The sequence below is a fragment of the Macaca nemestrina genome, chromosome 10 (genome assembly GCF_043159975.1).
Source record: "Macaca nemestrina isolate mMacNem1 chromosome 10, mMacNem.hap1, whole genome shotgun sequence".
In the NCBI taxonomy this organism is placed as follows: domain Eukaryota; kingdom Metazoa; phylum Chordata; class Mammalia; order Primates; family Cercopithecidae; genus Macaca; species Macaca nemestrina.
This window is the reverse complement of record NC_092134.1, coordinates 138,801,082-138,872,415: the sequence shown is the minus strand read 5'-3', so window position 1 is coordinate 138,872,415 and position 71,334 is coordinate 138,801,082. Positions and strand designations below refer to the sequence as shown.

The window sequence follows — 71,334 nt, the reverse complement described above, 5'->3', positions numbered from 1 at the left end:
CACGTGGCCATTCTTGTGGATCTGCAGGTGGTAGCTGTTCCTGGCTGTGGCTGTGTACAGGTGGATCAGGCCACCCCAGCTGGAGCCGAGCAATGGGGAGGCATTGGGATAGGCTCTGATGACGCTCATGCTGCAGACGCTGCACAAGGCACAGACCCAGAGCCTGAGGCGGGCCCCCAACATCATGCCCTGCTCTGAGTGGCTGGTGCTGAGATTGAAACCTGACACTCCTGTCGGGACTCTCCTGGCCCAGGCCTCACTGGCCTTTTCCTTCTCCCTTGCAAGTAGCTGGTGTGAGGATCCTAGACTGAATTCCCTCCTTTTTGCCATCAGACTTTTAAAGGGTAGCAGTGTGACATCAAACAGGAAAAACTCCACTGTCCACATCCTCTGTGTTGTAATCAGCCCATTGAAAGAGAGTGCAGAGACCCCGGAGGCGCACGGAAGGCACGTCGGTTCCAGACACACACACCCCCCTCAATTTCAAGCCAACGCTCCAAAAAAATGAATGACGCGTGGGCAAAAGTTATCTGCCGCTCTGGGCTGTCTGTTGACCTGTCCCACGTCCATCAGGAAATGCGAAGGCAGCCAGCGGTTCCCAAAAAAAATCCAGCTTCAGTCAAGCAGTCAACCGACTCCCAGGCAATTAATCTCCCGTCGAGTTTACTTATTTTGGTTTTCTTTAAATTCCAATCAGCAAGTATGTATCCAGTGCTTAATCTATGAGCAGGATTCGGTGGCTAGCTTGTAGGATATAGAGATACATGACACCGTCAGGCAGATGGCATCCTCTGAGAACCCCCAATTCGTGAAAGATGGGAGCTGGGAGCAGGGGCACAAAAACCAAAGTTGCCATTTTGGGAAGATTTTGAAATGGAAGAAAAAGAAGCAAGGTCTTGAGGTCACTGAACATGCCAAGGTTCGATTTCTCAGCGTCCTTAGTTTGGACTTCGCTGAACATGCCAAGGTTCAATTTCTCAGTTTCCCTAGTTTGGACTATCGAGGACAACTAAATGAATAGTCTCTCCAGGAGTAAGGAGACCCGTTCAGAGACCTCATGGGGATTGGAAAGGCTGCTGGCTGAGCACCGGGAATCCGAGCCTCAGGACAGGGTGTCCCCACATTTAGTGTCTGTACATGAGTGCTCAGCTTGGTGCTGGATGCCTGCCTGCAGATGCTGTTCACAGTGCGCCCTCTGGGAAGCTACACCTCATGTTGGGGGGAATAGTCCTGGCACGCACAGTCTAAAGGGGAGCAAGCTACTGCAACATACACCCGAAAAAATACCCAAGGAGACTGCTCCTCTTCCAATTTCCCATGTACTGAGTACATGCCATGTACAGGCATCAAGCTAGACATCACGTACAAGTTGATATAGGAGACAGCAAGATGTGATTCCTATCTCGAGGAGCTCAAATCTAATGCAGGAGGCAGATAAAAATAAGTAACCGTAATACAAAATGAGTGCAAGCATACAGGTATAGACAGAAAGAAATGGCATCTGTTACCCTACATTTGTGCAGTTTTTTTTTATAGTTTACAAAGCATTTTCACATCTATTAGCTCATTTGAACCTCACTGCCACTCTGTGAGAGGGGCACACCATGCATTATCAAGATTTTAATACTTTACATGAAGAAATGGAGATCTCAGTTTTTCCATGTCAAAGGCACAAAGCAAATAAATGGTAGAGCCAGGACAGGATTTTCTCCTTCCCCAGGCTGCTTCTCCAACGAATCACAGCAACAACTAACACTCATGGAGAGCTTACTGTTCCACTTACTGCTCTAAGCACTTTACTTGTGGTCACCCATTTCATCCTCAGAATAACTCTTTGAGGAGATGCTCTTATTTTCTTTATATAGATCAGGAAACCGATGCACACGGTTTAAGTAACTTGCCTAGAGATAGAAAGGTAACATGTGGAAGAGGTTGGATTTGAATCCAGGTCTGGACCCAAGACCTCTTAAGCACTTTTCAAGATGTCCAAACCCACACAACATGCTAGAGCTAAAGCCATGAGAGCCAGGAGCTTGGTAAGAAAGTGCAGGTGGCAAAGCAGTCCTCTGTCATTCTCTAGAAACCCAGGCTTTTACCCAGGATGAATCTCTAGGTCACACGGTGCTTGTCTCCCCAGGGTTGAATGGAGGAAGTATGACATGACATGTTTATATGTAAAACAGTCTTCTTTGCTAATGGCCACAGAATGGATTATAAATATCCTGCCAGGTCTTAGCTAATTGAAGAAATAGCTAGCTTTCTTTGAGAATTGAGATGCAAATCGCTTAGGAACATTTGCCCTGCATTTCTTCTTCTGGCTGTGAAAGGTAAAGCGATAGGAAGTAACTCTAAAGCAATCAGCAGCAATTGAGAACCTTCTCCGTGTACGAGATGAAAGGGAGGGCGAAGGTCTACAAAGCAGGACTAACTTCTCCAGGGGCTTGCAGTGTAACCAAGCGGGGAACATCTTTGTTCAATACAAGGCACTGTGTGGGAGGAGCTTCATTACTAGGACCAAATTAGTGAAGATGTGGTACTATATTTATAAACCATTCTGTGGCCATTACTAAAGAAGCCTACTTTATACATACACATTTAATGTCATTCATCTTCTAAACAACCCTGGGGAGACAAGCACTATGTACGCTAGAGATTCACCCCGGGTGAAGGCCTGGGTTTACGAGAGAGTAACAGAGGAGTGCTTTGCTGCCTGCACTTTCTTACCAAGCTCCTTCACAAAGAAAGAAAGGTTGACCAGGCGTGGTGGCTCACGCCTGTAATCCCAGCACTTTGGGAGGCCGAGGTGGGCAGATCGCTTGAGGTCAGGAGTTCGAGACCAGCCTGGCCAACGTGGTGAAGCCCTGTCTAAAACCTGTTTAGTAGAAACCCTGTCTCTACTAAAAATACAAAAAAGTAGCTGGGTGTATTGGTGCACGCCTGTAATCTCAGCTACCTGGGAGGCTGAGGCAGGAGAATCACTTGAACTGGGAGGTGAAGATTGCAGTGAGTAGAGATTGCACCACTGCACTCCAGCCTGGATGACAGGGCGAGGCTGTGTCACACACACACACACACACACACGTCATGGTGGGTGGACGCTGTGGTCAAGGAGGGCTTTGAGGGAATGAGAGAACTGAGGGAGCTTTGTAGGATACACACGGAAAGGATTTCCCCAGTACCTGCCAAGCATGAGGGAGAGGGAGCGCAGGTGTCTTGGGATAAGTCCACAGCCGTTGGGTCATTCCCTTAGATCCTGGAGGGACTGAGGAAGGGGCTCCTCCGTGGCCACTTCGGCTTGTCTTATGAGGAAAGAGAGCCATGTGCCAGCTTTACCCACATCCAAAGGCTGTCTTCCAAGAAGAAGCCCTGTGTGCTTAGCATGTGGCTCTAATGGCAGAGTCCAGTCCGGAGGAGTAGATTTATTTTTAAAGAGGATGGGAGGAGACGCAGCATTTCCCACTTGGAGAGAGTAAAGGAAGGCACAAGAATCTCAGACTAACTCTGCCCATTTGAGATGGGGAAACATTGAGAGTGGAATTGAGGATTTGCTCATTGGAACACGGAGACGGCAGAACGTCCAGCTCCTGGCTGAACTCCCTACCAGTGGCTTCCAAATCTGGTTGCTCACTGGAATTACCTGTGGAGCTTTAAAGCCATAATTGCCCCAGGACTAATCTTAGACCTACTGAATCTGCAGGAGCAAAAGCCAGTTATCTGTACTTTATTCAAAGCCACCAGGGAGATTCTTATTCTCCACACCAGACGGGGCTGATACTAAAGTACTTACCAATAAACAGGCTTTGAGCGCCAACCACACATCAAGCACTGGAAACAGGACACAGAGACCAAGGCCCTCTTCAGGGGCTGGCTCAACTTCCCATTCCCTTCTAGGATGTCCAGCCTAACTGCAGGTCAAGATGTCAATGAGCCTTTCTAGGGAATTTAGTACTGAACGCTAAATCACTACCCTGTGCTGACAAGTATCCTGTCCTTGAGCCCAGTGCATGGTCTCCTCTGAAGCTCTAGTGGGTAAGAGAAGGGAGAGGCCAGGAGATGTCGGTTCCTGTCCGTTGCACCTAGAGGGCACTCCTCCGTCACAGTTCAGGTCCAAGGGTCTGGGAACCAGTGTGACCTTAGGAGCCCAAAGAGAAACACAGATACCAGCTGTGAGCAGGAAGCCCGGGGAGGAGGCCCTGGGTTTGTACTGCTTGGATGTCACTGTCCTTGGTTCCCAGGTAGCTACCTGAACGCAGCAGATAGGCTGGTCCCATGGTAGGCAGAGGAACCTGTTGTCTCCAGCCTGGCCTGGAAGCCCTTCTCTGGCATCAAGAGGATTTGCCCCGGGAGCTGTGTGGAAGCATCAAGTCTAGTCCCTGCATTTACACTCATAGAATCAAGGCTCTTAGTGTAGATAAGGGCCTGTAAGAATCTGTAAGAATCTGTATTCCGGCCGGGCGCAGTGGCTCACGCCTGTAATCCCAGCACTTCGGGAGGCCGAGGCGGGCGGATCACCTGAGGTCAGGAGTTTGAGATCAGCCTGACCAACATGGTGAAACCCTGTCTCTACTAAAAATACAAAATTAGCTGGGTGTGGTGGCACATGCCTGTAATCCCAGCTACTGAGGAGGCTGAGGCAGGAGAATCGCTTGAACGTGGGAGGCGGAGGTTGCGGTGAGCCCAGATTGCGCCATTGCACTCTAGCCTGGGGCAACAAGAATAAATCTCTGTCTCACCAAAAAAAAAGAATCTGTATTCCGGCCGGGAATGGTGGCTCACGCCTGTAATCCCAACACTTTGAGACACTGAGGCGGGTGGATTGCTCGAGCCCAGGAGTTTGAGACCAGCCTGGGCAACATGATGAAACCCTGTCTCTGCAAAAATTAGCGAGCATGGGTGCATGCCTGTAGTCCAAGCTGCTCGGGAGGCTGAGGCAGGAGAATGACTCGAACCTGGGAGGCAGAGGTTGCAGTAAGCTGAGATTGCACCACTGCACTCCATCCTGGGTGACAGAATAAGACCCTGTCAAAAAAAAAGGAAAAGAAAAGAAAAGAAAAAATCTGTATTCCTGCAAGTTCATTACTTTCCTTCATCTCCTGACTTCTTTTTATCAGCATCTGCGCTGAGAAGGTCCTGAAGAAGATAATCTCACCCAGATCATATTCACTCAATGTAAAGACTTGGCAATCATTTTCAAACAATAACATCAACTTCATTGTCCTTATCTATGATGAAAAAATGTCAGAGGAATCAAGGAAAACAAAAAGCTGGGAGATAGGAGAGAAGGTGGTCTCACGGTCGCTCGCAGATTTCTTTTCTTTTTGAGACCCTGGAAGGACCTGGCAGGCCTCTGCTCCCTGTCCCTTCACTCCTCCTGAGTCTGTCTCCACCATCTCAGTAACGGTGTCCCTGCTCTCTTGCTTTCTCAGAGCATTACACGTCATCCAGACCTCCAATGTTCAGGGCGATGGATATCTAAGCCATCCAGAACAAAAAAAATTTTTTTTTGGCTTCTTGAAGTTCTCTGGAGAGGTGCCATTCTTATGTCTCATCTGAAAATGCCATCCCAGCGTCATCTTGACAGTGAAAACGTGCTTCCCTATAGCCAATCTGATTCTCTCCTGCTTTAATGCATCCACTCGACCAACACATAACTTTTTATGGAAAGCCTGTTATATGGCTATTACCTTGTAGAAAATCTTTAGAGAAATCTGAGAATGAAAAGGTACAGTCCTGATCTTCAGGGAATTTGCAATTTACTAGGCAGAATATTCTTTGCATTTGTCCAGCACTTCACAGCCCATAAAGTACACTCACTTCTATTGTCTCTTCTGAGGCTCAAAACAGTCCTATGGGCAGGTCTGGGGGATGTCAGGGATGACTTTTCCACAAGGATCCCGGCTCCTGGTACACACATTCCATATCCTAGGAATTGAAAGAAAAGAGAGAAAAAAATCTATTATTTTTAAAAATCTGTTTTTATTAGAAAGTAGATCAATGCAGAAATGAATAAATAGAAAGTGAACATCCAGTATAGTTTGTACCCTCTAGAGGTAAAATGTTATCGAAGACAAATTATAGGTTTAGGGCACATATATAAAATGCACATTATATTTAATATAATAAAATACATTAATATATTGCTAATAATACAAGTTAATAAAATATATAATATATTAATAAATATTTAATAAAATATGCATATATTTATATTTATGTCTTGCTAAATATCTGTATGTTTAACATTATATATTAATACTAAACTGCATATTATATATATTTAAGTATATATATACTTAAATATGCACTTTTATTTTAAAATTAAAAAAATTTTTTGCATCTAGTAGCCAGAAAAATACGCACTTTTAAAAGACAAAATTGAGGGCATACCGTATATAATATAAACCCACTTTGTCCATTGAAGTCTATTTTGACCACCTTTCCAGGTCAGTATGCCTATCTTTACCTCATTCTTTTAAATTACTCCATTCCATTGTATTTGAGAGTGGTCAGCTCTTCTGAAAGCTTCATTTCCTTCCAAGCTCTGCCCCGGAGGCTTCTGTGGTTGTTCCCCAGGCCACAGGGCTTTATATTTACATGTACGTGTATATACATATACACACCCATTATCTACATGCGCATGCATACATATATACAGACACATACATGTACATACAATAATGGCCCTGCATGGGATGGCACTGGTGGCTGGGGTTACCACAGTTCTCTGCCACATCAAGAACTTACCCCCTTTTAGTCTAGAACAAATACCTCCCATAGAATCAATCTCCAGTTCCCTTCTTTCCCTCCAAATGACATGTTCCAATTTCTCTTCCCCGAGACAAAATTTCCAGCTTATTTTTGTCATGGCAGCCTTTCTAAAATAAAGGCCCACGGGAGGGTTTGTCTTCAGGGCAGCCCTTCTCCAGAGGGCAAGGGAGCCTGGAACTCCAGCAGTGGGGGGGACATCAAGGCCTGGAAAGGGGTTCGAATCCACAGAAAATGTGGAGGTGCTTCTCCACGGTTCAGCTGGGGATAGTCTTTACTTCCGCCACTATGGCCAATAAATCTCCACACTTTCAGTGATCTTGTAAAGAGCACACTTGTTAATTTATAAATATTGCCACTGCAAGCTGGTAATGACTGCTGATGACAAGGTGACAAGGATGGGCGTAGAAGTGCAGTTTACCGAAGCCTTTGGAAAATAAGCTTCGATTTTCAAACGTGTAATATAAAATTTTGCGTTATATGAGGCCATGCATTAGGCCATTATCCTAAGCAAACTAATGCAGAAACAGAAAACCAAAGGCCACATGTTCTCACTCATAAGTGGGAGCTAAACACTGGGGATGCATGGACATAACGATGGGAACAATAGACACTGGGGACTACTAGTGGGGGAGGGTAGGAGAGAGGAAAGGCCTGAAAACTACCTATTGAGTACTATGCTCGCTACTTGGGTGATGGGTTCAATCATTCCTCAGACCTCAGCATCACATAATATGACCTTGTAGCAAACCTGCACACGAACACCTGATTCTAAAATAAAAGTTGAAAAAAAATGCTGGGGGGAATGGCTGGAAACCAGCAGAAACAGAAAAACCAAAGGGCTAATCAACGGCAGGTGCAGACGAGAGAAGCCAGCCAGGAGCTAATTACATCAGCCAATGACATAATTACAGGCAAGAGCATCACTGGCAAGTGCCCCGCACAGTAAGTATGGCCCTGTAAGATGTTAGGGGCTGCAGCTGAATACGGCTGATATGCTATACGCTGTCATTCATGGGTCGTTAGTTGTCACTTGGTCCACTGCCTGAGACAGCTGCACAATAGGAGAACTGAGCACAGGGAGGGCACACAAAGTCAAGGACTGGGGCACAGGGATGTTTGGAGCAGCGGCACGCTTCTGTACGATGCTGTGGGTACATGGCACTATGCATTTGTCAAAACCCGTGGAACTGTACGACACAAAGAGTAGACCCTGATGCAAATGGCGGACTTTAGTTAATAACAATGCTTCGTAGTGTTTCATCAGTGACAACAAAGGCACCACACTGATGCAAGATGTGAATAGGGGAAATTTTGTGCAGAGTAGGGAGAAGGAATATGTGGGACCTCACGCCTTCTGCTTAACTTTTCTGTAACCTGTAACTGCTCTGAAAAATAAAGTCTATCCAAAAAATGAGAGCAAAATTCAGCAAAATGGCGAGCAAAATGAACAAAATGGTGTTTGCTCAGTAGGTGTCCAACATTTCATCACTGCCTGGAGTTATTCATTCCAGGATCAGATCAGGGAGATGTGCCACAGCAGCATATATTTCACTGCGCACAGTTACCTTTCGGTCCTTTAAAACAAGACAAAAGAACATTTCTCGCCCATCCCTCTCACGTGGGTTAGCTTCGCCACATGGTCCGCCTCGGCCTCCCAAAATGCTGGGTTTACAGGTGTGTGCCACCGCCCCCTTTTAATGAATTAATTTTATTTAATTGAAAGTAATGGAAAAATTAAAAATAATTAATTAAAAGTAATGACAAAAACAGTTTTTTGTTTTTGTTTTTTTTTTAGATGTGTCTATGCAGCCTTAGGCAAGTGACTCCTTTCTTGCACTTGCTCTCCCATCTTTGAATTGGGGAGGGGGACATGTGGATGAAGTCATCGGTGAAGCTCCTCTCAGCTGCTGCTGCCTGGAGGTAAGATGCTGTCTCGTCGTCCAGCTTCCCCAAACTGTTTGCTTTATCTCCAGCTACAGCTGATCATCTACACAGGAGTTACCCACCTGGTCCATGGCGACTGGGAGTGGTTACATTCCCTGCTGGTGGATTTGTTTCTCTCTCTCTGCTTTGCTTAAAATGTCCACACTGGGTTAGGTATAAACTTAAGGAAGGCATAGTCCTTTAATCTAATACATATTATTAGATTATATATTTTTATAATGTAACGTTACAGGTACCTATGACAGCGCAACAGATTTCCTCAATAGCAGATCTAAATATATACATGGAACCTTCACCCTGCTTCCCAAAAGGAAATACAAATGGCTTCTGTAATATTATGAAATCCATGGTCTTGCTCTCTCAACTTTGGTGCCCATAACCTGAAGCTCATTTTGCCAGGAGAAAAACAGGCTAAAGCACCTCAGGTGCCCTCAGCTGGGGAGTCCTAGAAAACTGAAGGTCGTAGCAGAACTGGAGAGCAAAGGCCGTTGAAGTCCAGGCCATTGATCAGTAGCTGCAGCCTCAACTCCCTTTTCCTTCCCTCTCAACCCCTCACCCCCTCACCCCCTCCTCTTTTCCGCCAACACACTCTTTTTCCTGGAAACCTTCTCCTGGCCTCCACTGCTACAGCTTGTGGGAGATAAGACATGTGTCCCACGGGTGGGGGAGGCCAAGCCTGTGTGAGTGATTTTACAAAAGGTTCACTTTGGGTGATAAGAACAGGGTTATGACTGTTCTGCTTAGAGCTCAGCCAGGGAAGAGGGGGACAGTTTTGAAGGAAGGTTTCTCAGTGGAAGATTTGTTCATTTGTTTCCTCCCTCCCGAAACCCTACAAATATTCTTACTTGCAGGAGTGTCCTTAACTCTCTTTTCTTTCTCTCCATCACTCTTCACCCTCCAAGAAAAATGTATTTTCACTTTATATTAGAATGGTGCTTTTTAACTTTTCGAAATATGTTTATAATGGTTGTCTCATAGAAATACTGTACTTGGACAGGCACTTCTCCCAAGCTGTTATTCCTACAAGTCATTGTGAAGCCAAGGCTCCCTTTGGCTGGCCAGACTAGGGCATTTATGATACTTACTGGAGGAACCAAGAGTCCCAGCCTCAATGTCCCCACCCAGGGCCCCTCCAGGTCTCCTCTTCGGGGCTTTTTGAATCAGAACCCCACCCGTTTTCTGAACTTGGGAGACTTGTACCTCCTCCCTCTGTTTCTTCTCCTTCCTTTCCTACCAATGCCCCCAAACCGGAGTGACCCAGGAGTCTCTTCTCCCCACCCTCCTCTTTGTATGAGCCATGAAAACAGAATCTAAGAGTTGGACATTGGGAACCCTGGGGATCATCATCCTCACCTGTTTTTATGAGGTTGGTGCAAAAGTCATTGCGGTTTTTGCCGTTACTTTTAATTAATTATTCTTAATTTTTCCATTACTTTTAATTAAATAAAATTAATTAATTAAAAGGGTGCAGTGTCTGACACCTGTCATCCCAGCACTTTGGGTGGCCGAGGCGGGTAGACCACTTGAGGTTAGGTGTTTGAGACCAACCTGGCCAACATGGCAAAACCCTGTCTCTACAAAAAATACAAAAATTAGCCAGGCGTGTTGGCATGTGCCTGTAGCCCCAGGGACTCAGAAGGCTGAGGCACGAGAATTGCTTGAACCTGGGAGGAAGAGGTTGTAGTGAGTTGACATCGGGCCACTGCAATCCCACCTGGGCGACAGAGCAACACTCTGTCTCAAAAATAAATAAATACATAAATAAATAAAGTAATGGCAAAAACTGCAACTTGTGTAGTGACCTAATACAAGATGAAAACTGAGGTCTCCAGAGCGATTTGCCCAAGGTTACAAGGCCAAGTTGAGGGCAGAGCTTAGAATTAGAATCAGGTTTCTGACCCTGAGCACAGAGGCCCTTCCAACACCCCTCACTACGGTAATTCATTTGAACATACTCACCGGAAGGGAATCAGCCACCTGGGCTCTGAGGCTGCCTCAGGACTAGCAGGTGACTTTTCGTCTGCCCCACACACGCATCTCACCCCCGTCTGTGCCACCTGGAATATGCGTGCTGTGGAGATCATGGAAGCCACACTTTGGCACTGGAGGAGTCCTTTGCACACAGACCCCTCCTGGCCTCCTTAGTCCTAGCACTGCCCAGGGAGCAGTGGAGCTTGACTTCCCATAACTTCATGGCCCTCATCTCAGGGGTATGAACTCCTTTTAGCGCCTACAGGGAAGGTGTCGGAATCATTTCTTGCACAATTGTTTTGTCTCCAGCCCTGATCTTTCCAATACGAACTCACATCATGGAGTGGCAAGAGTTGAGCCAGGAGTCTTGGAAGCCGTCTTCACCCTCCCCTCTGTGGGTCTCGTTTCTGGCCTTTGTTGAATACAGAGATTCAACTAGCAGAGGTGTTCCTTCAGGCAGATCCAGCTCCGAAACCTGTGTGCCTCCACCTTCCGTCACGGCGGCACTAACTATTGCCTCAGCATGATCATTTCCAGACCCAGAAATCAAGCTTCTAGAGTTAAAAATATATATATGGCCTTCTTTACAGATGTCTAAGAATTTGTGTCTTGGTTGAGGCATTCCTACAGTCTCTAGAGACCTCCACTATCCTCAAACTAATCTCACTTTTTCTGGGGGTAGGAGGGAATTACTATTATTTTTGATTCTAAGGTAGAGCTTCCTGAACTATATGCTCTGGACGCTGCCATGGGGGTAAGAGAGGCATACAGACAGTGACGCTCTGAGCCTGCAGTTGCTGGAATCTGGGCTGATGGATTGCCTCTGGAGTCAGGAGTGGCCTGTGTGCCCTAAAAATACTCTCTTTTTTTTTTTTTTTTTTGAGATGGAGTCTCGCTGTGTCGCCCAGGCTGGAGTTCAGTGGCTGGATCTCGGCTCACTGCAAGCTCCGCCTGCCGGGTTCACGCCATTCTCCTGCCTCAGCCTCCCAAGTAGTGGGACTACAGGCGCCCGCCACCACTGCCAGCTAATTTTTTGTATTTTTAGTAGAGACGGGGTTTCACCGTGTTAGCCAGGATGGTCTCGATCTCCTGACCTCGTGATCCACCCACATCGGCCTCCCAAAGTGCTGGGATTACAGGCGTGAGCCACCGTGCCTGGCCAAAACATTCTCATTTTCTATGTGGGCCATGATGTGAAAAGATTGGAAAGCTGTTGAACCAAGGTCCACACACTAGCTACAGGTATAATAACAACCACAATGACAAAGTGCTTTTGCAGACCCACTCTGGGCTACATGACGCAGGCTGGGGCAGTATCATAACATGACATGTTTAAGTGACAAGCCCAAGATGACCTGTAATTGAAGCCGGGACTAGATCCTATGCCCTAAGTCACGTGTATTGACATCCCTTACATTTGCAAATAACTTTCCTAACTGTACACTTTTTACAGAGTGTTCTCACAGGCATTCTCTTATTCTATCTTCCCCAAACCCCGTGAGATATGAAGAATCCTCATCTTTCATTTGAAGAAACTGAGGAACAATCTGTGACTTGCCTAAGAGTACACATTGAGTATGTGGCAGAACTGGGGGTCAAATCCAGGTTTTCTTACTTTGAGTTCAGATCTTTGTCAGTGACACCACAGCCCTCGTCTATGAATGTCCCTGTTTTCAAGGACATATTTTCAGGACTGAAGCCACCAGGATGGGCACATGACGGGCTAAGGGCAGGGACTAGGGGAGGGAGGGAAACTTGGTACATGGGGAACAAGTTCTATTCAGGGCGAGATTTGATATTTCTTTTCTAGGTGGAGGACGAAGGAGCAATGGTTAGAGCCTTTGGTTCCTCTGCCTGCAGTGCTCAGCCAGGCTGCTGTCTCCTCCTGTGAACCCACTCAATTCCTTGATCCCAAAACAGAGGGAAGGCAGTCATGCTTCCAAGGCTGGGATTCTGCCCGAGGAAGGAACAATGGAAACGGGACTGCAGAGGAGCCGTATGTGTGTGTGTGTGTGTGTGTGTGTGTGTGTGTGTGTGAGAGTCCACACAGGCTGTCCAATCTGATGGGTGTTCAAAGGCTGCCCTAGAGGACCCAGCCCACCCTCTCAGGATGCCTGGGGCTTGTCACGCAACCCACGTCGGGGAGCAGACATCCTGGTTCCCACTCACCTCGTTGGAGCCGGTGACCTAGGCCAGCCCACCACGTTTGGGACTCTGCACATCCGGACTGGTGTTATCTCGGGATCCTGGGACTCCTTGGCTCCCCTGCCCTGCCTCCTCCCTTCCCTGTGGACACGTAGCCACCACACACTTCTCGGAGGGCTATTTCTAGCCGAGGGGCCGGTCTTTCAGCCCCAGCCTGTCAGCTCCGGCCGTCTGTGTGTTGCAGCTGGGACGGGCGGCCTGACACATTGTGGGTTCAGCAGAATGCAGGATGTGGGGGCTTCCGGAGGCAGCATCCCCTCAGCCTGCTGGAGGTCAGGGTTGCTGAGAAGTGGGGGTGGGGGACAGACAGGACGCTCCTGCTGCGTGGTCAGGAGGAGGTGGGTGTCTATGGGAGAGGCTAGACCTCAGCCTCCTCACACCTCTAGCAGGTCTCCGACCCTCAGCAGCCCTCTCCCTGGCAAGAATCATTTATTTGTCTCTAGTAGAGCAGACGGTGAACAGCCCTGTGGTTGAATGCAGGCCCTGGGTTAGACAATCTGCCTCAGAAGCCAAACCATGCCCTGTACCAGGTGTACCGTCTTTGTCGACTCACCTTGCTTCTCTGAGCCTCAGTTTCCTCATCTGTGGCAAAGGGAGTAATAGTACCTGCCTCATTATATTGTTGACAGGATTCAATAATATGACACTTATAATGCTTCATCTCACATGAAGTGCCCACATGTGAGCCCTGCTGGGTATGTGGTAAATGTTTCTTGTTGTTTTGTTGCTGTTGCTGTTGTTATTGTCCCTTTTCTAAACCCCACCCTCCTATCACAACTTCAGGTCATTCCACCAAGCCTCTCGCCTCCCAGCAGGATTCCTCACAGGTGGCCAAGAGAACTACTGCTATTTCAGACTGATTTCAGATACCTGGCACATTTTAGGGGCTTCATACGTTTTCACCAAATGAAGGAATAAATTCTTCCCTTAGTTTGATGTGCTGGAAAGAACACTGACCTTGCAATTAAAACAAAAACCAAAAACAAAGCCTGGGTTCGTTCTCAGCCATGCCACTTGGCCAGTGTTGTGATGTGGTAGAGGAAGTTCACTCAGTGTCCCTAAGTCCCCCACCTGTCACCCGAGGCCCTGGCTCCCACCTAGCCTCTTTCCTGGTTGGGAGGACACACGTGCCCAGGGTTGGCGCTGCTCTGTAAACCACACAGGGCTGTGCAGTTCAAGGCAGATTATTCTTTATCTTCAGCGATTTCACATTTCAGATTCCCCGCTCCAGAAAGAAAGATAGATCTGTGTTTTTTTTCTTTTTTCTTTTTTTTCTGAGATGGAGTCTCGCCCTGTCACCAGGCTGGAGTGGAGTAGCATGATCTCGGCTTACTGCAACCTCTGCCTCCCGAGTTCAAGCAATTCTCCTGCCTCAGCCTCCTGAGGAGCTGGGACTACAGGTACACACCACTACACCCAGCTAATTTTTGTATTTTTGTAGTACAGACGGGGTTTCACCATGTTGGCCAGGATGGTCTCGATCTCCTGACTTCATGATCCACCTGCCTCAGCCTCCCAAAGTGCTGGGATTACAGGCGTGAACCACCATGCCTGGCCGATAAATCTGTTTTATTTCACTTTCTTTCAAGTTGCCATGTTCTCCACCAGTGCTGAGGTTTGCCTTAATGGTGCCAGAGTCTCTTCCATCTTTTTTATTCTCTCCCTCAGAACATGGGTCTCCCTTCCTTCCAAGTTCAAGGAACTGAGCCAACCCATTAAGGAAGCCTTCCCCCACCAGCTTCACCCAAATCCAAGAACTCCATCCAACTCATCACCCAATGCTCCCTGTACAGAGGCATTGAGAATGACGTACTCTTTTCCCCTGAGTGTATTCTCGTATTTTTGAGAAATTCATTCACTTATTTGCCATAACTTTATGAGAATCATCCAGGCACCTTCCACCCTCCCTTGGTGTCTTTCTAAGCAAAGTCACATGATCTTGCTTGAACCTCACCACAGCAATCTGAGGGAAGTAAGCCTAGTCCTATTGCCTTCGTTTTTCTAGGTGAGGTCCTGGACACCTAAAAAGGGTTATTGACTGACCCAAGGTCTCATAGCCAATGCACTGTGCCCAGGTCTCCAGTTTCCTGTGCATTATGGCTGGGGGATCCTGAAGGTGACATTGGGGGTGTAACAGGGTTCATCTGATGTGTCACCTAATGTGAGAACTCCAACTTGAGGTGTGATATATTTGAAGGTTCCAGTCCTCTTACTGGCTGTCATCTTGGACAAGCTACATGATGTCTCTGAGCTTAGTTAACATGTCTATAAAATGGGGATATAACATCTACCTCATATGCAACGTATCTGGCCCCTCAAAGGTACCCAACATTTCCTTCCATTCCTTATATTTCCTCAAAGAACCCAACCATCCCTAAAAAGTGCATATTCATATTTCTATTCCCCCGCCCCACCATAAAGGTCTTTCAAGGTAAGGTGAACTGAAGATTTATCCAATTATTCAATGAGTCTACACTGGGTGCCTAGTATATACAAGATGCTGTGCTGGATTCAGAGATACTCGGATGAAAAAAAGACACTGTTCTTGCCTTCAGGGAGCTTCCAATATAATGGGGAAAAGCACCTGCTAAAGAGATAATTACTCTAAGTGTGATGTGTGCTGTGAAGGAGCAGGTGTTCCAAGGGCTCTGGGAGCTCAGCAGGAAGAGCCTCTAAATGGCCAGGGGAAGTGAAGTTGGGCTTTGCAGAGGGACTAACAGCCGAGCTGAGGTTTGAAGGACTAAGAGTTGCCCGAACGAGCAAGGTATGATAGAAGGGAGAGTAAAAAAGGAGAGATCATATGTGAAAAGGCACAGAGTCATGAAAGAATGTGACATCTTGGTACATCTGTAACAATTTCAATATAAACACAGTGTAAAAGGAGGCATGGAGGCCGGGCGCAGTGGCTCACGCCTGTAATCCCAGCACTTTGGGAGGCTGAGGCAGGTGGATCACCTGAGGTCAGAAGTTTGAGACCAGCCTGGCCAACATGGTGAAACCCTGTCTATACTAAAAATACAAAAATTAGCCGGGCATGGTGGCGGGCGCCTGTAGTCCCAGCTACTTGGGAGGCTGAGGCAGGAGAACGGCGTGAACCCGGGAGGCGGAGCTTGCAGTAAGCCGAGATCATGCCACAGCACTCCAGCCTGGGTGACAGAGCAAGACTCCATCTCAAAAAAAAAAAAAAAAAAAAGAAAGAAAGAAAGAAAGAAAAAGGAGGCATGGAGTATTGGGAAATTGGGAAATTGGGGGAAAGGTGAACAGAGTTGGATTACACATGAACTTATGTGACATGTGAAGGGATTTGGATTGTAACCTTGAGCCTATGAGGACACGCTGGAAATTTTGAGCAGGGAATTAACATGACTAGACCTGTGTTTCAGATGATCACTGTGGTAGCCGTGTGGTGAATGAATTCAAAGTCATGTTCAATGAATGAACATGACTATATGCAGGGAGACCAATTCGAAAATTTCTGAAATATTTTAGATGAAAGATGGTAACAGGTTGAACTAAAGCGGGGTCATTTGAGGCTGGAATAAAAGGATTATCCAAGATCTTCAGAAAGAAGAAGTCATGGGAATAAATGATTGATTGTATTTGGGGTTGGAGGAGCAGAGAGGGAGGAGTGAAGTGTGAGCCGTGGTCTCAGAGTTGAGTGCCTCCAGGAGGCTGCAAAATACTAGAAAGGAGAAGGACTGGAAGAAGGGATGAAGGGTTCAGCTTGGTTGGACTTGGAGTTCATTAAGAGATGTGTGGCTCTGGGGTAGAGATCAGGCCTGGTAGTAGAGAAATGGGAGAATGAGTTGTTTGCATAGAGGTGATAGTCAAAGAGATCTTAAAAAGAGATAATCCAGGGAGAGCACATGGAGGAACAAAGGAGGACCCAGGATGAGAAATAGCAACATTTAAGAAGAGGATGGAGGAAGAGGAACCGACAAAGGAGACCAAGAACTGTTGCTCAGAGAGTTTTGGCTGAGAAACCTGAGTGCCTGATTCCTGGATTAACGTTGGTTGCTGTGGATTCCTGAAGGCTAGAAGATGTACAGTAGATGTCACCGGCGAGTGTGCTGCCTTTGTCGTGAGCAGAACTTCTAGCCTGGTGAGCTCTGCTGGGTAGCGTGTGAATGCTAAGGGTCTCACAACTAATTTGAAATGTTGACTAAAGACAGACAGAAGGCAGTTTCTTCTCAATCTCTTTCCTCCAAGCTTCTACTCCTCCCCTTGGGGTTTTACCTTTCCAATTGCCAAAGGAGGAGATGCATACATGTATTTAAATAAATGAAAGATTGAAGGCTTCTTTCCTAAAGGCTTGAGCAGAGCTAATGTAGCCTCTTCTCCCTCTACCCTCCTTCCAGCCCCATCACAGTGGGCTAGACTTCTAAGGAGATAGGGAAGGAATAAAAGAGATCTTAGTGGCTGAGAAGAGGGCACGGTGAGATTCACCCACTGCCGCTTCCATGTAAAGTTCACTTATTCCTCCTATTGAAAAGCTCCAGCTGAGAGTAGCAGGACCCCAGTGTATACCTCTAAAAGGAAGAAGCCCATTTTTCTATTGACTCATATCGCCTCCATTCCCTGGAGGTGGAGCTAAGAAGTCTTAAGCTGTCTTTAGAGCTCAGAATGTGTCCTTAATTATAAGGAATGGGGAAAGGAAAACAGGAGGGTAGGGTGTTAGGGAAGCCAGAGGAAGCAAGATTTCCAGAAAGAGGACATAAGAAACCGTGTCCAATGCTGCAGACAGGAGGCATAGCTAAAGGACCAAATAATTTTTTATTTATGATTTTGCAACGAGCTGTTCTAATGGAGTAGGATTGGAGGCCAGATTGTGTAGGGTAAGGACAGAATGAGAAATGAGAAAATTAAAATTCAGAGTACGGACACACTTTTGAAGTCTGGAATAGACAATGATAGGAAGGGACATAGAGTGACGTTCCAAGATAATTAGTTGAAAAACTCAAAAGAAAAATGCTGTAATCATCAGATCACCAAAAGAAATTTTTTGGAGAAGCATTGCTTCATTTATTTACTTCCATTTTTCTAATCATTGGGTCAGTTTCAGGAGGGTTTATAGGATAATGCATGACTGCCTTTTCAATCAGGGAAATGGAAAGCTAGGAACTACATTTTGAATTTAAAAATGATTTCCTCCTTAAATGTCCATGTAACTTTTTTTTTTTTGAGACAAGTTTTTACTGTTGCTCAGAAGCTCACTGCAGCTTCCACCTCCCTCCCCAGACTCAGATGGTCCTCCCACCTCAGCCTCCTGAGCAGCTGGGATCACAGGTGTGCACCACCACACCCAGCTAATTTTTGTATTTTTAGTAGAGATGGGGTTTCGCCAGTTGGCCAGGTTGGTCTAGAACTCCTGGGCTCAAGTGGTCCACCTGCCTTGACCTCCCAAAGTGCTGGGATTACAGGCATGAGCCACCACGCCTGGCCCATGTACCTTATAGCCTGACAGGTTTGGCAAAATCAGAGGATTCGACTTAGAAAATAAAAACCAGTTGGTGTATGCTGCTGTTTGTTGTCTTTGTTCTGTGATACAACTTCAACATATATATTCACTTAATATGTATTTGGGCTGGGCACAGTGGCTCACACCTATAATCCTACTTATATAATTCTTATACAATTACTTATACAATTCTATAAGTAAGTAACATTAAAGTGTGATTAATGTTATAATAGGGGTAGAATTCAGCCCCATGAGAAGGTGTGGCAATGGGTCCTATCCAGACAGGGGAATTGGTGAAGAATCAGTAAGAAATGATGACGTCTAAGCTGACATCTGACAGATGAACAACCTTGGAAAATATAGAAAAGTAGAAGGGTAAAAAAATCCATAATCTTTCTGAACATAAATGATTATTTGATAACATCTTCGTTTATTTTCTTCTGATCTTTCTTTCTTAATTTTTTTTGTGAAAATAATACTCATAAATACTTTAAGAAAAAAGAGTAAAAAGAACAAAGTAAAAAAAAAAGAGCTCACTTGGCCAGGCACAGTGGCTCACGCCTGTAATCCCAGCACTTTGGGAGGTCGAGGTGGGTGGATCACGAGGTCAGGAGACCGAGACCATCCTGGCTAACACGGTGAAACCCCGTCTCTACCAAAAATACAAAAAATTAGCTGGGTGTGGTGGCAGGTGCCTGTAGTCCCAGCTACCCAGGAGGCTGAGGCAGGAGAATCCCTTGAACCTGGGAGCTGGGAGGTGGAGGTCGCAGTGAGCCGAGATCACACCACTGCACTTCAGCCTGGACGACAGAGCGAGACTCCATCTCAAAAAAAAAAAAAAAAAAAAAAAAAAAAAAAAAAGCTTACTGCTTTGTTAGTCTGTTTTGTGCTCCTATAACAGAATACCTGAGACTGGTTAATTTATAAAGAACAAGTATTTATTTCTTATAATTCTGGAGTCTGGTAAGTCCAAGGTTGAGGAGCTTGCATCTGATGAGGGCTTTCTTGCTGTGTTATTCCACAGTAGAAGGCAGAAAGGTAAGAGAGCATGGGGGCAGGGGGAGGGAGAGAGAAAAAGAGACGGAAAGAGGGAAAGACAGAGAGAGAAGGAGGAAGGGAGGGAGGAAGAGGAAGGGAAGACAGGAAGGATGCAGGGAGGGAGAGATTGAACTCACACTTTTTTTTATAATTGGCATTAACCCATTTATGAGAATGGAGTCCTCCTAGTACTGTTGCATTGGGGATTAAGTTTCCAACACATGCTTTCTGGAGAGCACATTCAAACCATAGCCCCACCCATAAATATTCACTCTTGAATCAACATTATTTCATATATCTATATCTATATATATGGATAGAATAATAGGTAAAAATGTTAACAGACATACTCTTATAAAAATGGGATCATGCTATTTGTCTATTTTTTAAAAAACAACTGTTTAATTAAATGTTACTTGGATTTAACAGAAGAAAAAGAAATGGAGAGCAAACTGAAGGAATTGGTGAACTTTAATTAAATTTGTCTTTTTTATTAAATGTGTCCTTTGCACAAGAGGTATTTTTTAATAAAATCCTTCTACATTTAAGAAAACAGATAGGAAAATATTATGAAAACCATTAAGAGATAAGAATAGCTGGCTATATACTTTTGGATACTTATTTAAATTAGACAGTTTGGATTGGGTAAGTGCCATGAAAAATAAGGTAATAAGCATTTCTCACATGTCTTCTTTCCTCACAACTCCCTAATTTTGTTAATTATATTGTTAATTTCACACTGTCAGAAGTTATCAGAAAATTGTCAAAGTTTATGTTGTTGAAATTTGTTCTGTAATCATAATTTCCACAATTGTTTAGTCTTCCTTCAGTATCTAATAGTTTCAGGACTTACCACCAGTACTTTTTTGACTGTTTCTCCTTTCTTGAATTTTTATTTGGATTTATATTTTAATATATAAAATCTTATAATCAAGTAGATTTTTTTTCCTCCCAAGTATGATTCCTGGGTGCTATCTTTCTAAGTTCTTTTTAGAGAGAGAACTTAAAAATTATTTTTTCTTTTTGCCTTTGTGTTAAATGACTTCATGATGGTTATAATTTTGGGTGCCATTTTCTTTTCCTCAAAACTTTGTAAATATCACTACATTGTTTTCTGACATTAAATATTGCTTTTGGAAGTCTGAAGTTGGCTTGGTTTTGTTCTTTGTACATTAGTTACTTTTGTGCCTAGTTTTTGTTTGTTTGTTTGTTTTTTAGGAAGGCCTTACTAAGTGCCAGGCGCTGTTCTTTTTTTTAAATACTTGAATTATAGTAATTAATTTAACATTTTATATCATCTTCAAGATGCCTGAGGAATTCTTGAAGTTCAGTACTTTAACTAGATATAGCTTGGTGTTGAAGCTTCCATGTTAGTTTTTCATGAAACCAGTATGTGCAGATTTGATTCTTTCTGCATTTCCTGGAAAATTCTTGTATTATATACCTTTAATGTTTCTAGTCCATTTCTTGGCTTCTCTACCTCAGGGACATGAAATAATTTATGTTGTGTCATCTCTCACCATCCTTTAGATTTATTGTTTTTTTCTCTAATTGCTTTTAGTTCTTGTCTTTGTTTTCTGCATCCACTGGCACTAGCTAAAGCCTTTCCACTGGCAAATACATCCATATGAAGCATATCTGTTGACTGCTTCTTATTTATTTATTGCTTTGCCTCCTTATTTCTTTCCTTAGCTCTACAATTTTCCTCTCCTGCTCTCTCCCCCTCCCTCTGTGGTTCTCTCTCTGCCTGTCTCTTTGTCTTTCTCTCTTTTGTTCTTATTCTGTTGTTTTGTCATCTTGTTCTTTGAGTTTTCTTTTTAATCAAATTCATGTTCCTTTAAAGATTTATTTTCTATTGTAAAACACTTGTGAAGAATTTTCGTCTTTTCCTCGGGTTATGTTTTCTTCCAGAAGGGGTTCTTTGTTTTTTACATGCTGTGATTCCTTCTTTGCTTTTACTTTGCTTTTTCTCTTCCTCTCTCACTCCCTCCATCCCTTCTTTTTCCTTCCTTCCTTCCTTCCTTCCTTCCCTTCTTTCCCTTCCTTCCTTCTTTCTTTCCTCTGTAGTATTTTTGCATAATTTCCATGCTATTTCTTTGTATCTTATTCATGCCTGGGCAGCTCCATGCCCACCTTCTGTTTGCTCTGGGTTTAGAGATGAGGCTGAAGAAAGCTCTGCAGAATCTATATGGATTTCTATTGGATTATTTAACTCTCCTTTCCCTTCTGAGATTTGGTAAAGTTTCTAGTGTCATGGGTTGGTCTATCTTCCGGATTTCGAGGCATAAAACCTTTTTTAAAAAACTGGGGTGACACTATTGTGGCGGATTAGATATGGTTCAGGTCACGTGCATTGGCTCACACCTGTAATCTCAGCACTTTGGGAGGCCGAGGTGGGTGGATCACCTGATGTCAGGAATTTGAGACCAGTCTGGCCAACATGGTGAAAGTCCATTTCTATCAAAAATACAAAAATTACCCAGGCGTGGTGGCAGATGCCTGTATTCCCAGCTACTCTGGATGCTGAGCAAGGCAGGAGAATCACTTGAACCCAGGAGGCGGAGGTTGCAGTAAGCTAAGATCACATCACTGCATTCCAGCCTCAGAAACAGAATGAGACTCTACCTCAAAAATAAATAAGTAAAAATAAATAAAATATATATTTATATGTATTTCAAATTCTTCACTGTTCTTCCTGTTAAGAGACAAAGGCTATCTCTGCTCCCTCAAATCTGGATTGGCCTATGACTAGTTTTGGTCAGGAGATTATGGCTTAAGTGGCATCGCCTAACTCCCAAAGCTTAGCCTCAAGAGAGATGAGGCTTCTGCCTTCTTACACTTGGGATGCTCCCTCTTGGAAGCCAGCTATCACATAAGCAGTCTAAATGGTCTGAGACCACCATGCCATGAGGAAATCCAAGCTAGCCACAGTACCAGACATGTGATGCCTTCTTGGACCTTTCAGCTACCAGGTAAATGCAAGTAAGTAACTGATCTCATCTGATGACACATGGAGCAGAAGAGCTACCCATTTGAACACCATTTTGTCTCTTCACTCTGCTTCACAGAAGCCTTCTTTGGGATCCAATCCTCTGTCCAAAAAGTGATGCTCAGGTTGCCCTGTCCCTGGAGGCTTGAGAGCTGCTTCAGGGCTGGAGCACTCATTGGCTCATGGTAGTGTCAATCTCCACTGCCTGGGGACTCTGTGGACAACCTTCCACCTCCATCTCCAGTGAAATGGGAGCTGAAGGGCTTTCTTTTCGAGGGTCCATGTGGTCTGAGAGGAGACAGGATGCTGTGAAGGGCCTGCCTTTATCAACAGATGGGGACACCGGGTCCTAAGAACCAAACAGAGAACACCTGAAAATATATGGGGACAGCCAAGAAGCTGCGGGGAAAGAGGGGCAGCAGAGTCCAGGGGTCTTGGCAGGTGCAGAAACCTCAGGGCTAGCAGACTGAGGAAAAGAGTAGAGCCCTTTCTTCACTGCCTCCCCTGAGATTCGTGGAACCAGAAACTTTCCTTTTGGAAAAGTCACTTTCTTTATGCCATTTTTATTTTCTACCATTACTTCCTTGTTTCACCTGAAGACTTAGAGAAGTTTCTTTGGGAAATGCCAGAGGCCTAGGAGAAAAAAGCGGTTTCAAGGGCTGGGCCCAGGGTCTTTGTGCTGTGTGCAGCCTAGGGACTTGGTGCCCTGCATCCCAGCCATAGCTGAAAGGGTCCAACATAGAGCTTGGGCCATGGATTTGGAGGATGCAAGCCTCAAGCTTTGGCAGCTTCCACATGGTGTTAAGCCTGCAAGTATACAGAAGTCAAGAATTGAGGTTTGGGAACCTCTGCCTAGATTTCAGACGATGTATGGAAACACCTGGATGTCCAGGCAGGAGTTTGCTGCAGGGGGTGGCTCTCATGGAGAACCTCTGAGAGGGCGGTGTGGAGGGAAAATGTGGGGTCCCCAAGCAGAGTCCCCACTGGGGTGCTGCCTAGTGGAGCTGTGAGAAGAGGGCTACCATTTCAGATCCCAGAGTGGTACATCCACTGACAGCTTGCACTGTGTGCCTGGAAAAGCTGCAGAAACACATCACCAGCTCATGAAAGCAGCCAGGAAAGGTGCTGTACCCTGCAAAGCCACAGGGGCAGAGCTGCCCAAGGCCATGGGAGCCCACCTCATGCATCAGTGTGATCTGGATGTGAGACTATGGAGTCAAAGGAGATCACTTTGGAGTTTCAAGATTTCACTGCCCTACTGGATTTCAGACTTGCATGGGGTCTGTAGCCCCTTTGTTTTGGCCAATTTCTCCCATTTGGAACAACTGTATTTACCTAATACCTGTACCCCCATTGTATCTGGGAAGTGACTAACTTGCTTTTGATTTTACAGGCTCATGGGCAGAAGGTACTCACCTTGTCTCAGATGAGACTTTGGACTGTGAACTTTTGAGTTAATGCCGAAATGAGTTAAGACTTTGGGGGACTGTTGGGAAGGGGTGATGATTTTGAAATGTGAAGATACGAGATTTGGGATGGGCCAGGAACAGAATGATATGGTTTGGCTCTGTGTACCCACCCAAATCTCATCTTGTAGCTCCCATAATTCCCACATGTTGTGGGAGGGACCCAGTGGGAGATGATTGAATCATGGGGGCAGGTCTTTCCTGTGCTATTCTTGTGATAGTGAATAAGTCTCATGAGATCTGATGATTTTTTAAAAAGGGAATTCTCTCTGCACAAGCTCTCTTTTTTTGCCTGCTGCCATCCATGTAAGATGTGACTTGCTTCTCCTTGCCTTCTACCATGATTGTGAGCCTTCCTCAGCCACATGGAACTGTAAGTCCGTTAAATCCTTTTTCCTGTATCCCAGTCTCGGGTATGTCTTTATCAGTAGCATGAAAACGGACTAATACAGGGGGTGTAAGTCCCAGTTCATTAACAGCTTTCTTTCAAGTGTGAAGGTTCTTGGAGCTCCTTGCTCATACCTCTGGATTAGCCACAATTCAAGGACAATAGGAAACGTCCCACCCAGCATGTACAGTATTTTAAATGAGACCATCCCAAACACTCCTCTACATTTGGTAGATGGCAGGAGATGGGCTGTAGGATGACATTGTTCCCATGGAGACACCCAGATGCTGGGACTTTGGGACTCAAAAAGGTGGCAGCAGAATTGTTCCAGCTCTTGAGGCTCTAGTGTGATGGTCTTAGACGGAATGTGGAACAGGACAAGACCAGGAGCCCCAAGGCCTAAGAGCTAATGAGCTCTGGTAGAACTGAAAGCCTGAGCTCTATAAGCTTGACTTTAAGGCATGTTCTAGGTTCATTTCCTGGTAGTTCTTCATTAGTATTTAGAAAATTTATGTTTAGTGTCAGCTTATTTCAAAATACTAAAAAGAATTTAAAGCTGGTGAGGGATTTTGGTTTTTTTTTTTGAGACGGAGTCTCGCTCTGTCGCCCAGGCTGGAGTGTGGTGGCGCGATCTCCACTCACTGCAAGCTTCGCCTCCCGGGTTCACGCCATTCTCCTGTCTCAGCCTCCCGAGTAGCTGGGACTACAGGCGCCCGCCACCACACCCGGCTAATTTTTGTATTTTTAGTAGAGACAGGTTTTCACCGTGTTAGTCAGGATGGTCTCGATCTCCTGACCTCATGATCCGCCCATCTCGGCCTCCCAAAGTTCTGGGATTACAGGCGTGAGCCACCACACCCAGCCAGGATTTTGGTTTTTAATAAGAGCATTTTGAATAGACCAATAGGTACACAATATTTTAGCTATGTACAATATAATATGTTGCTGTAGAGATGTCCTGTATTTCTGGCGATAACACTCGAAACACAAAAATCAAGATGCATTGAACTGTATGGACACACGTGTTGGGACAGTGGAACAGAGTATTTAAGATTGGGACCGTCCTGGAAGATCTAGAACATGTGCTCATTGTTCCTGTGGAGTGAAGCCACCTCCCTTGACCCAGTTGCTCTGCTTGGTTCTAGGCTGCCAGTACAAGGGATTTGGGAGCCAGAACAAAAACTGAATGTTTAAGGTCTAATGGGAGCTTAGTCCCATTCTCAGATGGAGAAACTGAGGCCCAAAGAGAAGTGTGTTGTCCATAGTCATGTGGTTAATAAGATATTTAGATTTAATTTAGGGAAGTACACATTGACTATGCATGTCTATAAAAAATGGCTAGAAAGTGAAGGTAAACTGGCCGGGTGCGGTGCCTCACGCCTGTAATCCCAGCATTTTGGGAGGCCAAGGCAGGCAGATCACGAGGTCAGGAGATCGAGACCATCCTGGCTAGCATGGTGAAACCCTGTCTCTACTAAAACTACAAAAAATTAGCCGGGCGTGGTGGTGGGCACCTGTAGTCCCAGCTACTCGGGAGGCTGAGGCAGGAGAATGGTGTGAACCGGGGAGGCAGAGCTTGCAGTGAGTATAGATCGTGCCACTGCATTCCAGCCTGGGCGACAGAACAAGACTCCGTCTCAAAAAAATAAAGTGAAGGTGATTTACCCAGTCACTCAGATGTTTGACCCACAAGATGTCCAACAACTGTCTTCAGACAGTTTTTCGGTTTGTTTTGCACTAGTTTTTTTTTGTTTTGTTTTGTTTTTGAGATGAAGTTTCACTCTTGTCACCTAGGCTGGAGTGCAATGGCACAATCTTGGCTCATTGCTACATCCGGCTCCTGGGCTCAAGTGATTCTCGTGCCTCAGCCTCCTGAGTAGCTGGGATTACAGGTGCCTGCCACCATGCCCAGCTAATGTTTTATATTTTAAATAGAGACGGGGTTTCACTGTGTTGGCCAGGCTGGTCTCGAACTCCTGACTTTCAGGTGATCCACCCACCTTGGCCTCCCAAAATGCTGGGATTACAGGCGTGAGCCACTGCACCCAGCCTGTTTTGCACTAGTTTTCAATGGTTGTCATTACCTGTGGGTGTGAGAGTATTTTACAATTTACAAAACACTTTCCTATCTATGGTCTCAGTCCTCTTAACATTGGTGCATGGTGGTGTATCAGGAATGCATTTGGCTGTGATTACCAAGAAACCCAACCACAATGGCTGAAACACAGAGAGGGCTATTTTTCTGACATAACAATAAATTCGTAGATTGGCATCTGTTGGTGATGGTTTAGTGGCTCAATAATGTCGGGGCTGACATCACTGTGATTCTTTACCCCGTGGTTGAAAGATGGCTGCTCTAGCTCCAGGCATCATATTCATTTTTCAAGTCAGGAATAAAAGAGAGGACACAAGTTACTTCCCACAGCCCTGGGTAGAATTCTTCTCATTGGTCAGAAGTATGTCACAGGTTCACCTCTGGCTACAAAGAGGCTAAGAAAGTGACTTTTGCCTGGAGTTGGACACGTTGCTGGCCCAAGCAAAACTGAGTTCCATCAGCAAGGCAGCCAACAGTGCCCGCCATAGGTGGGTCTCAGCTGCTCCTTCTCCCCTGCCTGGTTAGCAAGGATGTTTGACTTTGCTGCATTTTCATTTCCTTTTTCTGCACGAACCTATTTATATAATAACCTTCATTCCTCCTGTGATTACAGAGGAAGAAAATGCTCATTGTAAAGCCCTAGAAATTTCAGGAAAAAATAGAGAGCAAATCATCTATAATCTTATACCTAAAGATAATGACAAATGTTGACATTGTATAGTATTTCCTTCCTGAAATTTTCCCACACATATATAAATGATATTACATTATATATTTATGATTGTATCATGCTTTTTTACTCAACAGTATATTGCATGTTCCCAGGCCATTAAAGTTTTTCAAAGTAATAATTATTTTTAAATTTTTACCATTTTTCTGATCACCATAGTAACACATGCTTGTTGTAAAACATTAATGTTTAGCATATGAGTATTCCCTATATTTCTACCTCATGAGAAAACCACTATAAACAGTCAGGAACTTTCTCAGAATTTTTTGAACTATTCCCATGTTATTGGACATTCAGGTTATTTCCAATTTTTCATTATTAAGCACATCATTTTGATGAATATCCTTATACATGGATTTCATTCACATTTCTGATTATTTTCTTTGTGTAGATTCCTAGAAGTGGGATTACTGGGTTAAAGGCTGTGAACATTTTCAAAGCTCCTGATGCTTATTGCCAAATTGCTTTCTGGAAGGACATTTATACTCTGACTAGCATTTTATAAGCATGCCCAACTTCCTCCACACTCACCAGGATTTCAGAATCTCTTTCAGCCCTTTTGCAAGAAAGCAATGTGGCTTAGCAGAATGTATAGCAGTCAGAAGTTCAACTAATTTTGACTAGTAGTCAGAAATCCTGATTTTAAGTTCTGAGTATATCAGAACTTGTGTGTGGCATTAGGTAAGTCACTTTATTTTTCAGTTAACTTAAAAATATTGTGTAGTGTAGTGGACACTGTTGGTTATTTTTTTTTTTTTTTTTTGAGAAGGAGTCTTGCTGTGTCGCCCAGGCTGGAGTGCAGTGGCATGATCTCGGTTCACTGCAACCTCTGCCTCCCAGGTTCAAGCGATTCTCCTGCCTCAGCCTCCTGAGTAGCTGGGACTACAGGTGTGCACCACCATGCCCTGCTAATTTTTGTATTTTTAGTAGAGCTGGGGTTTCACCAGGTTGGTCAGACTGGTCTCCAACTCCTGACCTCGTGATCCACCTACCTCGGCCTCCCAAATTGTTGGGATTACAGGCATGAGCCACCGCGCTTGGCCGGTTACTTTTTCAGTAATTACTTTCTCTTTATTTCATTGTAACAGAGCCCTGATCTGTTCAGATGTGCACCTCTCCTCTCCACAGCCGTAGAGCTTCGGGAGATGCTGACCTCCACTTTGACGGGCTGACACCGATTAATATCAGCAGGTGCTTATCAGAAGTTTTTGGTCTCAGATCCCTTTACAATCTTAAAAATTATTGAGAAACCTGAAGAAGGTTTGCTTATGTGGGCTATATCTATTGATGTTTACTGTATTTGATGCTAAAATTGAGAAATGTAAAAACTATTAATGTAAAGATAACAACATATGGGAGACTGAGGCACCCATATGGATCGCTTGAGCCCAGGAGTTTGAGACCAGCCTGGGCAACATAGCAAAACCCCGTCTGTACTAAAAATACAAAAAATTGGCTGGACGTGGTGGCACATGTCTATAGATCCTCCCACTTGGGGAGGCTGAGGTGGGAGGCTGAGGTGGGAGGCTGAGGTGGGAGGATCACCTGAGCCCATAAAGCCAAGGCCTCAGTGAACAGAATTCAGTCATTGGACTACAGCCTGGGTGATAGGAGTGAGACCCTGTCTCAATAAAAAAAGATAACTACACATAAGTTCATAATATGTTACTCTGATTAACATATTTTAATGAAAATAACTATATTTTTGAAAAAATGTAATAAGTAGAGCAGTATTGTTATGCATTTTTGTAAATCTTTTTACTTCCTGGCTTAATAGAAGACAGCTGGATTCTCATATCTGCTTCTACATTCAATCTGTTGTGATCTCACACGTCATGGAGTCTTTAAAACTTCGTTGTGAGAGAATGAGGAAGAAAAAGGGGATAATATTATGAAAATAAGTTTGGCCTCATGGACCCCCTTAAAGGATCTCAGGGGCTCCAGGGACCCGAAACCACACTTTGAACCAGCCATGGTGATCCCATTCCTTTTGCTAGTAATTGATTCAGGAGTGGGCTAGTGTGCGTTCCTTTGGGGGCACGAATTTTCCCGAAGCCCACCGGCATCCTCTCCTGATTCCTCACTGGCCAAAATTAATTTTTGCTCCCAAAGGAAAGCATGAGAAACATATGTGTTATTTTGTCTGTACGTGACATCAGGAAATGCTTCAACAATTTTTCTTCCAGCCTGAGGATGACGCCAGCCCATGTGAAAAGCAAAGACTAGGGATGGTGTGCAGGCCAAGCTGGGGGCCGTGCTTGGAGTCCACCCTCATTGTGTGACATGGAAAATTGATTTGGAGAAGGTATGTTCACAAAATTTGGGATGAGGAAGTAGAGGCGCTACATGCACCATACCCTAAAATGAGGACTGGGGTGAGTCGAGGAGGTGTCTCTGCAGGCAGCAGGAATCGAGAAGCCTGCTGGTCCAGGCTGGGAAGCTGGCGACCGTGTTATGTGGTTGTAAATTAATGGATCCCACTATTTTCCGTTGAACTTGGGGACGGTAAGTGCCCATCGAGAGCACTAGGGGAAATGGTTTCACATTTAGGGTATTAATGCGCAGCGGCTATTATTTTGGTGGCCTTTGGTAGAGTGCTATAAGAAAGAAACACACTTATGCCTGTCTTAAAGCAGAGAAAGCAGGAATCTTATCTGCAGGAGATATTGAGGCCCAGAAAATCCCTACTGGCCAGGTCTCTCTTAAACACCTTCCTTGAAGCTTCTCCACTGACACACTGGACAGGCTTTGTCAAGATCAGCTTGGTGGTGGGGACTCCCTGCCTGCGAATATTCTAGATTGTCTCCAGGCAGAGGTCTTTAAACTAGCTCCAGGGAGATGGGCAGAGAACAAAGGCCAATGACCAGGAGACTCGAAGAACATATATCCAGACAAAGTCTTTGACCTATGCTTAATAAGCCATGGAACTGACCAGAAGCAAATTGATGGAAGCCTACTAACTTTCAAAAGCTGTGCTGTCAAAGAAACCCTAATCGTGGCCAAGAAGAGCCATGATATTTTTACTCTGTAGGGCAATCCCCACACCTTGAACCTATGGTTGCTAAAGCCCTTTTCATTAATTTATTATCATTATTATTTTGAGATAGGATCTCTCTTGCCCAGACTGGTCTCAAACTACTGGGCTCAAATGATTTTCCTATTTATTTTTAATTTTTCTAAAACTTTTATAAGTTTTGAGAGGGGAGCTTAAGTGTTAATATTTTGAGATTTGCTGTATAAAGTCTGCATTTATCCTAATTATCCTTAATTATTTTGCAGATTTTGATATTGTTATATCTCTGCCTTTTTCTTAGTACTCACTTTTTTCTCTTTTCAATCTCTTTACACTTAGAACACGATCTGGCTGATCTTAAAGAATTATGGAATTTTAAAGCCAGAAAGGACCTGATAGAACTCTTCTCTAGTATTGGTTAAGTGACCTGACTCATAACCTTTAAAAGAGTGAGTTTATTTAGTATACTTCTAATACAATTTTTATGTACCAAAATTATCTTTGGATGCAGTTTTTATGAAGACAGCTAATACATAAGCTACTGTTAATCTGTGCTCAGTCGACTTCTGGTAACAGTCCTCTTTTTCTCCCCCTTTATGTCATCTTCCTGGTGAAACAGACCAGCAGCAGAGAACAAGGGTGCACTCTCTTTCTGTAGTAGCCATATCCCCCTTCATAACTCTAACACTGGTCTGAGCACAGGAGATACTTAATGAGTGTTTACCCATGAATGGGCTGAATGAATGGAGGCAGCCCAATGCCTGAGACTTGTCCTCCTTTATGGCGAGGCATAAATAACATGCAAATTCCGGAAAGAGCAATAAGGACACCATTCCAGTAAAGAGAAGAGACTTGTTTCCGGCCAGCACCTGCCAAAACTGGTCCAGGAAAGAGGACAGCAATGATGATTATTTCTCAGAAAATGTTTTGTCCAGGCATGATACAATTGCCCTGGGAAACAAAACCATGTAGAGGTGCAGAGGCTAGGGGTCTTTCTGACCACCTTCCTTTTCCCCCGATCCAACTTTCCCCCTCTCTTCCCAGGCATGCTCGTCAGCAGTCTACCCCAGTGTACGGTTCCGATTCCAAGAAGCTTCGGAACTTGGAAAGGGCCTGAATCAGTAGGACAGAAGGAAAGAGAGGCGATATCAGGAGGTCTTGAATGTTACGCTGCAGACCTGGACTAGTTGTAAATTGTCTGTTTCCTTGCTAATGAAGAGAGGCAGAGGTATGGCTCATATGGAAAAGTAGAAGCTTCAGAAATCACGTGTACAACACTTTGGGAACCCTTGAAAAGTCGTAAGAGATACTCTTTGGAGCATACATCTACTGATGTGAAGTTTTCAACAGAAATAAACATAATGGAGGATCTATACAAGAGGCCAATGAAGAAGACCGGTTTATTCAATGTAGTGAGGTCTGAGTAAAAGAACATAAAAGAAAGTCTCTTTGTTAGTGTCCGGTTAACATGGGCTGTTTGATTTAGTTTTGATTTAGTACACTTCATCAGTTTGACCATTTCTGAGAGATTTGTTCATCCTGGCTGAATTAAGGAGGACGATCAAGCATGAAAATCATATAGGAATCTGGACTGATTCCTAAGAAAGCCTTAAGTGTTGAATCAGTCGATTGCAGACCACACTTAGCTGAAACCTTTGGCACTTGGGATGGAATTTGCTTTATTTATTAAGATGGGGAATGTTGAATTCTTCCAATTTTTTGTATTTATAAAATTATGACTGATACTAACTCTTTTCTCTCCTCCCCTTGTGGAGGGCTTGAAGAAATTAACGATAACATTTAGCTGGAGGCTGCACAGAGGGGAAAATAGTGAAAGGGCAGGAGAGTTCCTGCCTCCCTTGAGTTCAAAGAGGAAGCTGAAGCTCATTATCATATAATTATAGGGAATATTGGGGGCAGCACCAACGCAGTGCCTCAGAGGCTCACATGTGGGTACCAGATGTAGTTCCTATGAGATCTGAAAAGCAGTATTGTTCCTGCGTAGTTAGAAGTGACCTGAAGTTATTTATGCCTTCTGGGCCTCACTTTTCTCATATGCAAAAGGAGAGGGCTGGCTGGGACTATTTACTCTCTACTCAAGCTATACATTATATCACCTGGGCAGCTGCAAAATATAACAATAGAACAGGCTGCACCACAGGTGAATGGTTGAAAAATGATTCTGATTCGGAATCCACAAATGACTCAAGTGGAAACCAGGCATCAGTATTTTTTAAAAGCCCCGCAGGTGATTCTTAAATGCAGCCAGGTTGACAACAACCACCCAGGTGATCTCTGTGGACTCATACAGCAAAAGCTTCCAAATTTTAGAGCTAATGGACACATGCATTGCAATCATTCTTTCTGGTTTGTAATCAAGCTCTGAAGGGATACTCGTAGGAATGTGCTTATTTTATAACTGATGACGGGCAAGGATGCGCTTTTTAAAAAGTTCAGAGGGCCTTGATTTCAACTTGGGCCTTCTAGCTACATTAATCCTTTTCCATGTGGGGAAGGATTCCATGACTCTGCTTCTTGTGACCTGGAAAATGGTATGGCCAGAAAAGCATAAGCAGTTTAAGAAAGGCTTGATAATTTGGTTCATAATGCAAGCAAGGAACTTTCAGGAATAATTCTCTAGCCCATCAAATCATCTATCCACCCAAAATATTTACTGAATGGCTGCTTTTTCTAGAAGATGCTGTCCCAGGTGAATTCTCTTAGATTGCTCTGTGCGCTCTCTTGAGCTCCTGTCAGAGAGATTCTACCAAACAGAGAAAGCCACGCTTCCGTGCTGGGATTGCTTTTCTCCTCCTCTGATACCGTTAACATCTAACGGTATCACCTTCTCTTCCACCTTCTCTTCCCACGTGGGCACTTCTGTCTCTGTAGTGTTTTGTCTCCGTACTATTTTGACAAAATAGTAGCAGCTGAAGTTGATGAAGTTCTTACTGTGTGCCAGGCATTGTGCTGTTGTTTGTTTGTTTCGTTTTTTAAAAAATAGTTTGTGTTACCTCTTTTTTTTGTTTTCTTTCTTTTTCTTTTCTTTTTTTTTTTTTTTTTTTTGACAGAGTCTCGCTTTGTTGCCCAGGCTGGAGTACAGCAGCGCAATCTCAGCTTACTGCAACCTCCGCCTCCCAGGTTCAAGTGATTCTCCTGCCTCAGCCTCCTGAGTAGCTGGGACTACAGGTGCGCACCACCATGCCTGGCTAATTTTTGTGTTTTAAGTAGAAACGGGGTTTCCCTATGTTGGCCAGGCTGGTCTCAAACTCCTAACCTCAAATGATCCACCTGTCTTGGTCTCCCACAGTGCTGAGATGACAGCTGTGAGCCACCATGCTCAGCTTGTATTACCTCATTTAATCCTCCCAACTACTCTAGGAAACAGGCTGTATTCTATTATCACTCTGGACTGAATATCTGTGGCCCCTCCCCACCCAAATTCATATGTTGAAATCCTAATCTCCAATCCATGATGTTTGGGGGTGGGGCCTTTGGTAGGTAATTGGGGTTAGATGAAATCCTGTGGGCAGAACTTCCACAATGGGATTAATTCCTTTATAAAAGGAGGAAGACACACAAGATTGCTCGTGAGAACATAACTGGGAAGAGGCCCTCACCAAGAACCTGACCATGCTGGCATCCTGATCTCAGATTTCCAGCCTCCACGACTTTAAGAAACAAATTTCTATTGTTAAAGCCACCCAGTGTATGATATTTGTTATTGTTGTAGCAGCCTGAGCTGACCAAGTTTTTTTTGTTTTTTTTTTTTGTTTTGTTTTTTTTTTTTTTTGAGGCAGGGTCTCGCTCTGTCACCCAGGCTGGAATGCAGTGGCATGATCACGGCTCACTGCAGCCTCAAACTCCTGGGCACAAGTGATCCTCCTACCTCAGTCTCCCAAGTAGCTGGGACTACAGGTGCACACCACCATGCCCAGCTAATTTTCTGTATTTTTCGTAGAGAAGGGTTGCACCACGTTGCCCAGGCTGATCTCAAACTCCTGGGTTCAAAACAATCCACCTGCCTCGGCCTCCCAACGTGCTGGGATGACAGGTGTGAGCCACCTGTAATTGTTTTTATAGGTGAGAAAATGAGGCCTTAGAGCGGTTAACTAACCCGTGCAAAGTCACAGGGTTAGGAAATGAGAGGCAGAACACCAACCAGGACTCCCAAGCTGTACTTGCGTTATTTCCCACAGCCCAGAATGACTTCTCAGATCCTCTAGCTGCCTCCCACCCAAGCCCGCTTGTCAGGATCTGATTCAAGACTCCCCATGAGGCCTATTCCAGTTTCTCCAACCCAGCCTGAGGCTTCCCTCCTGCACTGTGCACTCAGCAGTGATCACACACTGCGCTCGACCTTCGGCGTTGCTCAATGTCCGTTTCAACGATGGACTTTTCATGTTGCAGGCTTGCCTCCATCCAGGTACCGTAAACCTCCTGAGTGTCGGGACTCAACTTTCTCCTCCCTCCACTGCCCAGCTCAGAGCTAGACTCGTGTGAAGACCCAGTGCATGTTTTATGAGATAACTGAATAAATGAATAGATTGACAAATCTTCTAGGTTTCCACTTCCAGAGAAAGAATCACCAAAACACCAACTACATCCTTACCTTTGATTTATTTGTCATGTTTATTCGGCACTTATTATGTGCCCAGATGAGAGGTCCCCACACGGTCTCTCTAAGCATTTTATCTTCCCCAGTTCTTTTCAAGTTGCCCGAAAATGTACTTTTCCGCCTTATAAAATCAAAGGAGCATTTGAATGCAGACTTTGTTTTCTGAAATGTGTGTTTTCTACTATAAACGAGATCTTAGTAAATCTGAAGAAACAAATGTCAAAATTGAGACCCAAGCAAATTGCCCAAAGTCATATGGCTAGTAAGTGCCAACGCCAAGGTTAGACTGTGGGTCTCTAACAAAGCGCAAACCTTTTTTCTCAATACCATGACATGTCTCCACTTTGGGAATTAGCAGAGCCGGGCCTTTGACTTGGGTGCTTTGCTGGATTTCTGCCCTGGGTTATTTTAGTATCTCCTCAGGCCCTGGACGACAGAGAAAACCCCACCCTGTGTTCCCACCCTCAGCGTGTGTGATGTGGGCAAGTTACTTCAATCTCATTTTTCTCTGCAAAATGATGGATCTGTATTAGATCGATTCTAAGGCTACTCTCAGTTCTATGCATTTAATTCTGGTCGCAAATGATTGCCTTTATTACCTCTCGTTCTTATATTTTCTTGAATGAGATAAAGTATAAAAAGCATGCTATAGTGTAGAATACATAAATATTTAGGATGGTGCAAAAAGAAATTGCAGCTCTTGTCATTGCTTTCAGTGGCAAAAAACCATAATTAGTTTTGCACCAACCTAATAAAACACATTCTGCTGCTTATATTAGTAATAATGATGGCCAGGTGTGGTGGCTCACGCCTGTAATCCCAGCACTTTGGGAGACCGAGGCAGGTGGATCACGAGGTCAGGAGATTGAGACCATCCTGGCTAATATGGTGAAACCCTGTCTCTACTAAAAATACAAAAAATTAGCCAGGCGTGGTGGCTGGCAACTGTAGTCCCAGCTACTAGAGAGGCTGAGGCAGGAGAATGGCATGAACCTGGGAGGCGGAGCTTGCAGTGAGCTGAGATCGCGCCACTGCACTCTAGCCTGGGCGAAAGAGGGAGACTCCGCCTCAGGAAAAAAAAAAAAAAAAAAAAGTAATTGCGGCTCTTATCATTGCTTTAAATGGCAAAAGCCATAATTACTTTTGCACCAACCTAATAAAACATATTCTGCTGCTTGTATTAGTAATGACTGGTATGAACATGTCTGAATCCCCAAAAGGACTGTGGCAATAGCTGACATGGATTGAATGTTTACTACATGCCAGGCACTGTTCTAAGCACTTGAGATATATACCCAGACCTCAATATTGTGGGTTCTGCATCTATGAATTCAAGCAACCACAGATCAAAAATATTCCAAAAAATTGCCATCTGTACTGAAAACACGGAACAGTTTTTCTTGTCTTTACTCCTTAAGTGATACAGTATGACAACTACTTATGTAACATTTCCATTGTATTAGGTATTACAAGTAATCTAGAGATGTTTTAAAGTATATGGGGGATGTGCATAGCTTATATGCAAATACTACACCTTTTAGTATCAGGGACTTGAGCATCTGTGGATTTTGGTATCCAAGGAAGGTCCTGGAACCAGTCCCTCATGGATGCTGAGGAATGGCTGCATTTCCTGGTTTAATTCATAGAACAAACTCTATGAGGGAGGTACTAAGGATCACATTTATTTTACAGGTAGGGAAACTGAGTCTCAGAAACTGAGCCTCACTAACTCAGGGTAAATGACTTTCCCAAGACCACACAGGTAGGAAGCCAGGACATGGACGCAGGTGGTCTGTCTCTAGGGACTGTACCCTCATGCCCCAGCTCTCCGACTTTGCCTTGGGTGCAGGGACCGGGCACTGTTCTCCTTGGTGTCCTCCCCCGGCAGTTAACAGCGTTGAGCACACAGTGGCACAGAGTCAGAAAATGAACTGGGGTGGACTGAACGGAAAGGGAAAAGAGGTTGGCTGTGGGTGAACTCCCTCAACTGGCGAAAGTTCCGGAACAGGTGCCCCCAGGCAGCTGTGAGCAGCCTCCTGAGAACTGCTAAGAACTGAGCGGCTATCTGGGGTATGCTCAGCCTCCAGGGGAGATGCAGGCTTGCTGGCCCCTGTCGGTTTTTTCCAGCTCGAGGATTCAATGTTCCGCCGATTCCTAGAACTGTTGGCTGAAAGGGAACTGTTTACCATGAACCGCAGCGCGGTACTAAACGTGACAGGAATTGTGCACGCGTTGGGCCTGATGCTTATCTCGTGGGCCAGCCAGGGACAGGCAGCCATTTGCCAGCGTGTCATCAGCTGCAGAGCAGCAGCTTCCTTTCCAATTACTCACAGCTACTGTAAGGGTGGGAGAACGAGGGCGCACGGGGGAAGGGAGCTGTCTCCCTGCAGCCATGGACGATGCTCACAGAGGCAGCAACAGCTGCCCAGAGCAAGTGTGATTTCTGGGGCTCTCAAAACATGTTTGCCCTTTGTCCTCATGTTCTCTCTCCAATCACTTTGAGCAGATAATTCCTACAAATGCAGGTGAGGTGAGGGTAAGCATAATCTGTCACTCCATGGCTAGAGCAAAGAAATTACTAATACATGTCAAGAATATTCACATCCATCATTTGACCCTTAAATCCACACTGTGCAGTTGGTACCATCATCTTCATTCCTCCCATCTTTATTCCACATAAGTTAATGAAACTTGGAGAGAGCAACTGATTTTCTGCCGGCAGGGTATGGAGCTGAGATTCAAACCACATCTTCTCTGTATCTATTTCCTATTCTTTTCACTTACATTGACACTGCTTAAATTTGTAAGGATAAATAACCGATATGGGGAAGGAAGAGCAGGAAGGAAGAGGTTTCCGAAGGGCGCAGAGGGGCGTGGGGAGAGGTCTGTCAGGTGAAACACAGGACACTCAGGGGAATTTGAATTTCAGATAAATAATTAATTTAAGTTACCAAATATTCCATACTTGTACTAAAACATTTTTCATTGCTTATCTGAAATTCTGTAATTCAGGTATTGTGTTTCTATTTGCTAGATCTGCAGCCCTGCGTGAAGAGTATGAAAAGACCCACAGTCAAGGATCCTGAAAGCAGACTTTATGGAATTCAAAGTACGCGGTCAAGCTAAGTCTACATTTCTCTCCCTAGTGTGTGTGTGCATGAGAAACCGTGGCGCGTCCCAGGTCTGGGGTCTGGTTGTGTGTCCGGAGTTGGTTCCTTCCAGTGGGTTCGTGGTCTCGCTGACTTCAAGAATGGAGTCTGGGACCTTTGCAGTGAGTGTTATAACTCTTAAAGATGGCACAGACCCAAAGAGTGAGCAGCAGCAAGATTTATTGTGAAGAGGGAAAGAATAAAGCTTCCACAGAGCGGAAGGGGACCTGAACTGGTTGCTGCTGCTGGCTGGGGGTGGCCAGCTTTTATTCCTTTATTTGTCCCTGCCCATGTCCTGCTGTTTGGTCCATTTTACAGAGCGCTGATTGGTCCATCTTACAGAGCGCTGATTGGTCCATCTTACAGAGCGCTGATTGATCCATCTTACAGAGTGCTGATTGGTCCATCTTACAGAGTGCTGATTGGTCCATCTTACAGAGCGCTGATTGGTCCATTTTACAGAGTGCTGATTGGTCCATTTTACAGGGTGCTGATTGGTCCATTTTACAAACCTTTACTTAGCTACAGAGCTCTGATTGGTGCCTTTGTGTGTGTGTGTGTGTGGTTTTTTTGCTGCTGTTGTTTTCTGACAGAGTCTCACTCTGTCTCTCAGGCTGAAGTGCAGTGGTGCAATCTCAGCTCACTGCAACCTCTGCCTTCTGGGTTAAAGCGATTCTCCTACCTCAGCCACCCAAGTAGCTGGGACCACAGGCGTCCGCCACCACACCCAGATAATTTTTTGTATTTTTAGTAGAGACGGGATTTCACTGTGTTAGCCAGGATGGTCTCGATCTCCTGACCTCGTGATCTGCCTGCCTCAGCCTCCCGAAGTGCTGGGATTACAGGCGTGAGCCACCGCGCCCGGCTTGATTGGTGCATTTTAACAGAGCACTGATTGGTGCATTTTACAAACCTCTAGCTAGCTACAGAAAAGTTCTCGGAGTCCCCACTCGACCCAGGAAGTCCAGCTGGCTTCACCTCTTCACCTTAGGTTAGAGGGACCTAAGAATTCAGTCTGCTGCCACAGCAGGCAAGAACCTTGATGGTATGGCACTAAATGCTATGAGCCAGACACGAAAGGACAGATATCGCATCATTCCATCCATATGAAGCACCTGGAATACGCACATTCATAGAGACAGGTAGTGGAATGGTGGTTGCCAGGGGTTGGGGGTGAGGGACAATGGGGAGTTAGTATTTAATGGGGTAGGGTTTCAGTTGGGGAAAATGAAAAAGTTCTGGCGAGGGATGGTGGTGACGGTTACACAATATTGTGAATATAGGCCACACCACTAAACTGCAGAGTTAAACATGATTAAAAGTGCAAATTTTATGTTATGCATATTTCATCACAATTATACACAAAAATATTTCAGTTCGAGGTCCTGCCCTGTCCTGAAAAGAGCTCTGTAGGGAGCGGCAGCCAGCTCGCCCCCGGGTTGCCCCAGACATGAGAAACACAGAAATACACATGAAGCTCAGGCTTCTCCCTACTGCTCAGCATCCAGGGTGCAGGGGCCAGGCACTGAGCGCCAGCCAGGAACGGGGAGAGGTTTATGTGACTCGGTGGAGGTCACACTGCAGACAGAGGCTCAGGGAACCCAAGTCCCCCAGCCTCCATGTGGGGCTCATTCCTCTGCCTTAAAGGGAGAGGAACACAGCCCTCCTGCTGCTGCTCCTCCCCTCTAACCCCTGCGCAATGAGCTAATCTCCGAAAAGAGTTTAGAGCTCTTCTCAGAAAGATGCTCTATAAATACAGCGTCCTCTAGCTAACCAGGACTCCAGGGGTGAGGAACAGATCGCCAGAGGGATCCAGATGGGGGGAAGGGGTCCCTGGGGGACTTAAATTTAACCCCAGAAACTAGGCTCAGGTCACTGGCTGCAACAGCCCTGTGCGTTGTCCCCAGGAGAAACCATCCGGAGAATACTGTTTATTCTTCGTAATTCAGGGGCTTTCCCTGCCCCCAGTCACAGCCTAGGAGGATCATGGATTAATACGGGCTTTTGGATAGAATATGAATTTTTATCAGCAGCTGTTAGGACATCTTCCCTGATCTTTGCTTTAGGGGCCCAGGCTCTGCTAAATTCAGATCAGACAGAGTTAGTTGCTTCTCAGACAGACCTTACAAGGAAGCAGCAAGGCCACAGAAGCGTGGGGTAAATAATTTCAATGACAGTTCTCAATCTGCCGTGGGAACAAATCACCAGGGGCTTCTGAGAGCTTTCGCTTGACTTTCTCCAGGTAAACAAACTACCGCAGTCCTTCTCTCTCCTGTCACCCCAAACAGCACTTTTAATAACAAATATTTTGTAACAGTCTCTTTACTATTAAAAGTGAAACTGATGGTCAATATGGTAGTACCTACACATATCCCTTAAAAATTAGCATGATGCCTTAACTGTAGAGAAAAAAGGGGGAAAGTCACCTAAAAGATTGTATTTCAAGTTCTAAATGCTCAGGCACAGCCACATTAAGACAATGGAGGGTGCAGACGCTCATAGTGACTTATAATGAATACATTTGGATTTGAGAATGGCAAGAAAGTGTTCCACTAAAAATTATGTGCCATTTTTGACATTTGAGATAGGATTAGGTATGTCTGTGTAAATACATATAGTGAGAGAATCACTGTGAATGTGAGAGCTACAAATGTTGTACTGATAACTGACTGCCACTAGTGGTGTAACATGCTAGGGTTTTTCAGATGGTGCACTGTGTTTGAAAGGTTTCAAACAAAATACAGTCTTCCCTAGATTGATACCCTGGTTGGGAAACTGTGTCTTAAAGCGATGGAGAAAAACATTCTCTGCTTTATGTAAAGCAGTTTGATTCTAGGCTCAGATTTATAAACAGGTGTTCTACCTACCTGACATTCTGAATGCCAAGCAATGTGCAGGACAATTTGTCATGATGGGAGACTCTCCTCTGTGTTGCAGATGCCTCTCATCTGTGGCTCCTGTTCCCTGATGCTAGTAGCATTCCCAGTCACTGTGATAAGCAGACACCCTCCCAAACTGCCGAAGTGCTCCACTGAGAACCACTGATGCAACAGGGCTGAAAGTGCTTAATCCTTACAGAGATTCCCCTTCCCCTTCCCCTTCCCTTCCCTTCCCCTTCCCCTTCCCCTTCCCCTTCCCCTTCCCCTTCCCCTTCCCCTTCCCCTTCCCCTTCCCCTTCCCCTTCCCCTTCCCCTTCCCCTTCCCCTTCCCCTTCCCTTCCCCTTCCCCTTCCCCTTCCCCTTCCCCTTCCCCTTCCCCTTCCCCTTCCCCTTCCCCTTCCCCTTCCCCTTCCCCTTCCCCTTCCCCTTCCCCTTCCCCTTCCCCTTCCCCTTCCCCTTCCCCTTCCCCTTCCCCTTCCCCTTCCCCTTCCCTTCCCTTCCCTTCCCCGTTTCCCTTTCATCTTTCCGTATGATTCTAAGAAGTGGGATCCAGGAAAGGGAGAAAATAACTCTGTCTTGCTGTGTGGAGTGGCTCAGGAAAAACCAGATGAGTTGATTATGAGGGAACATTAGGGCAAAGGCCTTAAAGATCTGACTAGGAATCCATTTTCTAAAATCATTATATTAAAAAGATACATGCACTCATATGTTTATTGCAACGCTATTCACAATAGCACAAAGATATGAAATCGACCTAAATGTACATCAGTGGATGACTGGATAAAGCAAATGTGGTATGTGTGCACAATAGAATACTATACAGCCACGAAAAATGAAATCATGTCCTTTGCAGCAACATGGATGGAACTAGAGGCGGTTGCTTCAGTGAAACAATTCAGAAAGTCAAATACCACATGTTCTTACGTTTAAGTGAGAGTTAAATAATGTGTATATATGGACATACAGTGTGGACTGATAGAAGTTGGAGACTTGGGAGGGGGAGAGTGAGAGGTGGTTGGGTAATGAGAAATTACTGAATGAGTACAATGTATATTATTTGCATGATGGATGCATTAAAAGCCGAGACTTCACTACTAAGCAATATATCCATGTAACAAAACTGTGCTTGTACTCCTTAAATTTAATCTCCTAAGAATCCATTAACAGTAGAGATTCTCATAAGAATCCATTTTCTTTCTTTCTTTTTCTTTGAGGCAAGGTCTCACTCTGTCACCCAGGCTAGAGTGCAGCGGTGCAATCACGGTTCACTGCAGACTTGAACTCCCCGGGCTAAGCCCCCCAAGTAGCTGGGCTACAGGCATGTGCCACCACGCCTGGCTAATTTTTCCGCTTTTTGTAGAGACGAGCGTTCACCACATTGCCCAGCCTGGTCTCGAACTCCCGGGCTCAAGCAATCAGCCTGCCTCAGCCTTCCAAAATGTTGGGATTACAGATGTGAGCCACTGTGCCAAGCCAAGAATCCATTTTCATTCTTACTTCTATAAGTGACTTACACTTCACAAAACTCTTTCCAGCATATCCTCTCATTTGAATCTACACACTGATTCTGCTTGGTAGGCAGGGCAGGAATATAAGCTGCACTTAAGAGATGAAGATATAGAGGCAGAGCGAGCTTAAGTGATTTATTTATCCAAGGTTATTCTCTGTCTTACCCCTGTGTATATTTCCTTGCCAGCCCTCCCATGACATGAAGTAATGCTGTACTGTTGCGTGGGAAACTCATGGATGTGTCTACTCTGTTAGAATGAAAGCTCCCAGCAGACAACAGTCCGCTTTCTCTCTAGTTCACTGTTCTTCGCAGGCACCAGCATAGTTATTTAAAACTAGTAGGCTTAAAATAAATATTTATTTCATAAATGAATTAGCAGCCTTGTTGCTTCCAATCCTTTATCCTCTTCATAGAATTCTCCTCTTAAAATAGTCGAATCACCTCATGCCACCTCATTGCAAAAATCTACTGTGGTTCACTGCTGTGTAGAAGATAATTTTAAGCTCCTTAGCTTGGCATTCAAGCTCTGTCTTCAAATTCTATTCCCCTCTGCACCCGTAAATGCCACCCACACTCCAAAACAGCCTGCACCACCTGCCATTAGCAGCTAACATTTATCGAACATTTACTGCAGGCCAAGTACGGCGCCAAGCACTTTACGTATATTCTTCTACTTAATCTTCGCAAGGACTCTGTGGAAGACGCACTATTGTTTCCATTTTAATGCAAAGGGAAACCGAGGCTTCAGTAACTTACCCGAGACCATGCAGCTCTTGAACGGCACACCTGGGACTTGAACCCCCACCTTTCTGCCCCCAAGTGCATGCACTAAGTCCCACGTTAGGTTGAACTTACTCTGCCTTTACACCTTGGCTGGGGCCTGTGCTTGGGTTCCTTGCTCGGGCTGGGATATCCCTTCTCTTCTCCACGTGCCTGCATCCTTGCTGTGCCTGCCTCAGTGGCCTTTCTTCCATGAGCCTTCACATCCTATCCACTCTCGTGAGCCACTTTTTCCTCTGCAACACAATGCATGCTGAGTTAAAGCAGGATTAGCCGGGCAGGAGACTGTCCCCCACAAGGGTCTGTGATCTCTCTTGAGGCGAAGACTATAAGCCATTCATTTTTAAAAATTTTTTAAAAATTACTTTATTTTAAAATTGAATAATTGTACATATTCAGTAATTGTACATGTTCATGGAGATACATGGTGATGTTTCAGTACATATAAGGCTGAATAAATGAGAGTAATTAGCCTATTCATCCTCTAAATATTTATCGTCTCTTTGTGTTAGGAACATTTAACGTCCTGCTAGCTATTTGAAACTACGTAACACGCTGCTGTTCACTAGAGTCATCCTACAGTGATGTAGGATACTAGAACTGATTCCTCCTACCTGATAGGATTTTGTATCCTTTCACAAACCTCTCCCTATTCCTCTCCTCTAAAATCAGCATCCCAGTCCCAAGTTACAACTGGTGTTCAGTGACTGTTTCTTAGACATCTCAGGATGAAGTTTAGTGGTGATGTTATTATTATTAAGGAAATAGCCACAAGGGGGCAGTACCAACGGGTCTTAGGATGGATTGCTCGCCCGGTTCCACCTGGGAGACGGGTGAGACACGCTTCCAGCTCACACGATGGCCCTGAGGGGCGGAGGAACCAAGGTCTAATATAATTAAATATAATTAAGTGTGCACAACCAAAAGGTAAACAGCAATGGGAAGCGTGGGAGGAAAATCGGAAGAAAGTTAGAAAAAACACCAATTTTTTGGAAGCGCTTGAAAACTTGTGGAGTTTTGAAAACGTTCGGATAATATAGGGAATATAGTTTTTTTTCCTGCAGAGTGTTATTTGGTTTTGTTCATACAACATTTACATCTTTAGTTCCCTACACATCATTTTGTTAGCAAACTAAGAAACACATAACACAGTCCGTGTTGTTGAGGAAAACTCACATTTAGGTCCATAAAGAGGGCTACAAATAATGAATGCTATTTTCTGTTGTGCTTCCTCAAATTTTCTATTGTTCTTTCTCCACCTTCCTCCTGTTGTTTATGGAGATTGTAAGTTATATTTTCACTTATTGTTATTGCTGTTTTGCCTGTTTTTTTTTTTCTAGTTAAAAAGGGGTGGAAAATCATAAAAGTTGTGAGATACGTTATTTTTCTAGCCCTATTGGAACCTGCAGCTAATTCTGGCAAAAGATGGAGCAGGGCTGGGTGGAGAAGGATGGAGAAGGGCCACAGAATATTGACGGGCCTTACGGGCCTATGCTCAAAAATCCATGGGAGTCATAGGATTCAAGGCCGGGCACAGTGGCTCACACCTGCAATCCCAGCACTTTGGGAGGCCCAAGTGGGCAGATCGCTTGAGCCCAAGAATTCAAGACCAGCCTGACCAATGTGGCAAAACCCCATCTCTACTAAAAATACAAAAATTAGCTGGGCTTGGTGACGGGTGCTTGTAAACCCAGCTACTCTGGAGGCTGAGGCAGGAGAATCGTTTGAACCCAGGAAGTGGAGGCTGCAGTGAGCCGAGATTGCACCACTGCCCTCCAGCCTGGGTGGCAGAGTGAGACTCTATGTCAAAAAAATAAATAATAAGAATTCATGGATTCACCCATATCGAGGGTTGGAAAATAAAAGGATTTTGAGAAGTCTTTCTGAGGGAAAGACATTTTAGGGGACCTTTCAGGAAGGCCTGAAATAGCTTCATGAGTGAAGAGAAACTTCAGTAAGACCCCATGGAAGGCTTGACATGTGTCCCTGAAGCTGAGGGGCACCATGAACCTCTGTGTGATGCCTACCTGGAAATTCCAAGGCAGGAGAGAGCGTGTGCTTCCTGCTGCGGCAGTGCTGAGAGTGAAGGGCAGGCTGCCTCTGCCCTGGGCTCGGGCTTCATTCCGGAGTTTGCAGGGGCCAGGATTGTCTGCGTGTTTCCCAGAGACCGGGTGTGAGCCACACATGAGAGCCGGGATGACTTATACCCCGTCCAGCAGAGCCACCTGGACAGGTAACAGGTCCTGGTGCAAAGAAGCTGCCGGTGGACAGCTGGCTTCCCGTGGGGCTTGGAAAGGAGGAGGCAAGAGGTCCCCAAGGAGGATGAGCTTGCGGGGCCCTGGGTATTGTACAGAGACGGATGGGCTCTGCAGGGTCTCGAGTGGCCCCTAATGGGAGAGTCCATTTAGGCAGTTACGAGGCCCAGGAGCACAAAGCCAGTTTATAACAGGACTTGTCAGGTGACAACTTCCCTACCCACCCCTTTCCTCTTAGCCTCTGTCTGTAGCCCAAAAGGGTCAGAAAAAAGTCAGCAAGCTTGGGAAGAGGTATCTGGAAAGAGAGCAGAAACTGACCACGGCCATGCCTCCCAACCCCAGCAGGTCCCAGCTCGAGGTGGAGGAGGAAGTCTTACTTTTGAATGAAGACCAAAGTGTAGAGTATTCTGTTGCCTGGCATGATAATTTCTGAATCGTGGCTGTGCTTTGCCTCTGGAATAGCTATATGGCTTTGTCTTAGCTGTGAGTGGCTAGGAGAATCTAGAGACAGCCCGAGTTCTCCTCCAGGGACACTGGTTTCATCCAGCATATTTGCAGAGAGCAGTGAGAGACAAAAATAAAATTGCCTGGCGGTAACGTCTCACCGACTGTGCATGTTCCATGTGCTAGATTTGTCTTCCATATGAAAGACCGAAGGGAAGTACAACGTCTTAACAGCCATGATCTTTGGGTGGTGAGATGATGAGGGGTGAGATGATTTTTTAATTTCTTGGGTGTTGTAAATTTTCTACCATAAACATGTTTTAATTTTATAGTCTTAAGAAAATGAAAATAATATTCTTTGAAAAACGAATGAAGAACTTAAGATTATGTAGGTAAAAACTATTTCTGACTCAGGTTCTGTTTGCCAGTGGAGTGGGGAGGAAGCTAGAGGCACAGGCGTCAGCCGGGTGTGAGAAGAGGAAGGGTGATGTGAGGAGGAGGTCACCTGCCCTCACAATGCTCCTTCAGCCCAGAAACTCTTACCTGACACCCAGGTCCAAAATTCCTCAGTGCCCATCTGCCAGTTCTATACTCTGGACAATTCCTTAGAACTCATTGCCCTTACCACCTTCCCAAGGGAACTTCCTGGGGACAGAGTCTAGGTGTAAGGGTTGACAATGGCATCTGAAGCTTTTCTTCCCCGCCTTCACTTCCTAACCTGGGTCTTCTATGAGAGTTAACAGAAGAATTTCAGGCCAAGTCAGACGGGTGCTATACCCTGCAGCAGGGTTTCTCAACCTCGGCACCAATGATGTGTGGGGCCGAGTAATTCTTTGTTGTAGGGGGATGTCCTGTGCATTGTAGGATGGTTAGCATCCCTAGCTGCTACCCACCATCTACTGCACAGTGTCCCCAGACACCACCCACCACCCACTGCACAGTGTCCCAGCCGCCACCTACCACCCAACCCACAGCATCCCCAGCTGCCACCCACCACCCAACCCTCAGCGTCCCCAGCCACCACCCACCACCCAACCCTCAGCGTCCCCAGCCGCCAACCACCACTCACTGCATAGCATCCCTAGCTGCTATCCACTACCCACTTCCCTTCCCCAGTTGTAACAACCAAAAGGGTCTTCAGGCATTGCCAAATGTCCTCTAGATGTCAAAATTACCCCCATTTGAGAATAGCTGCCTTTGAGGTAACTGCCTATCACATCCAAAAGAATAGGGCCCCCACCCCCCAATTAGGGCTACTTTTGATGATAGCAGACCACTTGGGGGCCTGGTAAATGCACCAGCTGCTGACTTCAGTCTTGGCATAGGAAGTTAGAATGACACCCTGTGTGAGGGCAGCCTTCCCCAGATGGCAGCAAGGCACCGGTATGGACTGAATGTGTGCTCCCCAAGTTCATATATGAAAGCTCTGACCCCCAGTGTGGCTGGATTGAGAGTTAGGGTCTGTAAGGAAGTACAGGTGGTTATAAGGGTGGGGTCCTAATATAATAGGACTATGGCCTTACAGGAAGAGAAAGAGACATGCAGGTGTGCGGTGTCTGTTCTTAAGCTCAGAGGACAGGCCTTATAAGGACATGGTGAGAAGGTGGCCTTCTACAAGCCAGGAAGAGAGGCCTCACAGGACATCCATCCTGCCAGACCTCAATCTTGGGCTTCCAGCCTCCAGGACTGTGAGGAAATCAGTGCCTGTTGTTGAAGACACTGTGTGTGGCACACTGCTCGGGGGCCCCAGCTCTGAGATGGCACTGGATGTGCCTCTGTGCCAGTAGAGGCAGGCCCCAGGGGTCCCTGGCACCACGAGTAGCTGTGCCTTGTGGGGATGTGTGCCTGCTCTATTGGAGACCATGTGTCCCACGAAAACCAGACGGGAGGGCTCTTGTGTTCTTTGTAAGAAAAATGAATGGCCAATATTGACATTTACAACCAACCCTTCAGTTGGCCAACCTGGTGACCCTCCAACCTCCTCCACAGCCTAAGCCTCTCAAATGCTGCAGTCATCAACCTCCCTTCTCTCTTCACGGAAACCTTCATAGGAATGCGCAAGGAATGGAATATGCTGGTTGGGTGATTTTGAAAAAACAAACAGCATTAAACTTGTTGGGGAGGTGTGTCCAAAATTTTGTGTTGAAAAATCTTTTTAAAGTTATGCATTCATTTTTAAATAAACATGCTTGTTAACTGAGCATTTTGTGGGTTTAGCGTTTTCATCCTGAGCATCATTTGTCTCTAGGATGATTGGACTGTAGATGAATATAGTGTGGAAGTCTTAATGGAATATGGACACGTTTCAGAATGTCCCTGGGATATGGTTTTCACGGGATCTGTTGTTAGCCTGTTTTCTTGGCGTTTTGGCTTTTTTTCCTCCTAAAGCTGGAGGAAAGGAGGAAAAGCAGCTGTCCTGGCCAAGTGTCTGTGTGTGAAATGAGGCTGTGGTGTCCGTCTGCTTGTGTTTAGCACCATCGGGTTTAGTCTCAGGGCCCTGACAATAGACAGATGGCAGCAGGGCAGCAGAAGGCTTCTTGCTGGTCCCTTTAGGGACATGAATGGTCAGGCAAGGAATCTGAAATCTCTTGGGATCTCCCTCAGAAAATGGAGGGGACTGGTTCTTGTGTGCTTTACAAGAATCGGATTCAGCCTGAGAGGCACTCCCTGGGGTGAGCCACACATGAGGACTCCTTTTACTTTTTTTTTTTTGAGGCAGAGTCTCACTCTGTCACTCAGGCTGGAGTGCAGTGGCACAACCTTGGCTCACTGCAACCTCTGCCTCCCAGGTTCAAGCCATTCTCCTGTCTCAGCCTCCCGAGTAGCCGGGATTACCGGGTGAGCCAACACGCCCGGCTAATTTTTGTATTTTTAATAGATATGGGGTTTTGTCATACTGGCAAGGCTGGTCTCGAACACCTGACCTCAGGCGATCCGCCCACCTTGGCCTGCCAAAGTGCTGAGATGACAGGCGTGAGCCACCGCGCTCGGCCCACACATGTGGGCTTCTTTCTGTCCAGGCGTCACTGCTCTCTCCAGCGTCGTCTCCTCTAGCCTGGAACACTCCTGTGTGGGAGCCTCCAAATTGCTCTCCCTGCACACAGGCTCACCTCACCACATCATTTTATGGGAGACAGTTCTGATGATCGTTCTAGAACCCCTACCTGGTCTTGTTACTTTTTCTTTTTCTTTTTTTTTTTTTTTTTGAGATAGGGTCTTGCGCCATCACCCAGGCTAGAGTGCAATGGCGCGATCTCGGCTCAGTGCAACCTCTGCCCCCGGGTTTGAGCGATTCTTGTGCCTCAGCCTCCTGAGTAGCTGGGACTACAGGTGTTACAGGAAAGGGGTCCCAATAAAGACCCGAGAGAGTTGGATCTGACACAAGAAAGAATTCAGGGCAAATCCACAAAGCAAAAGCAAGTTTATTAAGAAAGCAAAGTGGTGAAAGCACGGCTACTCCGTAGACAGAGCAGGGTGTTTCCAAAAGTACGAGGAGGAACGTGTCCTCCCTAAGTACAATACTCACTTATATATAGGATAAAAACAGATCACTGGGAGATGGGTTCTGCTACAAGGGTTTCTGATGAAGGATTAATTTTCTTAATTACTATATTTTGCAAGAATCAATATTATTATCTTTAAAACAAAATTAGGAATGTTTTTGTTCTCAAGATATCAGAATCAGGACACTCTGATTCACCTACAGTCTACTGTAGATGAATACATCTACTGTATTCATTTACAGTCCAATCATCCTATAGAAATCCTATAGACCAAAGTCTGGGTGCATTTATTAAACGTCAATCTGTTCCCTTAACCATAAACATCTGGAGGCCAGGAATACCTAACTTCCTGGGAATGCGGCCCAGCAGTGGCAGCCTCATTTTCCTAGCCCTCACTCAAGAGGGAGTCACTCTGGTTCAAACACCTCTGACACAGGCACATGCCACCACCCCCGGCTAATTTTTTGCATTTTTAGTAGAGATGGGGTTTCACCATGTTGGCCTTGAACTCCTGACCTCAAGTGATCCGCCACCTCGGCCTCCAAAGTGCTGGGATTACAGGTGCGTGCCACCCTGCCGTGCTAATTTTTGTCTTTTTAGTAGAGACGGAGTTTTGCCATGTGGCCCAGGCTGGTCTCGAACTCCTGACCGAAAGTGATCCTCCTGCTTCGGCCTCCGAAAGTGCTGGGATTACAGGCATGAGCCACCATGCCCGGCCTGGTCTTGTTACTTCTTAAACCTCAGTAAGGGCCTCTCAGTGTTTTCAGATTAAAATTCAAGCTCCTCTGGTGAAAAGAAGCCAGACACAAGAGACTGCATATTGTGTGACAATAGGAAACATCCAGAAAAGGGAAAATGATGGAAACAGAAAGTAGATCCATGGTAGCTGGGGTGAAAGCAGGGAGGAGGGGATTAAATGGGCATGAAGAACATAATGAGCCCTCATCTTAAAAAAAAAATGTTTTTTTAAAACTAGCTGTTTGTGGTGGTGTGTGCCTGTGGTCCCAGCTACTCAGGAGGCTGAGGCAGGAGGATTGCTCGAGCCTGGGAGTTCAAGGCTGCACTGAGCTATGACTGTGCCCCTGCACTCCAGCCTGGGACACAGAGAGATACTTCATCTCTAAAATAAATAAGTACATCCTCGTAAAAATGTGCATGAAGGATTTTAATGGAGTAATGAGATGCTCTAAAACTGATTTATGGTGATGGTTAACTTTACCTAAAACTCATCGAGTCATATACACTAAGGGTGGATTGTATGATAAGCAAAATTAAAAAAAATTCAAGCATGTTAACACAGCTTCCCAGTGCTCCGGGATACAGTTCCTGTCCACCTATCTTGAGCTCCATCCTGCCCATGCTCCTCTCATCCTGGATACAATACTGACCCTGCTTAAATTCTTGAAGGGACCATGTTTTTCCGCGGCTCTACTGGCAAACACCTGCTGCATCCTTCCTTCCTCGCAACACTCTTCCCCTACCTGCCAACCCCTACCCCTGCCCCAAATCTGGCTGAGACCCTTTAGAGCTCAGCTTTCCCAAGGATGGATCCTCTCATCCACCAAGAGGAGGTCCTGACCCTGTTCTGTGCTCCCGTAATATACTTGAAGTTTCTCTTTTGTGCTGCTCATTATGTTTTGCTGTAATTATTTTATTTTTATTTTTATTTTTCCCACCCTGAGATGGAGTCTTGCTCTGTCACCCAGGCTGGAGTGCAGTGGTGTGATCTTGGCTCACTGCAAACCCTGCCTCCTGGGTTCAAGTGATTCTCCTGCCTCAGCCTTTTGAGTAGCTGGGATTACAGGCGTCCACCACCATGCCTAGCTAATTTTTGCATTTTTAGTAGAGATGAGTTCTCACCATGTTGACCAGGCTGGTCTCGAACTCCTGACCTCACGTAATCCGCCTACCTTGGCCTCCCAAAGTGCTGGGATTACAGGTGTGAGCCATTGCTCCTGGCCTATTTTGATGTAATTATTTATGTAATGTCTGTCTTCCTTGCCAGTTTATAAGCCCATATATAGTTTTCACAGTGATATTCCCAGGGCCCCAAGTGGTTTCTGGCGCATAGTAGGATGTTAGAAATATTAATTGCATAAATAATACAGGAATGAGGTGCAGAGTCCGAAGGACCAGGCAACTCTTCCAAGAGAACGTAGATTTATTCGGAACCCAGAGTTGCTTGATTGAAGGCACATTGGGATCCCCCGCAGAGATGGCATGAAAGGGGCGTGAGAGTGGGGGTGGCCACCGCAGGAATGTGGCACGGAGATGACAGGGTTGATGACAAGAAGCTCAGGAAGGGGGCAGTGTGAAGCGAGGGAGGAAACTCAGGAGGCTGTGGGATCCTCGTGACTTAAACTCTGCAGTCATCTTCTTTCTTTTTATTTAACCCATAAAAAGATGGCATAATTTATGTCCCCTCCCAGCTCAAATGTCCTGCCATCCCAGTCATCCTACTAGATGGGTGCTTCAATGTCAGACCCACCTGGGGTGTGTATTAAACGTGTAGACTCCCGGGCCCCGCCTGGCATCATCAGAATATCTGGGACTTGGAGATCTACGTCTTAACATGCTCTTGGGTGATTTTTTGTGATGCAAGTTAACGAGAGTGTGGAGACTGCATTTACCTTGTTCACATGTGTATCCCAAAAACCGAGCCCAGTCCGGGGCAGGGATGAGGAACTCTGTATATCTTGATGGGTGAATACATGAAAGAATGAATTCTATAGTTATAGTAATGTGTGTATATGGTTTTGACCGAGGCAAACAAGGAAGAGGGATGCTGCCTCGCGATGGTCTCCCATCGCTTTCTTCACCCTCCTGGGCCAATTTCCCCATTGGCAAGCTATAGGGCAGTTGGACTGAGTACGCCACCGGACTTCTTCCTGCCTTAATCATCAATAGCACCATGAATCGGTGCTTTCGGTTTCTCTTTGCCTGCCTTCCTGCAAGGGGGGAAAGAATCAAGATGAAAATCAATGACAACCCAGAGATTTGTTGTCAGTTTTAATAGGAGGAGTGGAGTCAAAGAGTTTAGAGAAATGTAGAAAAAGACCTTTTACTTTTTGCTGGAACATGATATGGTTTGTGCATGGCACATACATATTAAAAAAATAGAGGTATCACATTTCACAATCACATGACTGAACAGCATCTGGGGTGTACTATGCGCTGTGCCTAAGCTGGAGGGCAGCTCTGCCCTGGGACCAGCCTGAGGTACTTAGCGATTTACAGAAAGAGGAAACCACGCAGGACACAGCTCTCTGGTGCTGGAATTCAGTCTTTCAGTGAGGTATACAAACATGGTTCTGCGTTGGCCATCTGCATGATGGGCCAGATTCAGGACCTGCTTGGGGCATAATCGCATCCTCCCGCTGTTCTGGGAAGAGGAAGCATCAACTCCGATGTAAGCAGAGACTGGAGTATTTCTCTCTATTCTTCTGGCCTTGTCCCAAACATTCCTCTCTTTGGAGTTTTTCTGGGAGGTAGCAGAATGAGTGGCTGCTTTCTTTAGGGGACCCAAGTATTAGAGACCCACTTTATAGACACAGGCATGGTAAGCGGCAGAGAATGCTTCCTCAGGGACAGCTGACCCAGAGTCTTTGAGGAAAAACATTGGGATACAAGGAGGAAGGCGTTTTCTTTCTCTTTTTTTTTTTTTTTTTGAGACAGAGTCTTGCTCTGTTACCCAGGCTGGAGCGCAGTGGCGCACACTCGGCTCACTACCAGCTCTGCCTCCCAGGTTCACGCCATTCTCCTGCCTCAGCCTCCCACGTAGCTGGGACTACAGGCGCCCGCCACCACGCCTGGCTAATTTTTTTTTTTTTTTTTTTTTTTTTTTTGTATTTTTAGGAGAGACGGGGTTTCACCGTGTTAGCCAGGATGGTCTCGATCTCCTGACCTCGTGATCCGCCTGCCTCGGCCTCCCAAAGTGCTGGGATTACAGAAGTGAGCCACCACGTCCGGCCAATGAAGGAGTTTTCTAGCTTGTGTCCACATGAAAGGGGGCAGAAGGAGAAAGAGGGCAGAGGGGAGATCCTGGTGTCTTGGAGGACATTTGTAGATGTGCATTTGGTAGATATGTTTTCACCAGTGACTGTGACACAGAATGGGCAAAGGCAATGGACTTCAACAAGGGGAGAAAGGAGAACTGCCGCTCATGGACTCTCCTATTTCCTTTTTCTCTCAGGACTTGCATAGAACAAGAACTTGAAGGGTCTGAGGTCTAGGACAAGAAAGTGGCCCAGAGCCAGCGTCGAAGGAGAATTGCAAACTGCCCAGGACAGGATGAGGGTCGGGAGAGAATTTCAGGCCTGGGTTTCTGGGCAGGAGAGATATCTATATGTCTAAAGAGGGGAGAGGTTTGTACCCTGAATCAGATGGCAGAAGAAAATGTTCTTTTTGTTAGGCCATAGACTGGCCCTGACCAAGGGCTTGGCATGTATATTAGGGTACTGTGGGATGTGGTGGCAGAGGGGAAGGCTGCGGAGGATAATGGTAGGGTATTAATTACAAAATTGTATGCTGCTTTCCAGAGAGGTTCAAAAATGTATGGGAAGTGGGAAGGGAAGGGGTGTTACAAGGCAGTGAATGATGAAACAAACATAATCAGCAGCTTGAACAAGGCATTTGGAGTTTTCTGGTTTCCTATGAGGTTCATCCATTGCCCTGAAAAGGGTGGCGGTTTTACAAGGAGCCTGGGGCTCCCGCATTGCTTCTAAGCTAACCTCTACAGCTGCAGCTGAGAAGTGCATCTTGAAGGGTGTGTAGATATGCTGCTCTCCTCTCTATTATTTGCTCTTGAAGAGACAACAGAACAGCCTCTTGGCCCTTGGAACTCCAAGTTTGCATGGAGCTGCCAAAGAAGATTCAGGATGAAAGAGAGGTGCATTAGCTACAAAACTCTATAAACCAGGCTTATTGCTCAGCACTTGGGGATGGAGGACCCAAGTCTTAGTACGTCCTCAATGGGAAAGTGGGGTGCACTCTGGTTACCCTGCCTATAGCAGTGTCTTCTGTAGCCTTTGGGAGCCAATGGGCCTGACAACTGAGTTCAGGACTCAGTGGACATGTGACCAGATAGGAAACAACTCTCCCCGCCCGGGGAACAGAAACAGAAGCCGGAGAGAAGGGACTGAAATGCATCCTGCTGATCTTACTCTGGTCTTGTCCCTTCACTCACTTCTGTGGATGGGGATTGGCTTTTCTTAAGCCCAAGACACTTACAGGAAAACAGAAAGCCCTTGAGAGAATTCCTTTGCATGGGAAGGATTTTAAAGCATCACCCACACATACCTGCCTCCAAAGGTGGTATTCAAAATACTTAGCAACCAGCTAGGCACCGTGGCTCATGCCTGGAATCCCAACAGTTTGGGAGGCTGAGGCAGGTGGATTGCTTGAGCCCAGGCGTTCAAGACCAGCTTGGCCAATATGGCAAAACCCTATCTCTCCAAAAATAAATACAAAAATTAGCTGGACCTGTAGTCCCAGCTACTCGGAAGGCTGAGGAAGGAGAATCGCTTGAGCTTGGGAGGTGGAGGTTACAGTGAGCTGAGATCACACCACTGCACTCCAGCCTGGGCGACAGAGCGAGACCCTGTCACAAACAAGTCCCAAATACCAGCAACTGATACAGCATTGGCCCTGGTACCAGTTAGACAGACACCCAGCCCCTCATAACCGGTGCTGGTGCGACCGCAGTGCAGCGGCTCAGTATTATGCCTGCTTGACCGTAGGCACTTTGTAGCTTCTCCTTCTCACTCCTAGCGTGAAAAATGGAAGTGGACATTTGGCGAAATGCCTTGCCAGGATTTGAGCAACGTTGTGATTCTCTAGAGACCTGAAGGAAAGAGCTGGCAGCCTGAGGCTTTGGGGACTCTCTTGAAGATGGGTCCTCTCATGCCATGTGAGCTGAAAGATCTTGGAAGAAAGGACAGTATGCTCTGGGACCTAAAACGTCTTTCTCCTTTTTTTCTCTGGATCACAGTCACGCCATCCACCAGCCATCCCACACTCCAAGCTCCACTAGGAACCGATATGCACCTCAGGTCTGGAGTGCCTGCATTCCTGATCGACCGTGTTCAAGAGACTGATTGCACTGGATGAGACTCCCTAAAAAACAGTGGAGAGCTTTATCCCCGCCTCCAAGCCGACCTGCACTTCAATATTCCACAGACTCAAGATGGATCAGTTTTCTCCCTTTTCTACCACATCCAAGGGTCGGCCGTGCTCCAGGGCTTCTACTGTCTCTTCCATCTTTGCATATCTGGATGTGGCCTTTTCCTCCTCACCCAGCACATGTCCTCCCTGACATTTGCAGGGCAGAGGAGGTGGCCAGTAAGGTGTCTCTCCCTTCGATTGCCAACCTCCATCTTCAGCTCAGAGTCCCTCAACCCGGATCTGTCTATAGATGGATGCAACTGCAAATAGCGAGGTATGTTGAAGATGAAGGTATTTGCAACAGATGAGGGATTGTCTTGCAGGCCGGGGCCCCCGAGAGTCGCAGAGGGCGTCAGGTCATTTTGTAACTCGATGGTTCACATGTGCCAGAAATATTTGCACTCCGATACGGCTCCCTCTGGTTTCAGATTTAGGAACATTCCAATGGTTCAGGAATCCGAAGGCTCCAGCAGACAACATTTATAGTCACTTGGGGAACCTCTGCTTTAAATATTCTCAAAGGACGGGAGGCAAGAAGGCATTGTGCAGCAAGGAGCTGCTTCAGCTTGGCTGCCTGACTCCACGGGATTATCACTCCTCTTCTACTGCAGGGAGGAAGAGAGCACAAAGCCTGGAGGTCACGGTGCCCATGCTGCTGCATCCAGGCACAGCGCGTATGTGAGATGAGGATGAGCAAGAAGGAAGTGAGGGTATCAGATGAGAACTTGGGTGCGTTTCCTGGACATACTTGGAGAGGAATTACCATCTGCAGTCCAAAGCCTCTCTACTTCCTTCATGCCCTAGTTTGTCCCCCTACCCCTCGCCAAAGAGGTTGCCATTATTAGGATCCTTGTCATCTGAGGTTAAAATAAGACCAGTTCAAAGTGAGGAAACGTTATGGGCAGGCAGCCTGGCCCCTGCTTGTTCTTGGAGCCACACACAGCCTGAGTTCTCCAGGCAGAGTGGCTCTCCTAGAACATCCAGTCCTTTCTGCTGCCTCCACAAGCCTTCCTCAGCTGCCCTGGATGCTGCTCTACCCCTTTCCTCCAAGAAGGGAACCGCTTCTCCCCCAGCTTCCCTGACAAGTCATCCCAGTGTCCCCAGAGCCCTCACTGGCAGGAAGCTTGAAGTGCTTGATCACTCTCTGGTTTGCAGTTCAACCTTACACCCTCTCACTCTGCCATGCCGTCTCTGCCCTTTGAGGACAGCTGCTCCCCGCTGACCTGTGCAGCCCATGTAATTAGTGGCCTCTGAATGGAAAGATGATTGGAAAGAGGCAGAATGGGAGCACACATCAATCTTGCTGGTTTGACAACTGACATTCTTATAGGCAGATTCCTGCAGCGATGATGCTAGGAGAAAGAAACCTGATGCTTTGAAATGCCATTGCTATGAGAATGTATATAAAGCTGTATGGATATACAACAGTGCACACAAACTCCTACCCTGGCCTTTTCCTGTGCACATGGTCACATTCCACAAGTGTCACCGATACCTTCTCTCCTGGAGGGAGGTCAGAGCATGGGATAAATTGCCATTCTAAGGTTGCTGATTGCAGCCCTGGTTTGAATGGGCTACATGCTGTGGGGTCCCGTGGCCAAGGGAAACAACTGGGGTCTCCCCAAGCACGAGATAAACCTGACTCAGAAGCCATGGAGGGCAAGGGGAGTTATTCGCTTGTGCAAAATTCCAACAGAACAGACGCTGCTTTAAATCCGTGAGCCTTCTTTTGCGGGTCCTTATATCCTGGGAAGGAAATGAGTGACAGTCATGGTTGGGGACACCTTGCTGCCCCGCTTTACCCGTCCGTATTTGCTCAGGGCGATGTAGGTCCCTCGGTACAAGTCTGACTCATAGGCGTTGTAATTGTTGGGCAAGAGGGTTTCTCTGAACTTGCATTCTTCTTGGAAGCTGGGCTGTGAAAGACATGGGCAAACAGCAGAGACTGGGTTACAAATGAGGAGTGCTGCAGACGCCAGCTGGGCCGCGCACAGTAGGCCCCCCTGCCAGGCACCCCTTCCCTTCTCTTTGTGAGACAACCACTGTGAGGTCTGAGCATCCTGGGTGGACAAAACGGTGAAAGGTTAGGATGGGAAGAGGCTGCAGGCTCTCATGGTTTCCTCTCGCCTTCCCTCCTTTACCATAAGGAAACCAAGGCCCAGGGACACAGGGGATGATGTGCCACACGGGGCACAGCTGAGGCTCTACCACTCAGGTCTCCTGACTTCCAGAGTACTTTCTACGAAGTCCCCAGATGGTAACTTGTGCCATTCAAAGAACAGACCAGGAAATGACACAATAAGCTGTTTTCTCAAGTCCACTGTGAGAGGGAGTCTCCTGGAGCAGCAATGAGAGCCCAGGGTGCTATTTCGTGACTTTTCTACTTCCTAGTTGTGTGACCTCGGGCAGGTTCCTCCCCTTTCAGCCTCAGTTCTGTTTTCTGAAAGCTGTGGTGGGGGAAGAAGGAGAGAGGTGGTTGGTGGAGGGGTAGGAGACACAGGGGATCTCTTCAGCCCTTTCCAGCACTGTCTGTCTCTTTCTTTCTGCTTGTGGTTCCTCAGTCTGTCTTTCCTGGTTTAAGTCTCAAGGTTTCTATCCCTCAAAAAGGCCCATTCTCCATTTTGACTTTGAGCCTAGAAGGTGTCTGGTACCTCCTAGACCAGGGGTCCCCAACCCCCAGGCTGTAGACCCGTACCAGTCAGTGGCCCATAGCAGCCAGGACCCGGGCTATACAGAGGGAGGTGAGTGGTGGGTGACCGAAGCTTCCTCTGTGTTCCAGCCACTCCCCATCGCTTGCATGACCACCTGAGCTCCGCCTCCTGTCACATCAGCAGTGGCATTAGATTCTCACAGGAGCAAGAACCCTGTTGTGAACTTTGCATGTGAAGAAGGATCTGGGGTTGCCTGCTCCTCCTGAGAATCTAATGCCTGACGATCTGAGGTGGACAGTTTCATCCCCACGCCATCCCCCCACGCCCCCACCCCTCACCCTGTCCATGGAAATAGTCTTCCATGAAACTGGTCCCTGGTGCCAAAAAGGTTGAGGACTGCGGTCCAAGACAATCATAGTTCTCCAGGGACACGCAGGAACAGAGATGGTGAGGAGCAGGTGTTTTTATGGGGAAAAGGACCTGGTTCCCAATGTGATAGGTAATGCCAAGGAGCCTGGGACCAACAAAAAAAAAATGGCCCTTTCCATGCTAATTTGGTAGAGGAGTGTGTGTGGGACGCCTGTTCAGAACATGAATGCTGGACTTCCTGTCTCACATGCACAAATTCATTCCCAGTACATCACCCCGAGTCCTCCTCTTTTCACTGCAACCTGCCTGGGTGGCTGCCCTGAGGGAGTGTGCAGGGATTTCCTGCTCTTGTGGGGAAGCAGCTGGGTCGGGGCTAGAAGAACAGAGAGCGAGGTGGGAGCCAGAGACCCGGGATCTACTCTTGAAAAGAAACATAGAATGAGAAATGGGTGGAGGATAATTTCTGACTCTTTCTTGCTCGGGTATAAAAAAGCCCCGCTCGATGGCTGCCGGCCTGTGCCAGAGGTGTCCTCTACCTTCTGTAAAGGAATCGTACTGCTAGTGTCCCGTCTGGCTAGCAGTGTAGCTGGATGAGAACCTCTTGCTGTTCTGAAGGCTGGTAAGTAGCTTGCTCCTCAGGGCCCCAAGACTCCCAGAGCCCTTTCAGTGGACCCCTCTGGCAACATTTAGAACAGCCATACTTTCTTTCCCAATAGACTCCAAGATCCCTGAGATGAGGACTGTGTCTTGCTTGGTACATGATGCTGAGTGGATGGTGGTTGAATAAGGATAACATGACTGGTTCGGTGGCTCACACCTGTAATCCCAGTACTTTGGGAGACCAAGGCAGGAGGATCACTTGAGCCCAGGAGTTTGAGAGGAACCTAGGCAACATAGTGAGACCTCGTCTCTACAAAAAAAAAAAAAAAAAAAAAAAAAAAAAAAAGCTAAGCGTGGTGGCGTATGCCTGCAGTCCCAGCTACTCTGGAGGCTGAGGTGAGAGAATCGCTTGAGGTCGAGGCTGCAGTGAGCCATGATCGCTCCACCGCACTCCAGCCTGGGTGACAGAGTGAGACCCTGTCTCAAGAATAAAGAAATAAGTAAATAAGGATAGCACTGAAACGTCAAGATACCCCTACATGGGTGGCTCTTTCAACGTAATGTGAGTGTGGGCGAGGGGACAGCCTTGCCTGTGGGAACACAGGGAAACCCCCTCATACATTTTCCCCATCTTCTTCTCTCACGCTCGCAGCTTATTAACAAAGCACTTTCACTGATGTTAACTTGCTTGAGATAAATGTGAAGGCGTTCACCAGCCACGTTAACAGGTTAATGCCACGCCAGGGGATGGGTTTTCATAACTTTCCTGTTTTCCTTGTTAGGGATGCTCAGTGAATATTTGTGGATGAATGAAGGGATGTCCTAAAGGTAAAAAGGATGAACTAATCAACATAGGTCAAGAACATATTTGTGGCCGGGCGCAGTGGCTCAGGCCTGTAATCCCAGCACTTTGGGAGGCCGAGGCGGGCGGATCACGAGGTCGGGAGATCGAGACCATCCTGGCTAACATGGTGAAACCCCGTCTCTACTAAAAATACAAAAAATTAGCCAGGTGCGGTGGTGGGCGCCTGTAGTCCCAGCTACTCGGGAGGCTGAGGCAGGAGAATGGCGTGAACCCGGGAGGCGGAGCTTGCAGTGAGCCGAGATCGCGCCACTGTACTCCAGCCTGGGGGACAGAGCGAGACTCCATCTCAAAAAAAAAAAAAAAAACATTTGTGCCACAGCTTTGAGGTTAGACTGATGACCATGGCCTCTTACTTAGCTATGTGAGCTTGGACAAATCATTTAACCTCTAAAGCTTCAATTCCCTCATCTGTGAAGCAAGAACAGTTAAGAAAAATTATGTCATAGAATTGGACTAAGCATTAATGGAGATAATGCATGGAAAGTCCTGGGAACAATGCTTGCTATATAGTAGAATTAAAAACAAATTAGTAGCAGTAGTATCTTCTCCAAGTAAGTCATGAACTACTTTACATTAAAAGCCTCAAAAGACTGCCTTACCCTGGATCACCAGTCCCGTAAGACTTGCTGTGGGTTACTGGACAATTCAGCTTTTAAGCTCTGCGGTTTTTGATGGAGTGCCTGGGAGACACTGAGCTTGTATGGAAGAGCAGGAAGCGAGAGAAAGGGCAGAGGCTGGCGCTGGCTCTGAACCACAGCCCCTCATTAGGAGCCTCTCTGGACCCTGGTTTCTTGCCCTGTGCATGGGGCATAGAACCTGTCACAGGACTTCCCTTGTTGGTGGGCAAGCTTGGGAGCAGCAGCACCAGGAAAAATTCAGTTCGGGACTGATTGAAACATTCCAAGTAAAGCTACGCGAATGAGGAGTCCAGTACAGGTCAAAGAACAAAATAGAGTCCGGCGGTAGATCCCAACACACACATGGATGTAAAATAAAATGAATCTGACATGAATGTAAAGTAAAAGTGGTATTTTAAATCACTAGAGAAAACATGGTGTCGGAACAACGGAATGGTATTCTATTATAATGATAATAAAGTTTGGTGTGTATGACTTTATCCCTTACCTCAGAATAAATCCAAAAGAAGCAAAAATTTAAATGTAAAAAGGAGAACCATTAAAATCCAGAAAAGGGTTTTTTTTAAATAAACTCAGAATCAGGAACATCTTTCTAAGCAGGACAAAAAAAAAAAATAAAGCCATTTAAAAAAAATTAATAAATTAGTCTTCTACTTGAAAAATATTACCTTAAATAAAATAAGAACAGAAATGGCAAACTGGATGAAAATCCATACAATACACATATGTCAAAGAGTACATTTTGTTACTATATTCAGAACCCTAAACTCACCAGAGAATGAACAACATTTATAAAACACAAGATTCCCAGGAAAGGAAGTATCAATGGCATTTAAGCAGAAGAGAATATGCCTAATAAGAGAAATGTAAATTATAACTGTGAGATCACATGTTTAGTGGCCAGATTTCAAAGAGAAAAGCATTTGACACTATGCTGTCATTAGTGAGGGCATAGAAACTAGGAATTCTCATTTAATGTCCTCTGATGTGTACACCGTTATAATCTCTATAAAGACCAATTTGGCCGCATCTACCAGAGTAAAGGATGACTATAGCAACTGATCAGCAATCCCACTTCTAGAAGTTTATCTTACTGACATATTCCCACACATGCACAAAAGTTACTACAGTATTAAATAACAAAAGACCAAAAACAATGTTCTATTAGGAGAGGAGTAACTGAGGTGGCTCAGGCCTGTAATCCCAACACTTTGGGAGGCCAAAGTGAGTGGATCACGAGGTCAGGAGATTGAGACCATCCTGGTCAACATGGTGAAACCACATCTCTACCAAAATATAAAAAATTAGCCGGGCGTGGTGGTGCACGCCTGTAGTCCCAGCTACTTGGGAGACTAAGGCAGAGGAATCTCTTGGACCCGGGAGGTGGAGATTGCAGTGAGCCGAGACCACACTCCAGCCTGGCGACAGAGCGAGACTCTGTCTCAAAAAAAAAAAAAAAAAAAAAAAGGAGTACTGACTCAGTTATGGTAGATCCACATGACGGAATTCTACAAGCCTTGAAAAGATAAGAAGCCTCTCTATACTGACATGAAATGGCCTCAAAGATATATTGCTAAGTGAAGACACAAGGTTTGAAAAAGTGTTAGCATAGTATGCTCCTGTGTGTGTGATTTTAAAAAGATGATAGCAGTGCGTGCACGTGTGCCTAGGCTATTTCTGGAATGATATACTGGAATGATACACTGGTAACTGTGGCTGCCTCTAGGGAGAAACTCAGTGGCTTCAAGACGATGGTAGGAGTAGGAGTGAGACTTTCCATAGAATATTCTGATACCTTTTCTCCTTAAAACAAGTTCATGTGTTACCTAGTCAAGTAAGTACATTATTTAAAGTGGGAAGGGAATTTACGGTAGCAGATGGGCCAGGAAACGAGCGAGAAAACATTTTGATCAGAAACGGGTGGTCTCCTCCTTGTTGGGTCACAGCCCCTCTCCACCCACCAGCCTCCCCCCTGTTCTAACTTTGTATGTCCCTGGAGAGTAACCCGCCCAGTCAGTTCCAGAGAATTTATTTCTGATCTGGATGGTGGTTAAGGGAGAGGTTTCATGTGTTGTTTGCAAGCTCTAGAGAGGAAATGAAATCTTGAGGTGGAGGAAGGGGAAGTGGGAGGAACTGAGTGACTTGGACAAGAAACTCTCAAGCCATTGCCCACTTCCCGGTGCCTAGAATGTGTCCATTTGAGAACCCAGCCTCTTCTAAACGTCTGGGCCTCCTAAAACATGATTGTTTAAGCGTGCGTGACCATGGATGTATAGATTGTACTTTGTTTCTCTGGTTGTTAGATTTTGGATCATTCAAATCCACTCCCCCTCAACATACACACAGTTTTTTGTTTTTTTTTTTTTAAGTTTACGACTTTTTTTTTCTTTCCATTCTGCTCTTTTCTCTGGCCTGTCTCATATCTCTGGCCTTCCCCAGAATCCTATACAAAAGTAAAGTGAAAAAAGAAAACTAGTAGATGAAGCTTGTGTCAGAAGCCCTAACCTTCCCCTTGCTGCTCTCTCTCCACCCTCAGCACCCCCATCTGTGGCACGAAGGGGAGATCATGCATTTTCCCTGAATGCTTCAGGTTGATTGGATTTTCCTGCTGCCCAGAGTGATGCTCAAGACCCAGCCCCTTTAATGCATCTTCATCAGAGCCCTGAGCTTTTGAGTTCTCATGGCTTGGGAATGTTGGCTCCTCAGCTCTGGTGAAGAACGCCCTCAAGCCAAGTGAACGCCATGTTCATAAAAGCAGCTACCATTTATGATTACTTGGACAAATGAAAATCATTCCCCTGGGTCGCATTTCCTGGGCCTGCCGGGCTCGAGCCCCAGCATGACAGTGTCTTCAGGTCCATGTAGGTCTATTCAGACTTATGTGCATTTGGCACGTGCTATGGAGAAGGGCATTTCGCAGAGGAGCAAGCACATGCATGGGGTAGAAATGCCCCTAAAAGTGTGAGGTGGACAACACAGCCACCCTCTTGCCTTTAGAGCTCAGTCACCTGGACCAATGAGGATCTAATCCTGTCTTTAAACATCTTATTCCTGTGTCTGCTGGGGCCATTTGCCCCTGTTCCTCCTGGGAGTGGTTGGATGGAGAAGGATGGGGTGGAAGGATGTGGGCAAGAAGGAAAAATAAACCAACTCTTTGTCCTAAGACTTTCTTCTACAGCCCCTGACTGCTTCTTTTCCTGTCTTTAGCTGAAATATCGTCAGCTCTGAAGATGCCTGCGTTTTCCAACTCTTTTTCCTAGCACACAATTGCACTGTTGATTTCGGAATGTTGGAAAGTTTTTCATCCGGTGTCTCATTCTTCTCACTCCTGGGCAGCTCTTTGTAGCAGGCAGGGATTTGTATGCAGGGCCTCAGGCCCCTCATAAGGGCATGCACCTCCCGCTGCTCTCCAGGTCCATCTCCCAGCACTTCCTCATGGTGGGTGTCCTTTGTCCCATTCCCTCAGGAGTTCTGTTTTCTGCTAGAGTGGCAGCTGAACCAAGGCAAAGCTGGTCCTCCCCTCCCGCAATGCAGTGCCCCAGATACTAATCAAAAGTCTCTGGAGAAAATCAACTTTCTCCTTTGCACATTGTCATACTGTTGATGAAAAGCATGTAAATGCAGTTATTCTTAGTAAAAGTGAAATCACTTGAAAGCATAACTGAGTTGCTGGTATCTTTTTGCTAGGCTGTATTCTTCTCAACCAAAGGATTCTGATAGAACCACTGTCAGGTGGAGATCCTCGATGTTTTGTTTTGTGAATTTTAAAGGGGACCCAAGGGGGCTAGAATTCATTGATTTCTGCCTCATCCTGAGAGAGCAGAAGTCCAGGCCCAGAGAAGTTCAGTGACGTTGCCCAAAGTAAGACAAGTAGCTAGAGGGTAGGTCGGCCAGGAACTGGAACTCGGGTCACGGAGCCCTGAGACAGGGCTGCACACAGCTGTGGCTGGACGTGTGACCCTGGAGACCCGGTGTCCGCAGCTGCACAGGGAGGGTGAAGATCAAATGCCCCTCCTAGGGGTGCTGCGAGATCATGCTCGTAAAGCCCTCTGCAGCCTGTGCAGCCTGACACAAGCAGTAGGCCAGTGCTCAGGGCACGGCAGCTGTTTATATTGTCTAAAGCGGGGGGCCCGGCAAACTGTCCTGAGCCTCCCCGCCCCTCTTTCCAGGAGACAGACATGTGTGAAGCCACTTCTAGCCAGGTTTCCTTGGCCCTTATTTTCTGCCCACGAGTTGTTCCCTTGTCCCCCTCATCAACACCTCAGCCCCAGCCCCGTTTCCCTCCCCCACCCATGAGAAATCGCATGTAGTGGCAGTGGCAGCTGAGCCTGGGAGATGAGGCAGCTCAGAGGGCTTAAAGGGAAATAGTGTGAATGAAATCACCACCCAGCGGGAGTCTTCCTGGCTCCGGGGATCAGTCGGCAATTGTTTTTTTAGACTGTGATAACGGCCTCTGAGGGGCAGAGAGGGAGGGGTAGAAGTCGCTCAGGAGCATCTGGTCCTGAGCCACACGAAACGTCAGGTGCCCCAGGCTTGGGGCACAGCTGTCCAGCCCCACTCTCTGTGTGCAGGCCCGGCTGGCCCTGAGGTCCAGGGAGGAGAAGCTCCTTCCCTGGAGAAGATGCTCTTTGGCCAAATGCTACTGAGGGTGAAGGTAGGAGGGGTGGGAGGGCGGAGGTGAAGGGGGCGGGGTCCTTTCTCCAGAAGTTCCTGGTTCTCCTGGACTCTGCTCATTTAGTGAGCCCAGCAGTTCATCAACCTGCTTAACTCCCTTTAAAGTCATCCGTCAACAATGGTGCTGCAGAGTGAGGGCTGGGGCTGGGTGGGGGTTTCAGGCTTTGGGAGTCAGCCTCCTTTCCCTTTTGCTCTTCTGAATGCTCTTCCCCGCTTCGCGGCACTTTCTCTGATGGTTAAATCTTATATTCCCTTCCCCAGCCTTTCCCAGCTTCTCCTTTCAGGGCCAAGAGATTTAAAGTGGGAAGTGGGTAAATATCCTCTCTGTGCATTTTCTCCTCCCCACAATTCATTTCATTTCTGGGTAGGAAGAAAATAGTAGTAAATAGCTTGTTGATAAAGGTGACAAGGAGAAAGAAGAGTTTATGAAATTTGTGCTTTCTCCCAGGAGATTTACTTGCTAAAACGTTCCTTGCTTGCATGGAGTCCCACAGCCAACAGCCCAAATTCCCGGCTTTCCTGATCCTATGGGATTCTGGGCATTATGCAGGCTGGAAAGAAGGGGTTCTTTGGGATGCTGCACTCTCCAGGGGGGGAACCTGCTCCACCAAAACCTGGGTTGGCCCCAGGCCTCTTCCTGTCCTCACCACACTTTTCCAGAGAGAGAGTAACAAGGACATGTCTCTTCTGTCTCATCTTACCCACTCTGCAGCTCTCGGTTCAGTGTAACAAGGGGAGTGGGTGGTACCCCGCCCTCCAGAGGCCATGTAGCCTGCCATCCCCCAAGCCTGCCTATGCCTCAGAAACACCTGGCAAATTTAAAATACAAAAACAAACGGATTTCCAGGCCTATATCTCAGCTCTGTTGAATAAGAATCTCCTAGGTAGGTACCTGGAAATGCATACTTTTAACAAGTTTCCAAGGTGATAGAGATGCAAACTGTCCACAGACCCGTGTGGGAGACCCACTGATTTTAATGCATGCCGTATGTCCACATAAACCAACCCAGACTGAGAGATGTTAGCACCAAAGATTATGGGACGGAGGCCACCTGGTGAACCCATTCTTGTATTTCATAGACCTCCTATGTTGGGCCCCCCCTGGGACCCAGTGCCAGTCCTGGGTCTATTTCTTCACATCCCAATCCTCAGTTTATCCTCCAAGGGGGCAGGAGATCAGCCCTCCACACCCTCCCTATAAATAACTTTGATATTTTTTGAGGCCTGCTCTGAGGTCTTCCTTTTTAGCTTGCTTATTTCTGTCAAAGGAACCCTCCATTTCTTCAGCTTCATAGGGATGTTTGCCCACCATACTTTGGAATAAGGCAAATGATGGGCCGAGGGCTGCAGGAATGAGTAGGTCAGTGAGAGAGCGGAGGTTTTGGTCAATGTGCTTAGAAGTTGGTGGCATTAACCCAAGTGCCAGCACTGGCGTTCCCAGGGGTGACCTATGGGGGTGGGGATGGGAATGGGTGGGACTGGTACCTGCCTAAAGTGTGTAATGGGTAGGCTGCTTCTCCAGCTTATACGATCAGAGACCAGAGGATTGAAATCCCTAGCGCAGAATCTCAGCACACTGATGAGGACGAAAACGGCCTCCTATTCCGCTCTTTCTGCGGCACACTAGGCCGAGGCATCTTGCAGGGCTCGTGCCATGGAGCAGCACACCCAGGCAGAGAGAGAGGCTTGCTCTCGGGGCCTTGCCAATGCAGGGAATCACACCTGCCCGCAAGCCAGGATGCCAGAATGCGGGTTTCCCTCTGGCCCACGGGCTCCCTGAGCTGTGGTTTCTGTTTAATCACACAGACTTCAGCCGGCAGGTGGGAACAGAAGAAACAAGGGCCAGAGCGGAGGACAATCACCCATGAGGCTGAAGACGCAGAAACTGCAAGGCCCCTCCCTTTCACAGGCTCCTTTTAACAGCCTTTCCTTTCCCATTTAGATAGTCGCTTCTCTACTCAGAATTTCATACTATTTTCTTCAACTGCGTAAGCATCAAGCCTTGTAAACCTGGCACTTCCCCGGCCTGGTGAACTCACCGTTGCGTACAATCTTCCTTTACTGTTCATGGCAACGAAGAGTGCACTTCTCACTCCAAAGAGACTCACCACACCTCGCTCCACGGTGGAAATTTCCAGCAGGCCTGACAAGGAAAGGGGGGCCACATTACCCAAGGCTCGTGCAAATCACAGTGGGAACTTGAGCCAACAAGGGCATCTCAGTCCATCCCCATTCTCCCAGAAAGCCAGACTCCATCACCCCATCCACGATCCCTCTCACTCTAGGAGACCCTGGCTGCTGCACTCATCCAGTGCTGCCATTGTGCTGTGAAAAATCCAGTTCTGCAAGGGAAAGTTCTCATATCAGAGTTAGGGACTGCAATGACCACTTAGCTACCTATTTAAGATGAGCCTTGACTCTGGGCTTTCATTGACATAATTACTTGAGGTCCTTGACTTGAGTAAAAAACTACATTCTGATTATTAGTATTCTTAATGTGTACTCTACATGTTTCAACAAATCTCAACCCCCTTGATCTTGAAAACGCAGCGGCCACGCCATGGCTGATGGCTTTCTTGGATCCTGCAGCCCCCATCCTTTCTTGGATAGGAGACTAACCATACAGCAAGCCGACAACTTGCAGGATAAGAACCTGGGGACAGAGGGAGCTCGCTGAAATAAAAAGACGGATGTGCTCCAGTTGGACATTTTGCAATTGAATTTCCTTGCCTTCTCCAAGAAAGAAGCTGAATAAAAATCAGCTTGTGTCAAATTTGATCTAAGTATACTAACTCATTCTCCCTACCCCTGCTTTGCGGGCTTCCCAGACTAATGGTTCCCAGTGGTCTTACAAGGCATCAGATGGGTCAGTAATGCTGAAATAGTTAGTGCCACGGAGGATCTAACCAAGGTGATGGCAAGGAACACCAGGATGCTTGGACCCCAGTATATTGAGCCTGCACCCAGGTAGAGTCACGTGGAATCATCTAAGTAGCGAGCAGCATTTCTGTCCCCTTTATAGTGCATCCTGTCCACTAGAGCATGGCCCCTTCACCTTTTAGCCCGGCATGAGCCCAAGCCCCCAAGCGTCCCAACTGGCTGCAGCTGGCACTCACTGTAGGGGTTCTCCTCGTGGGTCCCGCTGATCCGGCCGTCGGGGGACACCTGGAGGTGAAAGCCGATGCCCACGTTGCAGTAGAGCCTCCGCTGCCGCTTGATCCCCACCAAATAGCCACTTTCCCAGTTCACCCCGGCGATCTCTCCAGCTAGCCCGGCACGAGACCTGGACAGCAGGGTGCCCCAGCCCCTTGAGTCCAGCAGCGTGTTGTTGGCACGGGTGCCTGCAGGCGAGGGCACCACCATGCCCACTAGGATGCCCAGGAAGACGAGAGCCCACAGCGTGCCCCGAAGACGTCCTGCTCCCCGGGACATAGTGATGAACAGCCTCTGTCCCAGGGCCATCCACCTTGCCTCTCAGGCACGTGGTCAGAATTAATGGCCCTAAAAATACCGCCCTTCTTGTTTTTCTCCCTCCGGCATGGCGGCAGGGGCTTATTTTTGGAAGGCAGATGAAGGCTGCTGACATGAAACCAAAACCTGCAACGGGCACTCGGGTTGGGAGCAGAGGGACCCAGGCTGAGCCGCGGCCGGTAGAGACCATGGCTCGGGGACGCTCTCTAGCTCGCCCGCTTGCTCCGGCCCGAGCTGTTATTTGATTTGACCTATCTTTATAGTTGGTTCAGCAGCCCGGCCCTCCCCTCCACCCATCATCACCCTGACGTCAACCCGCCCGGCTCACTTATCCAGGGCTGTAACATTAACCTGCTCTTGGGCCTGGCTGCCTCCCCAGACCCCCATCACCCTCCACGCTCCCCAGGGGTTCTGGGAGCCACTGTCATTCCAACTATGAGGCAGGAATGAAGTGAGCAGGGAGCATCTCTGAGGGAGGGGGGAAGCTGGCTGGGGGCCCAGGGAAAGAGAGAGGCGAGAGGCCACCCAGGACCCATATTGGGCAGAAGTTCTTTGCCTGGCAGCGCTGGCTTCCTTATTTAGAGGGCAGTAGGTAGAGGCAGGGATGGGAAAGGCTGGTGGTGGTGATGACCGTAGCCTGCAAGTCACCCTGGAGAGCTTTGCATGGAAACAGCCCGTGGTGGAGGGGAACACCAAAAGGCCAAACCCTTTCAGCAGGAGGGCACGGAAATTCTCAGCGGGTGGGGATGGGGGTTGGTTGTTCAAGGAGCTTTAAGATTGTGGAGGGAGGGAAGGAGGGCAAGGGCAAGGTTTGCCTGCTCACTGTCCTGGTCCTGGCATCCACCTGGGGTGGAAGTAGTGTCTGGTCTTTGACATAGCCCCCTGGCCATTCTCCTCCCTGGATTTATCCCTGGCATGTGACTGATATTATTCTCATTTCACAGATGAGGAAGCTGAGGCTTAGAGAGGTTAAATGACTTGCCCAAGTTACCACAGCTAATAAGTAGCAAAGCCAGAACTTCTAAGGTTTGCCTGAGTCTAAAGCCTATGCATGTCTAATGTTTTCAGTAGAAGTTGGCTGGCCCACAGAGTCTATTTAGCTCCTTAAATGCCAATAGCACATCACAGAGTTATTTCAGTAGCATAAAATGATTCATTTGTTAAAAAAAAACTTGAGTGTCTTTGATGTACATGTATTTGCAGATAACTTCTGTATTTGCAGATAACTTTTGCTGGGCTGATATTACATTCAGAAACTAGTGAAAGTATTTCTGCCAGGAAGCTATTCCTACACTCGTTTTTCCTTTTCCCATATTACTTTTAAATAGATAACATGTCTAACTGAAGTGAGAGAAAAAGGTAAAGCTACCAGAAAACCCACCCCACAAATTGCTATACGATATAAGAAGGAACTCTTAATATGTCTCTGAGGGTGAATAAGTTAACAAGGGTCACCTGGGGAATTGAATTAACTTGAGTTTAAAATCCTATTTCTTGTACTTCAGGTCTTAATCTGTTGGTGAGACATTAGTGCTGATTGTGCAGGGATTGGAAGGAGTGTGTGGGGGGTGATGACAGTGGCATACAGATGGATTTGAGCGTCCTGAGCAGTAGAGCTGGTCCCAGCAGGCAGCTCCCTTAGCCACACTCTGCACCCACGTTGCAGGCTGCAGGTAGCCTGAAAAAGCTCCTGGGGTGAGTTCTATGGCCCAAGGACTCTACCGAGGCACCACCACCTTCCCTCTGATTCTAAACCTTCTGCTGTGCCCTGGGTCCCAGCCTCTGGTCTGTGGCTTCTACCTGCCTTCTCTCTGCCCTTCTGCCCGTTCACTGGGTTTGATGCTTTGGTTCAAATTTCTGTCAAGCCATGTGTTTCAGTGTTGCCCTAGACATGCCTTCTCGGATCCTGTGAAGCCCAGACATCTGTCATGACCCTCAGCTGGTAAACTGAATGGGGAGGGACATAGGTACCACTTGTTCCTACTGTCACCAGGGGTCCCCTGGCTTCCCCATTGGCTTCCTCTCCCTTCCACTGCCATTGTCCCAGACCCAATCTCATCTCACCAGCACTGCAGTTTCCCACAAGGGAAGATGATGCCTTAGAGGCTCAGATTGAGTCTACTATGTAGGCCTTTGTTGGAAAACTGTTTTTAAAAATCCTTCTGCAAAGTAAGAGGTTCATGAATAATCCGAAGACAAAGTTGTCAACAAAAAGAACTTCATTTTGGATTTCCAGCTGGGTTTCATATGGTTAAGCTTTCATGGATGCAAGAGCAGTGGGGACACTTTCTCAGTGATGTTTGGAATCTTGTGTTAATTATGCTGGTGGTCCTCACTTAGGGAAGAGACAGTCCAGAAACATGTTGGATGGTTAGGAGAAGTCAGTCTGAAATTAACACTTGCCTTGGATAATTGGAGAGGTGCTCACCAGTAGAGCTCAGAATCTCTGTGGAATTTCTTGGAACCCATCCACTTTGGGACTACCTTAGGAGAGAGATTAAACTATAACAAGGTCCATGCCATATACCAATAAAAATGGTAGAGCTTCTTAGATTCACCTCATCCTGGGTTCCTCTCTGTGCGGAGGTTGTGGTTCATGTCTCATAAAGCAATGGGCTTTGGAATGGGGACACCTGGATTTGAATCTCAACTCCACCATTTAGTAGCTCCGTGACCTTGGGAAAGTTCTGGACCTCTCTGA

General features: G+C 46.4%; 2 protein-coding genes and 1 long non-coding RNA gene across 3 annotated transcripts in view; 1 reads left to right on the top strand and 2 right to left on the bottom strand.

Moving 5' to 3' along the window:
* The window catches only part of LOC105484150 (fibroblast growth factor 23), a 9,421-nt gene extending 8,475 nt beyond the window's left edge, over positions 1-946 (bottom strand). The window contains exon 1 of the mRNA XM_011745489.3: positions 1-946. This exon is cut by the window's left edge and continues 28 nt beyond it. Coding sequence (XP_011743791.2) covers positions 1-387 — 387 coding nt within the window. The 5' untranslated portion in view covers positions 388-946.
* A 33,167-nt stretch (positions 947-34,113) lies between these two features.
* On the top strand, positions 34,114-67,077 carry LOC105484152 (uncharacterized). Its single transcript, XR_988785.2, has 3 exons — positions 34,114-34,491; positions 37,718-37,792; positions 66,969-67,077. It is a non-coding gene; the product is annotated as an uncharacterized lncRNA (long non-coding RNA).
* Positions 52,844-68,870, bottom strand: LOC105484151 (fibroblast growth factor 6). Its single transcript, XM_011745490.2, has 3 exons — positions 68,279-68,870; positions 67,202-67,305; positions 52,844-57,281 (listed from the first exon to the last, which is right to left on the bottom strand). The coding sequence occupies exons 1-3, from the start codon at positions 68,622-68,624 to the stop codon at positions 57,105-57,107; spliced, it is 627 nt and encodes a 208-aa protein (XP_011743792.2). The 5' UTR covers positions 68,625-68,870; the 3' UTR covers positions 52,844-57,104.
* Between the last annotated feature and the right edge of the window lie 2,464 nt (positions 68,871-71,334).

Bases quoted from the DNA above. Each gene is read 5' to 3' on its own strand.
- LOC105484151 (XM_011745490.2), bottom strand. From the start codon at position 68,624: ATGGCCCTGGGACAGAGGCTGTTCATCACTATGTCCCGGGGAGCAGGA. The intron at 67,306-68,278 runs GTGAGTGCCAGC...TTTCCTTGTCAG, and splicing joins CCACGAGGAGAACCCCTACA to GCCTGCTGGAAATTTCCACC. The intron at 57,282-67,201 runs GTGAGTTCACCA...TGTCTTTCACAG, and splicing joins AAGGAAGATTGTACGCAACG to CCCAGCTTCCAAGAAGAATG.